This window comes from Schistocerca piceifrons, unplaced genomic scaffold (assembly GCF_021461385.2).
Source record: "Schistocerca piceifrons isolate TAMUIC-IGC-003096 unplaced genomic scaffold, iqSchPice1.1 HiC_scaffold_866, whole genome shotgun sequence".
NCBI classification, from domain to species: domain Eukaryota; kingdom Metazoa; phylum Arthropoda; class Insecta; order Orthoptera; family Acrididae; genus Schistocerca; species Schistocerca piceifrons.
In genome coordinates, this window is record NW_025729131.1 from 1328838 (window position 1) to 1400926 (window position 72089).

Consider the following 72089-nt stretch of genomic DNA (forward strand, 5'->3'; position numbering starts at 1 on the left):
TTACTTCTGTAGAGAAAATAGGGATAAAGGAGGAGTTTCCACATTTTTCAGAAACTGTTTTGATTTCAAGAATTTTCATATTAATAAATTTTGCTCAGAGCAGCACTTAGAAGCTTTTGCAACAGAAGTAGCAATACATAATGTCTTTTATAATAGTAAATATATACAGAGCATCTTTAGGAAACTTTAACCTCTTTACAAAAAATCTAGAAGCTCTGTTGTCCACATCTAACAGAAAAAACATGGAAATTGTTGTTGCTACTGACTTTAATGTGGATTTATTGATAAGCTATGTCAATGAGCAATTATTGTAATCAGTAACACTGTCTTTCAGTTTAATTCCTACTGTGAACTTTACAACTAGCATATGTAAATGCTCTGAGACTGTTATTGATAATATTTTTGTAGAAAAATCTAGGAAAAAAGTCATATCACAAAACCAATGTAAATTGGCTATCTGAACATGACGTACATCATCTTGTGTTAAATTTTGAAACTTGTCAAGATTAAAAATCTATTAAAAATGAGTGTAGGAGAGTAATAAATCAGTCAAAAATTGAGAAGTTTAGGAGATTGTTCAAAGACATGAACTGGATACAGGTTTACAATACTACTGATTCAAATGGAAAATACAAAGCATTATTAATAAAGTTACTTTCTCTTTTGAAAATTGTTTTCCCCTAAAGATAATGCAAATCAAACAGAACTCTAAAACTAAACCATGGATTACATAAGGAATAAATACATCATGTGGGATAAAAAGGAGACTGTATCTAATGTTTAGGATGTAATGCATTACAAAGAATATTGCAAAATATTGAAGCAAGTAGTCCAGGAAACAAAACAGCTTTTTATGAGAAAAAGAGAATTACATCTGTCAATAAAATAAAAACTCTGAGATATAGTGAAGACAGAGATGTGTGGGGCCAGAAAGGGAAAGGAACAGATAGCTCTGAAAAGAAATGAAACATTGATAACAAGTGCATGTAGTGTTGCAAAGCTCTTAAACAAGCACTTTTTTCTGTTGCTAAAAGCTTGCGTTTATCAGTTCGATGAACAGTGCAAGGAAGTATCTGAGATCAGTATTTAAAAATAACTTGTGTAAAATAGAATTGACACTCATGTCTCCCAGAGAAGTAGCATTCATCATAAAATCCTTAAAATCTAAGTTTTCTAGAGGGTATGATATCATATCAACGAAGTTAAGCAAAGAGTGCTCATGTGATTTGAGGTCTATCTTAAGTTATTTGTGTAATCAAATTCTTATCAGGGAAACATTTCCACACTGACTAAAATATGCTGAAGCTAAGCTTATTTACAAGAAGGGGGATAAAGAGATACCATGAAACTATCATCCAATTTCACTTCCGCCAGCTTTTTGAAAAATATTTGAAAAACTTGTGTTCAAGCGTCTCCTAAAGCATCTGATCTCAAGTAATATATTGTGCAAGCCATAGTTTGGGTTTCTTAAGAGTTCTGTTGTAGATAAAGCAATTTACACACACAGTGAAAATGTACTTAATTCATTAGATAATAAACTAGAGGCTACTGGCATTTTCTGTGACCTATCAAAAGCCTTTGGCTGACCAAAGTAAATTAGAATATTATGGTGTCACTGGTAGTGCTTCGAAATGGTTTGAGTCTTATTTAAGCAACAGGAAAAAGGCTGTCGTTGCGCAGTCTTCATCTGATCTGAAGTTAATTACATGTGGTGTTTCTCAAGCTTCCATCTTGGACCCATTGTTTTTTCATGTGTACATTAATGACCTCTCGTCTTTTACATTGCAAGGTGCCAGGTTCGTTTTGTTTGCAGATGGTGCAAATATCGCTATACATAGCAAGTCAAGTAAAGATTTTGAAATGGCTGGTAACAAAATTTTCACTGACATTACTAATTGGCTTAAAGTTAATTCACTGTCATTAAACTTAATAAATGATAATACAAAATGAAATGTAAAGAATCGATTTAATGTTGCGTTATCAACAGCAAAATCTTTTATGAAATGACCCATTACATGCACTTCAGAACCTGTAATAGATTTTCTTCCAGCATTTGTATAACATGTGAAGACATGCAGATCGAAAAGATTGAAAGTGCTACATTTCTGGGATTACAACCTGATAATAAATTCAGGTGGGAAGGGCATACCACAGAGTAGCTGAAATGCCTAACGAAGTCTGTATTTGCAGTGAGAATGATGTCGCATGTAGGAGATATAAATAAAAAACTTGCGTACTTTGCTTACTTTCATTCTATTATCTCATATGGGATATGGGAGAACTCATTAAACCGAGAAAAACTTTTCAGCGTGCAAAAGTATATAATATATATATAATATATAATTTGTGGTGCAAATTCAGGAACATCATGTAGAAACTTGTTCAAGAAACTTTGGGTTCTAACCACTGCTTCTCAATATACTTATTCTCTAATAAAATTTGTTGCAAGTGACATATCTCTATTTCCAACCAATTGTCCAGTCACAGAATCAATATTAGGATAAGAACAATCTATATAAAGACCTAAAAGCACTTACCGTAGTCGAAAAAGGGGTCCAGTATTCAGGTACACACATTTTCAATAAATTGCCAGCAACCATTAAAAGAACAGAGTTTGAAAGACTTTTTCATAGGCAAGTCCTTCTATTTTATAGATGAATATCTTAACTGTGACTGTTAGACCAGTTTAAGTAAAAATGTCTGTTAGATTTCAGTTTTGATGTCAGTTGGACAACAGTCAAGATTAGGTATTTTGTTTATGATGAATTTATTAAAAGTGCATAACTATGTTTCATTCTGAGAGTGTATTAATTCTGTAAATATTAGCAGTCCCAGTTTACTGTAATATATTCACCTATTTCGACATTCTCCTGAAAAATGATCAGGGTCTTGAGTATTATATTCAAATGTTTTATGTTTTCTATGTTATACTTTTTTGACATATTCCGCACCCATGAGAATCATCTTATATGTGGGTCTGTTAAACGCAAACTGAACACAATCTAATCTAATCCAACATAAACAGCTTAAAACATACGTTGGCTTCAGTAATTGTGCAGAGGCGGAGAGGATTGCACAGCAAAGACTAACATAGAGAGCTGCAGTAAACCAGCCTTCGGACTGAAGACTAGAACAACAACAACATTTTATTTTGCAGAAGTGCAACGTTTATAAAAACGAACTCTTTTTAAGCGGTAAAATCATTATCTGAACTACGATACATCGAAGAAATGTAAGGGATAGTTCAATGTCATCATATAAAACATATAATTTTTTAAAAAGTCTGTGAACTGTGATAGATAGAAATACATACTTTCTATTAATGATGAGAACGATTTTATGTATAGCAGTTATCTTTCATGCATTTAGTTTCACCATACATACATATAAGTATATGTTTATATAATTTTGTAAGCACTTCACACACTTATCACAAAAAATGTCCTTATCACCAAACAAATATCCATATCACCACAAAAATGTCTCTGATATCTAGCCTGTGTCAACACAACAGTTGTATTTCCTCACTGCCGTTCATAGCTAAGTAGCTTTCTGACAATCTACAATCAGAAGGGCACAACCAAAAACACATGGTTTCCACAGTTACTTACCATTGGAGAGAGTATGAATGGAAAGCATAACACTGTGGATGTCCTATAGAATCTATTTATTTAGCTAATTGGTTTTGGCTTAGGAGGCCACCACAGACTAATACTGTAGAAGAACCAAAATTTTTTTCTCTTAATTTATGAATATTGTTCTGTCCAGCAGAAAGAGAAGGATCGATTTAACATTGTAAACTCTGATCAGGCTAAACACCAAATTTAAGGAACTGTAAGGAGGCTTGATCAGTTGTTCACACGCTTGTCTGTCGTGTGTTTGTAGCATTACATGCTTGTCATTGTGTCTGACTGACAGTCCAGTCCAATGTGTTTATACGCAGTGTGATTGTTATTAACGCTTAAAAACCACAGCAGCGATGTAGATGACGCTAAGACACATGGGGCCACAAACGTCAGGAAACACCCCAAAAGTTGATGACAAGTGTTGAACAAGAGATATCACCAGGTGACGTAGTCCACCCCTGTAGCTGAGTGGTTATCGCAACAGAATTTGAATCCTAAGGGCCAGGGTTCCATTCCCGGCTGGGTCGGAGATTTTCGCCTCTCAGAGACTGGGTGTTGTGTTGCCTTCATCATCATCATTTCATCCCCATCGACGTACAAGTCGCCGAAGCGGCGACAAATCGAGACTTGCACCCGGCAAACGGTCTACCCGACGGGAGGCCCTAGTCACACAACATTTAAATTTACCATGTGACGTATGCCGCCGCACGTGCAGCCGTTGGACTTGTCGATCCTCCCTTCATCGGTAGGGGCTGTGCATTTCATCACTCCGTTAGTCTACTCTGCTTTCGTTCTTGCATTATTAGATGATACGATAGTGCTCGCGGTACAAGACTACGATGAATCGGTTTACATTTACGAAAACAGAGCAGTCTAGCGGAGCGATGTGTAGCACTGCCCCCTGCCAGTGAGAGCAGGATCGATAAGACCAGCTGCTGCGAGGTACGTCACTTGGTGAAGTCACATGTTCAATATTTGTCGTCAACTTTTGTGGTTTTTCCCGAAATTTGCAGCCCCATGTGCCTGTAATTAAATTAGTTCTCTCAGGACCATATACGTCGCTTTGTGTGTATTTAAAAGTTAATAAAAATCACCGTCTAGTATGCACTCTTCGTCACTGGCTCCGACCACGTGTTGCAGGCCACCCTTTGGGGCACAGTTGGCGGGAGCCTATGCTACAGGCTCCATGATGAGCCTGGGAGACACAGCTTTGCCGAACACCTGTTGGAGCTCCCCTGCCGTCGTTACTGGGGTCGCGTCGCCTCCACGACGAGGCTGGCGGACACAGGTGGATGCAGTTGGCGACCACCTGTTGGAGCAGCGTCGTCGCCAGCTGGTGTTACTGCGGCCCCGCCGCCTCCATGACGAGGCTGGGAGGCACGGGGGACGCGGCTTCCGCCTGGTAGCGCCGCCAGTGTCCGCTGCCCGTGGCGTCACGCGCAGGCTCGCAGGGCGTGTCCCGCATCACATCGTCTACCGCGCCAGTGAAAACGTGGTAGTTGTACTCCGTCGTGTTGATACGGCCCAGCAGCAGCACCGGGTACACATTCGTCAGGAACCACAGCTCGTTTCGAGAAGCATCCACCTTGCAACAGACACATCAAGACATTGTGTAGTTTATACAACGTATTTCTATGGGGTGTCCGAAAAGTCTTCCTCTGATTACATAATTTTTCTCTGTTTTAGGTTCGCAGTACGTAAGTAGTGGACGAGGCGCAGTGTCCAAGAAGCCATGTTAACCAATCAGGAGGTCAGTGTGTCCTGTGGTACCATGAGACACGATCACCAACCACAGTGCAGAGGCACTTCTAGACAACATTTGGAAGGAATCCACCTGATATCAAGAGCATTAAAGCCTTGAATGAGAAGTTCAAGAGCACAGGATCGGTTGATGACCTTCTGAGGTCCGGTCGACCAAGAACCTCAGCAGACAGGGTGGAAGCTGTAAGGCAGTCTTTTCTGCGAAGTCCGAAGAAATCGGTGCGCAGGGCCTCACGTGAATATCAGATGCCAAAAAGGTCTCTCCATGACATTTTACACAAACGTGTATTGTTTCGTGCATACAAAGTGCAAATCGTTCAGGCCTTGTTGCCCAATGACAGTACACATCGATATGACTTTGCAGTCGAAATGCTATCACGTATTGAGGACGATGATGGTTATCTCAGATGAATTGCGTTTTCCGACGAAGCGACCATTTTTGTCAGTGGAGTAGTGAATCGCCATAATGTGCGCATTTGGGGTTCACAACCCACTGGCGAGGTCATGGAGTGCACCAGAGGCAATCCAAAGGTGAACGTTTGGTGTGTGCTATTGCACGATCAAATTATCGGGCCATTGTTCTTCGCTGAGGCTACCATCAAATCTGCAGTGTATCTGGACATGTTTCAACCGTATGCTGTTCCTCAGCTGCTTAGGTATCAACCCGATGTCTTGTTTCAGCGAGACGGTGCATCGCCTCATTGGGGTCTGGACGTCCATGCCTATCTCGATATGGCCTTTCCTGGGCGATGGATTGGTCGTGATGGGCCAACGGTTTGGTCTCCACGCTCTCCTGACATAACCCCATTAGACTTCTTTTTATGGAGTTTCGTCAAGGACGAGGTCTACCGAACACGTTTACCAGATCTTGAAACCCTGCGGCAACGGATAACCACAGTCGTTGAATCGATCCCTCCAGTGATGTTGGCTAATGTGTGGACGGAAATTGAATATCGCGTATATGTGCTACGTGCTACCGAGGGTGCTCATGTGGAAGTTTACTGATGTGTGAAAAGAACTTTGATAGTTTGTGAACAATTAGACACCAGTTTCATATTTGTATCTTACTTCTAGCCTGAGTTATCAATTTATGTGATCAGGGAAAGACTTTTCGGACACCCTGTATTTCACAAATTACGGAGTGTTTGAGGTACGGTGTCTTTCTCTGTAACTTACAAAATAATAAGTAAAATGAATATTTACTCTTCCTGCAGCGTTATGAACGTAGTTTATTTAGTTACTAGCAGAGAAAGCTGTCGTTGTCCAGGTATTTATTTATAGTTGTGGCTCCTCGCCCGTTCCACACAGCGTCTAGCCATGTGCTTAATGTTTATGGCGTCATATTTCCTGAAATATGCGAGGGTTGTTCGGAAAGTAAGGAACGATCAGTCGCGAAATGGAAACCACAGTGAAAATCAAAACTGTTTTCTTTGTACTTTTAGCTACACCTTCCAGGCACTTCTCTACATAGTCGCCGCTCCGACTTAGACATTTGTCGAAGCGTTATACAAAATTACCAACACCATCGTCATAGAAGGCAGCCGCCTGCGCTTTCCGATGATTCTCTAAACTGGTCTACAGTGCGTAGCCTGCTCCCAAGTGTTCTCTTCGTATCCAGCGTTTCATGTGAACAGAGATGATACTCAGGACGATCAATTAGGGCTGTGTTGTGAGTGATCGAACACATTCCACCGAAAATGCTGCAGGAGCGTCTTCACTGCCCCTGCAGAGTGCGGCTGAGAATTGCCATGAAGAAGGAAGTGTGTGGCAGTTGTGTTAGGTGGGATGCATTCATTAAGGCGAAGCCTCTCAGCGGGCCCTCCCACTTGGCGAGAGACATTGTTGTTGTAGGCACCTTTACTCGCTCACAGTGCGCTCGCAACTGAAAAGAGCGTCTTGATGCGATCAACGGACATACTAGAGACACTGCCCAAAAGGTCTGTGAAAAGCCTCGTCAGATTTTCGCAGTGGTTTCTATTTCGCGACCAATCGTTCCTCACTTTCCGAATAGCCCTCGTATGTCGTACACTGATATAATTTTGTAGGTACATTCAGCGACAGATGTGGATACTGTCTACGAAATTCGTTGCGAGTAGAGTGGGTAACAAAGAAGTAATAAATTTCAACGCCATGCATGATATGGCAGTTTTTTTACTGAAATTATAACTTCAGGCACTAACAGAGGAAAAATAGAGAGCGATAAACTTTTTTTCTTTCATCATTTTGTGGCAGTTGTCAGCCAGTAAAAAGTTTGCAAAGGTTTGAAATTATGTGTAAAGTTTGTAGGAAGTAGCTAAGTCCTCTCACTCACAAGTACTGGGTGAATAAAGTCCGCAAATTCAGGTGCCGTGGGCTACGCTTCTTTTTCCTCCCCACCCCCACGCCTTTGATAGTTGGGTGTTGCATGACAGTAAAGTACATGCGTATGACAATGAATATATGTCCTAAGTTTGGTTGCAATCAGTCCACTGGTTTAGGAGGACATGGGGAAGGTACGTACCCAAACACACACACACACACACACACACACTTTTACTAAATCACACACATCCACTTTTACTATATGTATCAATTTCCAGAAAGTTACAGCAACAAGCTATAATTTTTGAAATAGAACGTTATTTTTTCTATCGAGTAGCTGACATTTATAAAGCAACTGTGCACAAATCAGTTCTGTCTATTTCAGTCAGGAATCTAGAAATGTTGATAGTTTTGGGTGTATTCTGTACATAAAGTTGCTGGTATAACGGAACGATAAGCGTGCTCGATGCAAAGTTTGAAGTCACCTGGGTTGGTTGGCTGGGTGACATAAACAGAAGTATTAACACCGAAGCGCCAAAGAAACTGATATAGGCATGCACATTCAAATACAGAGATATGTAAACGGGCAGAATACGGCGCTGTGGTCGGAAGCGCCTATATAAGACAACAAGTGTCTGGAGCAGTTGTCAGATCGGTTGCTGCTGCTACAATGACAGGTTATCAAAATTTAAGTCCGTTCGAACGTGATGTTATAGTCGGCGCTTGAGCGATGGGACACAGAATCTCCGAGGTAGCGATAAAGTGGAGATTTCCCCATACGACCATTTCACGAGTGTACCGTGAATATCAAATCTCCGACATCACTGGGCCTGGAAAAAGATCCTGCAACAATGGTACCAATGACAACTGAAGATAATCGTTCAAGGTGACAGAAGAGCGATCCTTCCGCAAATTGCTGCAGATTTCAATGCTGGGCCATCAAGTGTCAGCATGCGAACCATTCAACTAAACGTCAACGATATGGGTTTTCGGAGCCGAGGACCCACTCGTGTACCATTGACTACTGCACGACACAAAGCTTTACGCCTCGCCTGGGCCCGTCAACACCGACATTGGGCTGTTGATGACTGGAAGCATGGTGTCTGGTCGGACGAGCCTCGTTTCAAATTGTATCGAGGGGATGGATATCTAGTGGTATGGAGACAACCTCTTGAATCCACGGACCCTGCATGTCAGCAGGGGGATCTTCAAGCTGGTGGAGGCTCTGTCGCTATGGTCGCAGGTTCGAATCCTGCCTCGGGCATGGATGTGTGTGATGTCCTTAGGTTAGTTAGGTTTAAGTAGTTCTAAGTCCTAGGGGACCGATGACCTCAGAAGTTAAGTCCCATAGTGCTCAGAGTCATTTTAACAAGTTTTGGAGGCTCTGTAAAGGTGTGTGAAGGTGTGGGACGTTTGCAATTGAACTATAAAGGACCCCTCATACGTCTAGATACGACTCTGATGGGTGACACGTATGCAAGCATCATGTCTGATCACCTGCATCCATTCAAGTCCATTGTGCATTCCGGCGGACTTGGGAAATTTAGCAGGACAATGCAACACCCCACGGTCCAGAATTGCTGCAAAGTGGCTCCAGGAGCACGATTCTTACTTTAAAAATTTTAACTGGCCACCAAACTCCCAAGACTTGAATATTATTGAGAATATCTAGGATGTCTTGCAACATGCTGTTCAGAAGATGTCTCCATCCCCTCGTGCTCTTACGGATATATGGACAGCCCTGCAGGATTCATGGTGTCAATTCCCTCCAGCACTACTGCAGACATTAGTCGAGTCCATGCCACATCGTGTTGCGGCACGTCTGCGTGCTCACGGGGGCCCTACAAGATATTAGGCAGGTATGCCAGTTTCTTTGGCTCTTCAGGGCAGATATGCCCCCAAAAAGAAATGTACTGGTGTCCGTGCAGGCCATTCCTGATTTTGGTTGGTGTGTTTATCCAACTACATAGAGACAAGCGTGAGTTTGAAATTAAACCTTTCCCCACTTTCCACGTTGTAAGTAGACTGTCGCAGCTCCGCCAGTCTGGAACGCCCCATCTGCCTGAAGCAAAAGTTCCAATTAGATAGCAACCCTTTTCATGTTCAAAACATAAAACCTGTGTATAAAACTGTACTTATTTCGAAGCCAGTAATCAGAGTTTGACAAGTGAAATGTCATTGAGTTCGTCTCTTCTAGAACTACTACACTAGTAGCAGAGATGTGACCGTGGCGATCATGTTCAACGCACCTTTCACACACTGTGCTCGTTGGCTGACAAATGCAGGATTTGCTACACTGGCGAGGTATTCTGTACATTCCAGTCCTCCGGAATCACAGATCGTCCTTCGCCGAACCGAACCGAGGAAAGCACAAGAAATCTTCTGACCACCTAAAAAGATTTTTCTCGGTTCGGAAAAGGACAATCTGGGACTGCGGAGGGCTGGAATCTATGGAATACGTCGCCAATGTGACAAAATCTACTTTGGTCAGACATAGAGCACATGCGTCAGAGGTGTGTTCAACATCATCGCCACACTCGCCTTTCGCAGCCCAGTAAGTCAGCCATTCCCGAGCATTGTATCTCCACAGAATATTCCATGGATTATTCTGTCGCGGAAAGTTTGGCCTCGACTAGGTTCTTTTGGAATTCAGTTATTAAGGAATCGGTGGAAATAAGGTAGGCGGAATATCTTCTTAATAATGGTGTCGGCTTTCAACTGGATAAGTCTTGGGAGACGGTGATTTCTTTAATGTCTGCATGAAGGAAACATTTTATGACTAGTGACACGTCTAGCGACAGCTAATTTTATTTAGTTGACATCTGCATTTTAGCTGTGCAAGCTCGCATTCCGACAGAGAGCTGACATGTAGTGTCACTATTTCGCCTGCTCCTGCGCGTCATGGATGGATCAATATTGGTACGAAGTCAGCGACGTGATCTAGCGGTCACCAGTGCCAAATACTCCCCTGAAGATGGCTGAATGGTTGTCAACCGAAATATCGTCGATGTCATACGGCTGGAATCCTGAAACTTCAAGGAAAAAGGAAGTAATCACTGTGTGATTTATCTGGAGAATGCTGGGGTGAGACGAAATTTGATAACTAAGGGAAGCAACGTTCGTGACTGTGTACTACGGAGTACTAGCTGAGGCACTATTGTGGAGCGGAAAGACCCACTTGGACAGCTTCCTGCGATGCTTCGTCTTGGCAGTCTTCCGGAATCTCGTCAGGAGATTTCAGTGATATGCTCCTGTACTGAAAGCCTCTCACAAGCATAATCTGTTAGCACTACAGCATGACAGTTCCAAAGAACACTCAGCATCAACTTCTCCGACGATGGTTAGATCTTTGCCATTTTAGGTGGTGATGAATCCACATATTTCCACGGCTGGCATTTCTCCTGTCTCGGAATCATAGTGATACATTCGGCAGAGGTCCATGATGATCATAAATCTAAGGAAGTTATCTGTGCTGGCGTGACATAGCTGCACAACATTTCTGCTTCTGGCTCGGTTCCATGGATTTTGTGAATGGAATTGAGCAGTCAGTGAGGATTACCTAGTCCTGAGCATATGAAATAGAAGGACCACATATATCCACAGGTAATGGAACTGGCACATTTCAGACTATTATTAAGATACTGAGAAAGTACAATTTGTCTACGAAAAAGGTAACTTACAAAGCTTCTAAATGACTTGATGGAATATTTTTGAAGTCGATGGGAGTACCTGGGGTCGCAAAATGAATAACCTATTGTGGTAGACCAGACGTGTAAGTTTCACATGATTTCCTAGAATCGTTCAGATGAATTTCGGGATAGATTTTTTTTTTTACAAGGATGCGGTCGATTTGCTTCCCCATCTTTGCCTAAATGAGTTACTCTCTTCCAAGGTTGTATACTGGTTTAGGTATGTTGATGTTTTGTGCTTATGGACATACCAGACAACTTCAAAAATTCCTCAAGTAGCTAAATGCTAAACACCACAGCAAAAAATTCGCAATGGATTTTTGAGATAAATGCATAAATCATTTAAAACTAACCATAGACATAGGTGATCATATTCATACTTTCAAGATTTATACGAAACCTGACACCACAGACAGTGTAATGCCTTCAATTCTCAACACATAGTGATCCATAAACATACTGTCTTTCCCTCAATATACATCGCCTAACATCAACCCCCCATAATCAAAGACAACTTCCAAGTGGAATTAAATTCAGCCAGACAAATGCCTACCCTCCTACCTTAGTGGAGTCCATAATGCACAAAAAGCAGTAACAACAGGTACACTCTCTTCTTTGCCATGTTCTCGACCCACCACCTCATGGTTGCAATGAATGGTGCACAATTCCATGTCTGGGAAAAGTCTCACTGAATCTAACCAGAAAGCTTAAATTCAGGAAATTTAAAACATTATTTTATATGAACAAAAGTGCTCTACACTTTCTACTCAATGATGAAGACAGCGCTCCATCCTTGGAAAAGAGTGGAATATACAAAATCACTTGTAATTGTGTCAAATTCTGTACAGGCCAGTCGGGCAGGGCAATAACCACCCTCTTGAAAGAACACCATAGAAGTTGGAAACTTAGAAAAGGAGACTTTATTTTTGCAGACCACCCGCATAAACGAGGACGTAGTTAGAAGGTGCAGAATGAAGTATACACCACATTCATAAAGGAATGAAGATGAACTACCTTGATATAATGGAAATTAATAATCATATGTCCATCTGCTTCATTGTCAGTAATGAATGACTATACATAGTTCCCTTACTCACCGCCCAACTGCAGATATTACTCATAATCCCACCCAGGCCATGTTGTAAATTACCCCCTTAATCACGTGCCCCATTGTTTCCTTTATCTCAGCACTATAATTTCTCTTATCCTTTAAAAAAGTCACTGTATAATCGTAGCGGCTTCGCTTACGTGCTTCAGCTCACTAGTATATATTATCTGCTTTTAATTTAGGGCTTCGTAAAGAAAAGATTATTTTGTTCAGCCACATCATTGGAACAAGTCACCAAAGATTAATGTTCAATTTATTTTCTCATAATACCAATTGGTATTTGTTATGTAGTTCATTAGTTGAAGTGTCACGTATTTTATCTTAGTTGAATAATCTTACGTCGCATTTGCAATGAAATAATTCCTCTCGTTTTACTCCTAGATCTAACATTAACAGTTCTCTCGTACTCTGTTGATGCACTTGTTTAAAATTTTTGATCTTACAAAAAGTTCACTGCACCACATATTTATCTTTGTACCTGATGAAGGGCTAACAGTCGAAAACCGGTTTGTTAAATAAGTAGTAAATATTGTAGAATATTACATCGGCGTTGTGTGTGTTTTCATTCATAATCTCTTGCTATGTGTCTTATGATATCGACACTCTCTAAACATTAAATCTGTATTATTTAGGGCAAAACGAGTGCTCAGACGTTTATTTAGCTCATGTAAGGGCGTCACAAAAACACGGAAGAAATTTCAATAATGACAGCTAACATATCCAAAATGTTGTTAAAAATGTTAATTTTCTCGGAGTGATATCTAGAAACATTCCTACACACTCGTCACATGATAAAATGGAACGTAAAATTATGCTAATTGAAATTCACACAAACGTATTCAAGCTCCGTCCATGAATCAGGCACAAATAAACCACTGTACTTGTCGAACACTTTACTGACTTTACCCCTTTATATGCTCTAAGAGACATACACTAAGCATTCACGTTTTTATCTCTGACATATTTTCTTAGAAACAAATTAAAAAGAGTTCCAGTCTCCTGGTTCCCATGAAAATGTTCGGGAACGTTATTTGGTGCAAGCAAATTCTAGAACTGGAAATCCTCTCCCAAATGCTACGAACTGGAAAACCTTTTGTTCCACTCCGTGCCTTCTGGGTTTTGGATGAAATGAACTGAGCTTAATTACGATCTAAATCTCAAACAGCCCGCCCTCTCAATGAAAATGTTTTTAACTGCATGGAAAAGAACGGGTCGTAGTATGTACAACACACAAAAAATTAGTCATCCTCAGGAGACGTACATCTATTACTGTGTAACACCATCTCTGGCCTTGATAAAGGTCTAAATTCGGCAAGTAAGAAGGACCACCAGTTTTCTCAGTATGCCATATCCAGCTGAAGCTAAGCACTGACGTTTATATCCCGTAGAGGTACCAAACTGCGTGAATGTCGATCGTTACGAGGGCCGTTCAATAAGTTATGCAACACATTTTTTCGCAGATAGCAGATAGCTGTCATAGAGGTTCTTTTGGATTAAAACCAGAGCATCGCAGATATTCATAGACGCTTTCAGGAGGTCTACGGAGACCTGGCAGTGAACAATAGCATGATGAGCCACTGGGCAAGGTGTGTGTCATCATCGCAACAAGGTCGTGCAAACCTGCCAGATCTCCTGCGTGCCGGCTGTGACTCCTCCAATTTTGGAACGTGCGGACAGTCTCTCGTGAAGTGCTCGACGGATCATAATCAAACACCTCGTTTCTTAACTGGGTGTCTCTGTTTGCGCTTCTGACGCACACATTTTCCAGTTGTGGTACTGAGAGCTGTACGCCTGCTGGGTTTCTCGCCGCCTAACGGAAAACCATAAAGAGCATCGAAGGACCATCTGCGCAAAATTGATTGAACAATTACGAGGATGATGGTGATTGCTTTTTGTCGAACATCACAGATGATGAAACATGGGTTCATCACTTCAAACCGGAAACAAAATTGGAATCCATGAAGTGGTGTCACGTCACCTCTCCTTCGAAGAAAAAATTCGAAGCTATACCCTCAGCCGGTGAAACCATGGCGACCGTCCTCTGGGGCTCTTGAGTGGTTATGCTGTTTGATACCATCCTTTATGGTGCAACGATCAACCCTGTAATGTATCGTGCTAGCCTCAGGAAATGGAAGGAACGACTTCAGCATGTTCGTCGCCACAAAAATGCAAATAAAGCTCTCCTTCTCCATGACAACGCGAAGTCTCACAGAAGTTTGCGCACCCGAGAGGAGCTCACAGAACTTCATTGGAACGTGATACCTCACCCACCCAACAGCCCAATACTGGCACCGTCCAACTTCCATCTGTATGGACCACTGAAGGATGTACTCCACGGGCAGCAGTACGTGGATGATGGGGAGATTATTGATGAAGCATTGAACAGTAGGATGGTACCATGTGGGCATATGGCCCGTTCCAGTAAGGTGGCTTAAGGCCGTCACACTGAACGGAGGCTATGTTGAAAAATAGGGTTTTCTAGCGAAAAGATTTGGTAATAATGCGTATTGGAAGCATGGGTAAAACCAACCTGATTTCAGAAAAAATGTGTTGCACTAGTTACTGAACGCTCCTTGTATATTTCACCCACTGAATCAAATCACGATTTTTCTGCGGGAGTAAGATCGGATGATTTAGTGGGCTACTCGAGGTGCAGATAATGCCTTAAGTGTTTGCCAAACCATAAAAGTTTATGTGCAGCCTGTGAACATGGCTGTTGTCATCTTGGAAGTGTCCACAGAGTCTCATCAGGGAGATGTAGAAGAAGAAACAGCACTTGGTCACCGAGTATATTTAAATAAACATTGTGGTTCGTGTTCACTATAACCAGAATAAATGGGCAAAAGTCATGGTACGAACTCCTCTGACCGCCCCTCTCCCCACTCTGGAAAGCATCATAGAAACACCTCCAAAGTGAACCATGCCCCCCAGCAGGCTGTAGATTAAACGCTTCATTGGGCCATCTGTGCAGTTTGTTATTTGGATAGAGGCAACAAACTCGTCGGACCACGCGACACGCCTCCAGAAAGCTACTGTCCAGGCTCTGTATTGTTTAGCCCAATGAAAACGTGCAGATGTGAGCAATTGGCTACTGCAAGTTACTCGACTTTAGATGTCCAATGTAAGCAGTTCTCTTCGCAAAGTTAGCTCGAAGACTGGTGGAGATGGATTTCCAATCACTGATAGCAGCAACACATGGTTGATTTTGGACAGATTGACAATGAGAAGGAGTGACACTAATTTCCAGTACCTTTAAATTAGGGGCTTTTTACAGCCATTGGTCTTACTCCACGTCACATGGCAGTGAGTTGTACACTATTCTTTGCAGATACTTTGGACCTTCCGTGCCAGTGCACCAACAAATCTGAAAATGTTATTAGCGGTGTGGTCATAGGGTTGTCCAAACATCATAAATCCTTGCTTCCATTCCATCGCTTCTTTATATTAACCCATCTCACGTACTAATTCCATACAACCGACTGGAACACGCACAACGCCTCAAGGGCCTGACATATTTTAGCAGTTGAGGTTCTGATGATCGCCTAGTATCATTAACAAAGAGCATTACAGGCAAATTTCTAAGAGCTAGTCTCAATGAGTTACAGTATGTATAGTATGGTATAAACCATGTGCATAATAACTGGATAGAGTACAGAGGACATAATTATACAAGACATAACCACAGCACATAATAATACAACAAACTATAAATGCTAATATCCTCCTCAGGCATCTCAAAGAATTCTTTAATATTCATTTACTGGGAGCCCTTTCAATTTAGTTTTCTCTTGCCACTTTTTTGTAGTAAGGAGCTTAGCTTTGTAGAATTTTTTGCTTTTCATATAGGAGCCGTAATGTTTTCTCTCTGCTGTGTCCTTTGGGTACAGCATGAGCGTGTTTTCTCTGATTTCCTCGAGTTCAAAACCAGCAGCCTGTTATTTTTCGGTGCACTTGGATATCTAACATTTGTTACTGGTGAAGAAGAATACCATAAATCTATATATTTCTTCAAAAAAGTTATCAAAAGCCATTTCAGCTCCCCTTCCCTCAGTTGACAATTATATAAAAAGTCCCAATATGCTGTCTGTCAACATAAACTCTTATGTACTCTTCCTTTTGCCCTCTTATGAGTAGCATTTTAGGTTCTTCGATTTTAATTGGTTGTCTCTTACAGAGTGTGAGGAGAAAGGCTCGTCATCTGCCAGAGCTCCTCCTGCAAGTCTGACTGTAGTGTCTTCCCTGTGTAAATTCACCATAATTTCGTTTATTCAAGCATTCTTACATATAGCACAGTTATTTACTCAACATTGGTCCAATGATCTTTGCATATTGATAAGTATCCTTGTGACTTGTACCCCTGTGTTTACGATTTCTACGTTAAAATCACCACAGATAACTATTCTCGACTTAATCACCAAGACTTTTTATAACTATTGACACACATTTTTCAATAAAAAAATTACACATCCATCTATAGACCTATACACACTAACTACATTTCCATTCTTCTGTATTACACAACTAAACTCCCGATCCCATTCTACATCTACATTTATACTCCGCAAGCCACCCAACGGTGTGTGGCGGAGGGCACTTTACGTGCCACAGTCATTACCTCCCTTTCCTGTACCAGTCGTGTATGGTTCGCGGGAAGAACGACTGCCGGAAAGCCTCCGTGCGCGCTCGAATCTCTCTAATTTTACATTCGTGATCTCCTCGGGACATATAAGTAGGGGGAATCAATATATGCGATACCTAATCCAGAAATGCACCCTCTCGGTACCTGGACAGCAAGCTACACCGCGATGTGGAGCGCCTCTCTTGCAGAGTCTGCCACTTGAGTTTGCTAAACATCTCCGTAACGCTATCACGTTTACCAAATAACCCTGTGACGAAACGCGCCGCTCTTCTTTGGATCTTCTCTATCTCCTCCGTCAACCCGATCTGGTACGGATCCCACACTGATGATCAATACTCAAGTATAGATCGAACGAGTGTTTTGTAAGCCACCTCCTTTGTCGATGAACTACATTTTCTAAGGACTCTCCCAATGAATTTCAACCTGGTACCCGCCTTACCAACAGTTAATTTTATATGATCATTCCACTTCAAATCGATCCGTACGCATCGCCCAGATATTTTACAGAAGTAACTGCTACCAGTGTGTGTTCCGCTATCATATAATGATACAGTAAAGGATCCTTATTTCTATGTATTCGCAATACATTACATTTCTCTATGTTAAGGGTCAGATGCCACTCCCTGCGCCAAGTGCCTATCCGCTGCAGATCTTCCTGCATTTCGTTGCAATTTTCTAATGCTGCAACTTCTCTGTGTACTACAGCATCATCCGCGAAAAGCCGCATGGAACATCCGACACTATCTACTAGGTCATTTATATATATTGTGAAAAACAATGGTCCCATAACACTCCCCTGTGGCACGTCAGAGGTTACTTTAACGTCTGTAGATGTCTCTCCATTGAGAACCACATGCTGTGTTCTGTTTGCAACCATTATGAGCAATATGTAGATAAATGAATTTTGGAAAATTTTACTCCTTATTTGAAAAAAATTCCAGCCTCATCATTTTTTCTCTGTCTTCTATACATTATGTTTGCACCGCAACATACCCTTGGGAACAAATATGTTTACTTGAATTTGGGTTAACCAGTGTTCTGATACACATATAATATCGACGTGTTGAATGTTAGACAAACGCTGTAATTGTAAAAACATTATTTCTAATGCAACATATGTTAATTTGTAGAAAAGTGAGTTGTCTGTGTCTATCTGCTTTCCTCTCAGAGCTATTTGTCTCTATATTTGAAGTGTTGGGCTCAGTTAATGTCTTTAATCCTACAGTATTGTGACTATACGTGTTATGATTTCACATACCTGTTCTTCTGTTTGTTGAATCCCTTTGCTAAGCACTTTCTCTTGTGAAACAACCTCTGATCCCACCAACAACCCTGGTCCTTTGGTCGTGGTTTGTTTTTGCAAGTTGACTGCCATATACAGTCAGTTGGTATTCCCACTGCCTGAACTTGTGTTCTTGTTCTTCTTTCTACAACTTGTTCTGTCTCCTTATAAGATGTGTTCTTCTGTCATAACTGTTGCTGGATTATTTTCATTCGGTACTTCTTTTAACTTTTGCGTTGATCCCTTGAGTATGGTTTTTTATTGAGTAATTGTATAAACCACAGATATACTATTTGCTTTTAAAGATTCTGACGTTCTTCTTATGGGAGTTGTGCCTGTCACTGGTTTGACTGACTTTTATCTGCTTCAGTTTCACAGATATTTTGTAAACTTTCCTGTTCGATTTCAATGACTCATGAACCCCAGTGGCCTTTAGTTCTTTGCCAGTTGCATTCACCCGTAGTCAATGTGCTGTATATGGCTCTTTTTTGTTAGATGTAATAATAAAGCTTGCATTGTGGGAGTCTTTCACAAATTTTCTAGTTTTCTGTTTGTGGAGTGGATTTCTTGATTTACTCGACCATTTAGCCAAGTCATGACTATGTGGTACTCCAACAATAATCACATTTGTATTTTGTCATGTTGGCAAACATCATTAGCCCCTGCCCAAATAACTGCAAAGCCTTAGACAGCGATCGAATGTGAGCAGTGCGCGCTTTTGAGGAGGTGACATATTTTGTTGTGAGCTTATGCGGAACTGTACCGTAGAGTGATTTCTGGAGGATAAATTCAAGCATAATTGTAGGAGTACCTTAACGTCACTGGGATAGATGAATGAGGTACCGTCGTCCTCGGCGACGACACCTATGGTTTCTGCGTCCATGGGGAGCCCGGAGCGCGAGTTCCAGCAGGTGACGCGGTGGTTCAGCACCTCCATCATGAAGAGCACGCCTGTTCGCTCGTCCAGGAAGCTGCCTGTGGACTGGCCGCGGTCCCCGCGGCTGCCCACCGGCTGGAACGACCGGAACCACGAGGTGGTGCCAGCGGCAGTGCTGCCAACACAAACGGTGTGCCTCAAGATGTGGAAAGTCGCAAAATGGATAGTACAGTAATGGCCAAGTTCTTTAAACGGAGAAAACTTGTGCATTGATCACGATGTTTGGTTTGTGGGGCGCTCAACTGCGCGGTCATCCCCGTCCGTACAAAGCCCCAATTTATTCACAGTCCAATTTGTTTCACAGTCCAATCTAGCCACTGTCACTAATGATGAGGATGATGATGAAATGATGAGGACAACGCAAACGCCCAGTCCCCAGGCAGAGAAAATCTCCAACCCGGCCGGTAATCGAGCCCAGGACCCAGTGATCTAGAGGTAGAACCGCTAGAAACTAGACCACGAGCTATAGAGCATGCGCATTGAAGGAGATTTGAGACTTGTTCTTCGTGTAAAAAGTAGGTCGACTACGATGGAGTTCCAGGTCACTCTTCACGTGAAAACCTGTGTCGATGTTTCACTTGAAGGTTCTTAGAAGTGGAGATCATGCTCCATGGATGGCTTGTATATGTACTGAGCGAAGTTGTACAGTGATAAGGCGCTGGACTCATATGTGGGAGGTTGACAGTTCAGCCACCCTGCAATCTACATCTGCTTCCACGTGACCGCTCTGCAACTCACACGTAAATGCCTGACAAAGAGTTCATTGTGACCACTCTGCAAATCACATGTAAGTGCCTGGCAGAGAGTTCATTGTGACCACTCTGCAGCTCACATGAAAGTGCCTCGCACAGCTTTCATTGTGACCACTCTACAACTCACACTTGCCTGGCGGACCGTTCATTGTGACCACTCTGCAACTCACACATAAGTGCCTCGCAGAGCGTTCATTGTGACCACTTTGCAACTCACACGTAAGTGCCTAGCAGAGCTTTCATTCTGACCACTCTACAACTCACACTTGCCTGGCGGACCTTCCATTGTGACCACTCTGCAACTCACTTGTAAATGCCTGACAAAGAGTTCATTGTGACCACTCTGCAACTCACACGTAAGTGGCTGGCAGAGCGTTCATTGTGACCACTCTGCAACTCACACGTAAGTGCCTGGCAGAACTTTCATTCTGAGCACTCTACAACTCACACTTGCCTGGCGGACCGTTCATTGAGACCACTCTGCAACTCACACATAAGTGCCTGGCGGAGCGTTCATTGTGACCACTCTACAATTCACATGTAAGTGCCTGGCAGTGAGCTCATTGTGGCCACTCTCCAACTCACAAGAAAGTGCCTGGCAGAGAGTTCGTTGTGACCAGTCTGCAACTCACACATAAGTGCCTGGCAGAGCGTTCATTGTGACCACTTTGCAACTTACACGTAAGTGCCTCGCAGAGCGTTCATTGTGACCACTCTGCAACTCACACACAAGTGCCTGGCGGAACGTTCATTGTGACCACTCTGCACCTCACACATAAGTACCTGGCAGAGAGTTCATTGTGACCACTCTGCAACCCACACATAAGCACCTGGCAGAGAGTTCATTGTGACCACTCTGCAACCCACAATTAAGTGGCCGGCAGAGCGTTCATCGAACCACTTTCACTCTCTTTCTCCACCTTTCCACCCTCGACCAGCGCCTGGGAAAAACGCTCAAATCTTTCCGTGCAAGCTCTGATTCCTCTTATTTTACTAGAATGATCATTTCTCCCTATGTAGACGGATTTCGACAAAAGAATTTCACTTTCGAGGAGAATGTAGGAGACAAAAGTCTTGAAAAGATCTCGTTGCAACGCAGATCACCTTTGTTTTAATAACTGACAACCTAACTCGCGATCATATCCGTTAAACTCACTTCCCTATTTCGCAATAATAGAAAACGAGCTGACCTTGTTTGAACTTTTCTGACGACCTCCATCAATCCTATCTGGTAAGGAACCTATATCACGCAGCAGTACTCTAGCAGAGGGCGGACAAGCGTACTGTAGGCAGCCCTTTTAGTAGACTTATTACATCTTCTAAGTGTTCTGTTGCAACATTATCTGTGTGATCGTTCCAATTTAAGTTATTCGTAATTGTAACTCGAAAGTATTTAGCTGAATTGGCAAGCTTTAGATTTTTGTGATTTATAGTGTAACCGAAATTTAGCAGATTTCTTTTAGCACCCACACTTTTCATTATTCAAGGCCAATTGTCACATTTCGTATCATACACATACATAGCTTAAATGATTTTGCAATTGGTTTTGATCCTCTGGTGACTTTACGAGACGGTAAATGGCAGCATCATCTGACGACCACCTAATATGGCTGCTCATATTGTCTCCTAAATCATTTATATAGATTAGGAACAGCAGAGGGGCTATAACAGTTCCTCAGAGATCGCCAAATATTTCTTGTGTTTTACTCCATGACTTTCCGTCAATTACTACGAACTGTGCCACTTGTGAGTGACGGTATGAAAAGCCTGTAGGAAATCTAGAAATATGGAACCAATTTGAGATCCTCGGTCAATAGCACTCATCACTTAATAGTCTGCCTGCGCCTGAAAATCCGAGACACAGTAGCTATCCGGTTCAGTGAGCAGTGCCTGATCAAGATCTGAAGCCGCGATGTACACTTTGTTGTGATACTGAAGAGAAACGTGAGCAGAATTTACAAAATTCGCGTTCTGTTCCGGTGCGTTACCATAGGGCCTGCAGAAATTTATCCGGGAAGGGGAAATCACTTCTGAAAGTATATGAAGATTCTGTAAAGAATAAAAATACTACACATTCCTGGGGATGGTCGGGGGCGTGCCATGTGCCCCTTATTGTCTTCATTTGTGGACGCCTATGTGCGTTAAGATCCAACTGCGACCACAACACGGACTGCAGTGCCAGTAAAAATGAGGCCGGTGCCGTTTACGTAGCTTCCTTCAGGCACTTAGCCCGAATATCTGGATGGTTTATTCGTTCTTAGTTCGTTTCGGGATTTGACTCATCTTAATTTCTACTTGTCGGGTCATACGAAAAGTTACGTGTGCGGAACACCAGGCGAGAAATTGCTACCAGTAATTCGCGACATCCATCGAATATTTCAGACGGATACGACAGGATTGTTTGTTACGGCTGCACAGAAGTTGGATGACGCTACTTTGAACAACTGCTTTGTATGTAGCGCATATTACAGAAAATTAAAAGTGTTAGCAAAACGTGACTACTTGGATTTTTATCATCATTAGCCGGTCAACTGTAAATTAAAGATTTTTTCCGCATTTTCGCTAATAACTTTCTGTCCAGAGATTGGGAAATGATTTCCTCATCTCAAATTACACGTTAGTCCTCCTCCGTATTTGCAGTATATTTGTACCATCATACAGTCTGACGGGTATCTCATTAGTTCCACTGCCCTTTCCAGTACTAAGCGACTTCCTTTTTTTTTTTTGTAATCTCGCGCTCATTTATTTTTGTACATATCGTTTTCACATGCGTGTTACTGTAAATATGCTGCTATTTTCTTATGATATTCTGTAGTAGTATTTCACATTGGAGCCTACTTTTTCTTTCATTGGTCGTGTCGGTACCACCATTATAAAGAAGAATCTGGTCAGAGAATGATTAATTTTGCAACTGTTTGTTTCATAGGGAGCCAGTCCGTTTAAATGAGGGGAAGAGAGGATCTTCACTTTGTGCGCTGTCAGTGGGAAAATTAATTACATAAAAAAATGGTTCAAATGGCTCTGAGCACTATGGGACTTAACATCCGTGGTCATCAGTCCCCTAGAACTTAGAACTACTTAAACCTAACTAACCTAAGGACATCACACACATCCATGCCCGAGGCAGGATTCGAACCTGCGACCGCAGCAGCCGCGCGGTTCCGGACTGCGCGCCTAGAACCGCTAGACCAACGCGGCCGGCTAATTACATAAAATTTCTGGTCTTAATCCTGACCTCATATGACAGCTGAAGACGTCCCTACTTGCAACGGTTTCTAAACTGATTAATTGACAAACTGAGGAGGTTGACATAAATTACAAGACACAAAAAAGTAGTCATTAAAATATTTATGTATAAAAACCATGCGCTTTCACAATGCTGATAACAGCATTCACGAAAGATGGTTGGAGCTAAAACTTCACTGCAGAAAACCAGAAGTAAAACACTGACATTTAAAGGGAAATAAGAATTTGCTAGTAAAATATTAAACAAGTAGTGATTACAGAGTACCGGACAACGTGTCTTTACTCTAGAAGCCAAACTTAACCTCTACACTGCAGATACTGTAGAAGGAACGTTTTAGAGATAAACCAGAGAGATCATTGCATCCTTGTAAGTTCGGTTCAAGCGACAAAGTGGGAGGGTGGGGGCAGGGTGGTTGCGATGTCTTTCTACTATGTGGTGATGCTGAAGATGGCTTGCGGCGTCCTGCAGGCTGTTACAACCCTCCAACCGAAACAGTTGTTTGCGCCTTGTTAAAATGGCGGAGCTTTAGCGGGGGCATCATTGCGCATCACTGTCCAAATTATAAGGAGCCAGATTTGATAACCATTGGCATCTTCCCAACGTGCAACCGCAAATGTCCGCACAAGGGGAATGGGGCAGAACAGGCTACGTGACGGAGTTTTATGACCTCAGAGTGACCGGTACTTAGTAAGCTACGGACGCCAAAAATTAGATATGCCAACTGCTGAAAAAGGTAGTGGCCATGCTCTACCTGCTGGACATAGAACGCTCATAATTCCTTCGTTCTTCGTTCCTCAGAGGTTTCCCATCCTGCCTAAAAGCCAACGGACGCAATCGAGGACATTTCCTGTATCAAAGTGCACCTCTGAAGGAGGAAGAACTCCTCAAATTTCTATCGGATTGTCACCATTTTGCAGAAACTGCTAAGTCTTCTCATGGTCATCATGCCATACATCAGAATCCGGGATACTGCTCTACAGTATGTAACGAATCTTGCTAGGGTTGTCTCTGTTGTTGGGGAAGTATGCGTGTGAAGTTAAGAAGACGCCCAGTCAGTGAGGCTCCAGCTCTCGGCTGATACACATCCACAGAGCGGCAAGTTAAGTGTTTATCTTTTCCTGTCTTGTCCTCGTAGTATATTAAATTTCGTTCGAGTTTCCCTTGAAGAGGCGTAAAGCTCGCATTTTGTTAGTGTGAATTCAGGAAGTCTGTAGCGCAGTTTTCATTTCTTCTGAGTAACCAGATACATGGCTCATTAACGCAATAGCGTCCATTGGTAGCACATCAGGAGGCTAGCAAGTTTCATATCAAGGATTGTGTCTGCATTTACAGTTTACTTTTTCAGTTAGTCTTGCTAGGATGGGTAGAATGTGTGCATACTGTGTGCGGACGCAGGAGGAGCTGGCCACAGTTCGCGAGCAGCTGAATGCACTTCTGGCTATAATCAGTCACCTTCAGGCTGCTGCCTAGGGTTGTAGGTGTGGCAGAGAATCTGGTGCGTCGCATGGGACACCTCAGGTATGGGTTGTTTCGCCCATGGCTTCTGCTTCGGACACATCTCCTAGTCTACCCGACGCTGTGAATCCGTCCTCACTGCAGAGTAAGTGGCGGGTGGTAACGCGTTCGCGTTGCTCGAAGCGAAGGATCAATGTGGAGACTGGCCGTCTGGCATTGCCCATTCACCCAGTGAGTGGACAGGTGTCCGCTCCTTCAGAAGGGTGCGAGCATGCACACTGGGATGGGGTAGGGAGGTGGGGAGGTTTGCTAATTATCGGTAGCTCCAACGTCAAGTGCGTTATGGAGCCGTTAGGCAGACAGTGTTCAGGACTGAGAAGACAGCTAGCTTGCACTCGGTATGCTTGCCAGGAACCTCGAGATGTGGAGGCGGTCTTGCCTGCTGCTATCGAGCGTGCTGGGTGCAGTCGTCTTAAGTTGTGGCTCTTGTGAAAACCAACGACGCTTGTCGCATGGGCTAGAGGCCGTCCACAGTTCATACGAGCGGCTGGTGGAAGTGGTGAAGGCTACTGGCCTCAAGCATGGGGTACAGGAAGAGCTCGCAATTTGCACCGTTGTTGCCACAGTTGATCAGGTTCCTTTGGTTTATAGAGGAGTTGAGGGTCTTAATCAAAGGATTTGTGGTCTTGGTTGCAGATTCTAGACCTGCTTTATCGGTTGAGGGTTTGATAGGTCATGGTGCGCTACAAGAAGGAAGCAGCTACTCGGTTAGAAGGGTACTTGTCTTTTTTTTTAGGCTAGGCAGTACTCTGAGGCACTCAGATGAACGCTCGCCAGTCAGTACTCAGCAAGGGAAGTCACAACGAATTCAGAGTAGTGACACTTCGACTGTCAAAATTGTCGAAGTATTCGTAGCATAGCTCCCGAATTCACTGTCCCGCAGGAATGTTGTCACTCTCAAATTATTCTGGGGACCGAGAGCTGGTTGAAACCCAAATGGAAAATTCTGAGACACTTAGCGAGTCATGGAATGTATATTGGAAAGACAGGTTAGAGGCTATATGAGGGGGAGCGTTCATTGCAGTTGAAAAAAAATACTGTCTCTTTTGAGGTAGAAGTCGAGTGTGAAAGTGTAGTTATCTGGTCGCTTATAACAGGTCTAGCTGAAACCAAGCTAAGTGTTGAATGTTTCTGCCGGCCAACCGATTCTGCTGTGGCAGGTCTAGAGTTATTCAAAGAATGTCTATGGTTAGTAGCGCGTAAATACCCAGATCATGCATTACTAGTTGGAAGCGACTTTAACCTGCCGTTTATAGACTGGGATGTCTATGGATTCATTGCACGGGCACAGACAGATCGTCATGCGAAATGCTTTTGAATACGTTTTCTGAAAATTGTCTTGAGCATCTAGTTCGACAGCCCACACGCAATGGAAATAAACTTCGTAGCTACAAATAGAGTGGACCATATAGACAACGTCAATATAAAAATGGGGATTAGCGATCATGATGTCATTATAGCAACTACGGTTACGAAAGTTAATAAATCTGTACAGAAGGCTAGGAGAGCGTTTCTACTAGAAAGAGCAGATAAAGAGTTGTTAGCATCTCACGTAGGCAGTGAACTGAGATCACTTGGTTCCAGTAAGATGCACGTAGAAAAATTATGGACAAAGATTAAGCACATTGCAGATCGTGGTCTGGAGAATTATATGCGTAGTAAGTGGATGAAGGACGGAAAGGACCCACCATGGTTTAATAACGACAAGCAAAGGTTAGTAGAGATGCGTGCGTCTTTGAAAAAATCAATGCGCGATGCATACAACTGCAACCACCGTCACACCTTAGTAAAAGATCTGGTAGGGAAGCCAAGATAATTTTGGTCCTATGTAAAACCGCTAAGTGGGTCTACGGCTTCCATCCAGGCACTTCTTGACCAGTCGGTTATGGCAGTTGCAGAAAGGAAAATTAAAGCGGAAGTTTTAAATTTAATGTTTAAGAATGCGTTCATGCACGAGAATCATACATAGACACACCGTCATTTGACCATCGAACAGACGCGTGTATGGACGACATAGCAATAAGCATCCCTGGCGTAGAGAAACAACTGCCGGCCGCTGTGGCCGAGCGGTTCTAGGCGCTTCAGTCCGGAACCACGCGGCTGCTACGGCCGCAGGTTCGAATCCTGTCTCGGGCATGGATGTGTGTGATGTCCTTAGGTTAGTTAGGTTTAAGTAGTTCTAAGTCTAGGGGACTAATGACCTCAGACATTAAGTCCCATAGTGCTTAGAGCCATTTGAACCATCTGAAGAGAAACAACAGAAGGAGTTGAAAACAAATAAGTCACCAGTTCCGGATGGAATACCAATTCGGCGTTTCCAAAAATATTCTACGGCACTGGCCCCTTACTTAGCTTGCATTTATGGCGAATCTCTCGCCCAGCTCAAAGTCCCAAGCGACTGGGAAAAAAGCGCAGGTGAATCCTGTGCATAAGGAGGTCAGATGAACGGATCCGTAAAATTACAGACCAACGTCTCTAACATCTGTTTACGGCAGAATCCTTGAATATATTCTCAATTCGTATGTAATAAATTTTTTTAAGGCTGAGAATCTTATGTCCACGAATCAGCATAGTTTTAGAAAGCACCACTTGTGAGAAACTCAGCTTGCCTTACTCTCACCTGATGTATTGCGAACTATGGATGAAGGGCAACAGACGGATTCCATATTTCCGGAAAGCGTTTGATACGGTGCACAATTGCAAGCTGTTAAAGAAGATACGAGCATACAGAATAGGTTCACAGATGTGTGAGTGGCTCGAAGACTTGTTAAGTTATAGGCTCCAGTATGTTGTCTTCGACGGCGAGTATTCATCAGCGACAAGAGTATGGTCAGGAGAGCCCCAGGGATGTGTGATAGGACCGCTATTATTCTCTTTATACAGAGTGGGACAAATAAAGGTGGCCCAGATAACAGAGTTCCATGGTACAAAGAAACACAACAGAGGAGAGGAAATACAGTATTAACCTGACTATAGACGATGTAGAAAATGATCACCATTATCTCTTAGCAGTTTTGGGGCCTGGTCAGTAAACTGCTGAAGGGGTGTCGAAGGTGGACTGTTGGAATTTCTGCAGTCTCATCCGAAATGTTCTGTTGCAGTTCTTGAAGACTGTGAGGCTTGTTGCGATACACCTTAGACTTGAGGGATCCCCACACAGAGTAATCGCACACTGACAGATCAGGTGGCCTGGGTGGCCAGCTACGGCTGCAACCTGACTGATCCCTGCTAAAAACTCTATGAGGCGTGAAAATGTCGTCCAGGATCCGGCCGGCTGCATGGGCAGTTACTCCATTCTATTGGAAGTAACTGTAGGTCTATTCCTCCTCCGTTAATGCTGCCACAAATAGTTTCAAAATGTTGTCAACGTAACGCGCCGAAGCGCTGATGAAAGAAGATGAGACCAATAATGCGGCTTGCAGACACTGCACACCAAACCCTAACCTTCTGATCACATAGTGGTGTTTCGTGGAAGTTTTGCGGATTCTCCGCTGCACAGAATCTGTGATTCTGTGAGATGACATAACCACTCAGGTGAAACGAGGTTTCATCAGACATAAAGAACAGATCCATGTCCAAGCCATTCATTGTTATCTCAGTGAACAGTCACTAACAAAACTGGAGGCGCCGAGCAGCATCTGCTGGACTTAACGCATGAACACCAGACACTCAGTAGGCGCGCATGTGCAGGTCCAGGTGGAGTATTCGACTGATCTGTCGGTCTCTTGCGACAGGCGTCGGGTTGATTTGGTAGGACACTGAAGCATGTTCTGATGAACGGCAGCCATAACACTTTTGTATGTCTCATTTTTAATATTCTGTATCTACATCTAAATTGATTCTCCGCAAGCCACCTTATGGCTACTAGTCATTATCTTTCCTTCTCACAAATAGAACGAGGGAAAAACAACTGTCTACATGTCTCCGCACGAGCCCTAATTTATGGTATCTTATCTTCGTGGTCCTTACGCGAAATATGTCGCACGCAACAGAATAGTTCTGTAGTCAAGGCGTTACTTTTGTGCTTTATATCATGTTAGATGGGTATATCACATAACTAATGAGGAAGTATTGAATGGGATTGGGGAGAAGAGAAGTTTGTGGCACAATTTGACTAGAAGCAGGACATATTCTGAGGCATCAAGGGCTCACCAATTTAGTATTGGAGGGCAACGTGGAGGGTAAAAATCGTAGAGGGAGACCAAGAGATGAATAAACTAAGCAGATTCAGAAGGATGTAGGTTGCGGTAGGTACTGGGAGATGAAGAAGCTTGCACAGTATAGAGTAGCATGGAGAGCTGCATCAAACCAGTCTCAGGACTGAAGACCACAACAACAACAACATGTTACATTGCATACCCATCTCGCTGCCGCATTCCTGTCCTGCGCATTCTTCTCCGCAGCGGACAGTGTACACAATTCTTAAGTAGTTGCACTGGTACTTACCTGTTCCTGAGCCATCGAGACGAGACGGCAAATTCTCTGGAAGAGCAGAGAGCGTGGAAGAAGGCGGTGCGGTAGCCGTCGTCCTCGGGGTCGGGCGCGGAAAGCGCCACTGAGAAGATGCCATCGGCGAGCTGGTAGTTGAATCCCGCAATGTCGAAGTCGCCGTACAGCGGGTCCATGCGGAAGAAGTTGTGGCGCAGGCGGCGCGAGCTGCGGTCGGACAGGCTGAAGACGACCAGCGCGGAAGAGCCCAGGTCCGGCAGATAGGCGAACGCCTCGCCGCAGTGGCCCGCCTCAACATCCACCGCGATACTGGCGAAGAACGACGTCGCATCGAAGTCGTCTCTCCGCAGGTAGTACCTGTGGGCACAGGCAGCTGTTTTCAAATAGGCCGTCCTCAGTCGACATAGAAAAACTGTTGGCCTTGTTACATACGGAAAAACCATGAGAAATAGCCGACCATTCACATCCCGACTGGTCGGTCGAACACGCCCCCCCCCCCCCCCCCCCCTCCCTCACCACCGACCACTACCCACGGCTGAGCGGGACGCCGACCGTCTGACTTTCTGTGGACTGACGGAATTTGGGATAGCAGGCAGTGATCAGAGCAAGCGGGTAGCGATCTGCCCGCAAACTGACGCACGCAAACTGAAACCTCCCCTTAGAAAAATTTATGAATGACTGAGCTGTTAAACCCCTTACGTTATTTGATTTTCAAACAGCTGAGCAAAACTGAACGTACTCAGACATTTCTCTGTTTACTTATTCTGATCATCACTAAACTGACACACAATATCTTTAGCGCAACGCAATCTGACTTTCAATAATCCCTACAAAAGAATGTCCGTGACTGACAATGACCTATGCCTTTCATTAATCATTTACCTCACAAAAATCTTCGTTACTCGAACTACTGCAGTACAGCGAGCGCCAATACTACCAGCTAAATAAAGGATTCTAACTACTGAAGGCACTAACTACTGATAGGCATAGTTAGGAAACGAAAGATTTTGACAGAGAACAAACAATGTATTTACCTCAATAATGTTCAAAAGTCATCATATATACAGCAGTTCATGAAATCCAGTACTAAAAATTTACTCTTTTGATGGACACACGTCCAGATCGTCCGCTCTCAAAATTCCGCCATCTCTCTCCCCACATCCACCACTGCTGGCGGCTCACCTCCAACTGCGCAACGCTACGCGCTGTTCACATCCAACTGCCCAACACTACAATAGCGAATATTCCAACAATGCCAACCAGCCACAGACTGCACACAACACAGCCAGTGATTTCCATACAGAGCGCTACGTGACGTTACCAATATAAAAACCTAAACAGCCTACTTACAAGACCACGGAATCGACCACCGTAAAATCTCCCGTAGAAAGGCGAACGTGTCGGAGCGGTCCTGTTCGACAGTAGTCGGCCTGTGTATGTGGACGTAGTGCATACTTGAACATGACTGCGGATGCTAGCCGAGCCTCTAAGTTGTGCCTTTGTATTTGACATTGAACGACACCTGTGCAATGTCCTCCACTTCGCAAGTGTCAGTCGTGTTCAGAACAGTTTTCTGTGTAGTTGTGAGTCCATTGTTTTGGAGCTTAGTGCATCTGAACACGGGAAAATTGTTGGTGCCGGTATGGTGGATGCTTCTATAACCAAAGTAGCTGAGGTGGTTGGGGTTTCGAAGAGGCACCGTACCGAAGATTTATACCGCACACAGAGAAAGTTGAAAAACATCATCCTCTAAGTCACAAAGAGGACGAAAATATGTGCTGAGTGATCGTGACGGTCACTGAAGAGGATTATGACGAAAAATAAGAGAACGACAACCGCAAAAGTCACTGCAGAAGAAGGGGAGCTCCATAATCTATGACCTGCAGGGCGAGCTGCAGTTCCAAAGCAACGCATCAGTGATGTAAATGATCGTAACGGTAAAACGTGGTGCCGAAGCCATAAAACCTGGACTGAGAGAACAATGAAAGAAAGTGATATGGTCGGTTGAAACTTGCTGCACAGTGGTTTCGGCTGTTGGTCCAGACTGCATCCCAAGAGTGGACCACGGCAGTGGTTCGGTGATGAATTTGGCAGCCACGTCGTGGCGTTCCACGGGTCCCATGGTTACTCTGCAGCGTGGCATTACTGCCAGGGATTATGTGATAATTTTGCCTGATTAGGTCCATTCAATGGTACAATGTTTGCTCCCAGTGGTGAGCCTGTGTTCCAAGATGACGGGGGTGTTTGTTCACATGGTTCGCATTGTGCGGGACTCGTTTTGTGAACACGAGGATGAATTTTCGCATCTCCACTGTGCACCACAGTCACCAGATCTACTTTGGAGAGAAGGCTGCATGATAGCTATCTATTTCCGTCATCGACACCTGAACTTGTCACTACTTTTCAGGACAAATGATATAATGTTCCCTTGAAAACCATACAGGGCCTTTATTTGTCCATTCCGAAACGGCTGAAAGCTGTTTTGAATGCCAATGGTTTTCCTACACCGTACTACGGATAGTAATGTATCCACTTTCCAATATCCTCGTCGTAGAAAGCAGCTGCCTGTGCTTTCGGCCAGTTATCTTCACTGGTCTGCAGCTCGTTGTCTGTGGAAAAATTTTGTCTTCATAGCCAGCGGTTCTTGTGAGCAGAGATGAGACTGAGAGGGAGCCAATTACGGACTGTATTGTGGGAGAACAAACACTTCTCATCGGGAACGCTGCGGTAGCGCCTTCATTGCCTTGCCGCGTGCGGCCGAGAATTGGCATGAAGAAGGAACTGCTCGACAATTGCGTTATGTGGGTTGCATGGCACAGGCGAAATCTCTAACCAGGCCCTCATACTCGGTGGGAGACGCTATTCCCTACGCTTCTTTACGTGCTCAGTGTTCACTCAAAACTGAAAAGAGCGACCCGACACGATCGACGGGAATGCTAGAGACAGTGCCCAGCACATCTGTGCAAAGCTTTACCCGATTTTCCCAGTGGTTTCCATTTCGCGACCGATCGGAACTTACTTTCTGGACAACTCTGGTATATTGTATGTAAATCCCTGTGGTGTTTGTAACATATAGCGTGTTTATGAATGGCTGTCTAATGTTGTCCGTCCGCAGCTCGTGGTCGTGCGGTAGCGTTCTCGCTTCCCGCGCCCGGGTTCCCGGGTTCGATTCCCGGCGGGGTCAGGGATTTTCTCTGCCTCGTGATGACTGGGTGTTGTGTGATGTCCTTCGGTTACTTAGGTTTAAATAGTTCTAAGTTCTAGGGTACTGATTACCATAGATGTTAAGTGCCATAGTGCTCAGAGCCATTTTAATGTTGTCCCCTCAAAGGAATTCTCAAGGCTACAAATGATTAAAACGACCCTACAACTAGAGACCTCTATAAAACCAAGTATTATGTTGTGATTTGACTTCAGTATAGCAGATCAAACCAATAGTTCCTGTCGGGATGCTACTAGAACGAATCACAACTTGGATACCGTAAATGACTTATTCTCAAAAAACATATAGAGTGCACAATGTCCGATTCTTCCCTAAATGTAATTTCGAGATTGGCAGAACATACGTTTGCTTTAGACCGCGTCCCAATTTATTAGACAGAAACAGAGTTGGCTAATATTGATTAGTGGTGACAAACAGAAGACTTACACTCTGACTGCCACTTTCAGAAAACATTCAGTAGGCACGCAAATGGAACTCAGCACATTTACTGAGAGTGTTTCCCTATCCACCGAAACGAAGTCTGCATCTCACCTACTGAAGCACAGACAGCAGTTGACTGCACCGACGGCGTGCTGGTTGGAGCGTTGGCCACTGTGCAGATGACGTATGTAGCTACGTGTAATTCTCTACCTACACAGTGGACGCAGGATGCTGTTTACAAACTACCAGCGTTGAAATTACCTCAGTACAAGACAGAACGCAAGTCAAGATTTCTGTTTGCTCACGAGCCAGAAACAGAATTTCGACTCAAGTATTGTCCTATAAAGAAGCACTTCATTGTTTTGATATTCCACAGAGAAGTAAAGAATCGTCAGTCGAGTAAACTGAATAATTCCGTTCACAGGAAAAGGACTTCACGTGCTCCTTGTGGCGAAAATCAACAGTTACCAAAATCGAACTGCAAGATTCTGCTCTGTTGGTCCCGCCTGCGAAGTCTCTATATCGATCCCTGGAGGGAAGTATCTTCGACCAATCTCCGAATGAAAGCGTGTCCACGCCATATTCCCGCTCGATCCCGGCCCTGCGGCGTCTACTTTAGCGCTCAGGCAACGAATTACAGCAGCTTTTACGAAAACATTACCTCCAACCACATGGGTCACGAATTTGCCAGCTAATCGCCTAAAGTTCATACTCCTTTCAGGAGATTTTCTGGAAGTTTCCGTTTCCCATCCTACATCCTTAGCACTTCGCCACTCAGATACGCGTCTTTGTTTTTCAGTGGGAAGTGTGCCCTTGGAAGACAGCTTGTGACCACCGTTTGTGACGCCACGCATTCCTTTGCTCTAAAAAGGGTTTCTTTTTGCCTTGTTTCGCCCCCATCGCTATTCTGAATTATTTTTTTCAGCCCACTAGAGTGCCATCACTGTCCGCATTATGGCGGTTCTGCGGCCTGTAGTCAGCCGCCTCCTCGGTCTGTTCTCTCTCGGAACAGTAAACGTCCGCCCCTGCAGAACACAGCTCTCCACCTGACCTCTCTTCAGCTGATAGCGGCTTTTGAGGAACGTGTTGTCCACATCGCCGTTTCTGTCAGCATTTAGTACTATGGAAATAGTAAGCAGCTAGTGCTAGCCAGTGTCAGTCAATGATATGATTAATAATCCGATTGTGCATCGTAAACAATGATCTAATATAAATACACTACTGGCCATTAAAATTGCTACACCATGAAGATGACGTTCTACAGACGCCAAATTTAACCGACAGCAAGAAGATGCTGTGACATGCAAATGATTAGCTTTTCAGAGCGTTCACACAAGGTTGGCGCCGGTGGCGACACCTAAAAAGTTTCTGATACACAAACAGCAGTTGACCGGCGTTGCCTGGTGAAACGTTGTTGTGCTGCCACGTGTAAGGAGGACAAATGCGTACCATCACGTTTACGACTTCGATAAAGGTCGGATTGTAGCCTATCGCGATTGCGGTTTATCGTATCGCGACATTGCTGCTCGCGTTGGTCGAGATCCAATGACTGTTAGCAGAATATGGAATCGATGTTTTCAGGAGGTTAATACGGAACGCCGTGCTGGATCCCAACGGCCTCGTATCACTAGCAGTCGAGATGACAGGCATCTTATCTGCATGGCTGTAACGGATCGTGTAGCCACGTCTCGATCCCTGAGTCAACAGATAAGGACTTTACCAAGAGAACAACCATCTGCACGAACAGTTCGACGACGTTTGCAGCAGCATGGACTATAAGCTCGGAGACCATGGCTGCGGTTATCCTTGACGTTGCATCTCAGACAGGAGCGCGTGCGATGTTGTACTCAACAATTAACCTGGGTGCACGAGTGGCAAAACGTCATTTTTTCTGATTAATCCAGGTTTGTTTACAGCATCATGGTGGTCGCATCCGTGTTTGGCGACATTGCAGTGAACGCACATTGGAAGGGTGTATTCGTCATCGCCATATTGACGTATCACCCGGCGTGATGGTATGGGGTGCCATTGGTTACACGTCTCGGTCACCTCTTGTTCGCATTGACGGCACTCTGAACAGTGGACGTTACATTTCAGATGTGTTAGGACCCGTGGCTCTACCCCTCATTCGATCCCTGCGAAAACCTACATTTCAGCAGGATAATGCACGACCGCATGCTGCAGGTCCTGTACGGGCTTTTCTGGATACGGAAAATGTTCGTCTGCTGCCCTGGCCAGCACATTCTCCAGATCTGTTACCAGTTGAAAACGTCTGGTCAATGGTGGCCGAGCAACTGGCTCGTCACAATATGCCAGTCACTGCTCTTGATGAACTGTGGTATCGTGTTGAATCTGCATGGGCAGCTGTTATTGTACACGCCATTCAAGCTCTGTTTGACTCAATGCCCAGGCGTATCAAGGCCGTTATTACGGCTAGAAGTGGTTGTTCTGGGTACTGATTTCTCAGGATCTATGCACCCAAATTTCTTAAAAATGTAATCGCATTTCAGTTCTAGTATAATATATTTTTCCAATGAATACCCGTTTATCATCTGCATTTCTTCTTGGTGTAGCAATTTTAATGGACAGTAGTGTATAAATTGAAAAGAGTTGACATAATATTATATGAATGGTGTAAAAATGTTACCGCCTTACAATTTTTAAAGCATTGGCTGAAGATGCGAGGGAGATGTTGTACCGTTGACTCCCCATTTCCGACCCATATGGGACGAGGGAAATGAAAGGTATTCCGATTCGAACCACCGACGGGTCGAAGCTTAATCGAAAACACGCATCTATACAAAACATATTTATGCCGTAAAACACCAGGAAATGAAGACAACAGAAGAGATTCTAGCCAATGAGCTGTCTGCATCAGATAATTACTTCAAAATCTGGAGACTCCAACCCAGTGTGAGTAAAACAGAAGTGTGTTTCTTCCATCTAAATAACCAGTTGGCGAACGTAAAACTGGAAGTAAGTTTCAGAGGCAGAATTCTTCGTCATATTGGAACCCAAAATATCTTGGTGTCATCCTGGATCGTACACTATGCTTCAAACAACACCTTCTTAACTTAGCTCAAAAGCTGAGGACTCGAAACAACATCCTCCATAAGCTACGCGGAACTACCTGGGGATCTTCAGCAACCACCCTGCGATCTTCAGCTCTGGGCTTGGTGTACTCAAGTGCTGAGTATTGTGCACCTGTTTGGATGAACAGTCATCATACAAGGCTTGTTGATACCCAGCTAAATACGACAATGCGCATATCATCTGGCGCAATCAGATCTACTCCAGTTTATTGGCTTCCACTGTTAACCAGTATAATGCCTCCCGGTCTACGCAGATGTACTGCCCTTATGAGAGAATTCCACAAGACCTCCAGGAATTCTAACCTACCCGTGCGTAGTGACCTGCCACTTTTAAATCGCAAGAGACTGAAATCACGCCATCCAACTCTGTGCGATGCTGCTGCCATGGTTGCTAAGAATTTCAAATCTCTTGAAGAATGGAAAGGTCGGTAGGAAGCAGTGACAGATGTGCACCTGCATAATATCTTCTCTGGTGCTAAATCTCCAAGTGGATTCGACCAGCCGGCCGGAGTGGCTGTGCGGTTCTAGGCGCTACAGTCTGGAACCGGGCGGCCGCTACGGTCGCAGGTTCGAATCCTGCCTCGGGCATGGATGTGTGTGATGTCCTTAGGTTAGTTAGGTTTAATTAGTTCTAAGTTCTAGGCGACTGATGACCTGAGAAGTTAAGTCGCATAGTGCTCAGAGCCATTTGAACCATTTGATTCGACCTACCACGCAAGACCTGGACTACTCTCAACAGAATCCGTACCAGCCATGGGCGATGCAGGGATGCTCTCTTTAAGTGGAAGTAGCTGCCTGATCCAGCTTGTGACTGTGGGGCTCCATAACAGACTGAAACTTCCTGGCAGATTGAAACTGTGTGCTGGACCGAGACTCGAACTCGGGACTTTTGGCCTTCGCGGGCAAGTGCTCTACCAGCGGAGCTACCCAAGCACGACTCACGCCTCGTCCTCACAGCTTTACTTCTGCCAGTACCTCTTCTCCTACCTTCGCAGGAGAGCTTCTGTAAAGTTTGGAAGGTAGGAGACGAGATACTGACAGAAGTAAAGCTGTGAGTACCGGGCGTGAGTCGTGCTTCGGTAGCTCAGATGGTAGAGCACTTGCCCGCGAAAGATAAAAGTCCCGAGTTCGAGTCTCGGTCCAACACACAGTTTTATTCTGCCAGGAAGTTTCATATCAGCGCACACTCCGCTGCATAGTGAATATTTCATTCTGGATCCAAACCAGACTGTTCACCACATTGTCAGTGAATGCAGGATTCGAGCCTATCACGGCGCCAAAGAGGACTTCCTGCTAGCAACTCCAGATGCAGTGCGCTGGATTGAAGGACTGGATATTCAGTTGTAAAGACAAACTTAAGTTTCTTGTGTGTCAATATGTACATATGTATAAGTAATTTAATTTCATGATATGTCTGTATTAGCCATTAGCTAAATAATAATAAATAGTATGCTGTAAATCACGACGAGAAGATATACCAGATACCAGCACGTTTCTGAGCGTGCTCGTACTACGTCGGGAACGTGGTTTTGCGTCTTCACGCTGAGCAATACGTTCCGCGCGACGGCCGCAGACAGGGTACCTGAGGAGGAGGGTGTCGGTGCGCAGGTCGTAGACGAGTAGCTGCGGCCGGGTGAGGCGGACCAGCGCGCCCTGCCCCAGGTCGGCGGTGCCGGCGTCCATCACCCACAGCCGGTCGCACGCGTCCGCCCTGACGCGGTAGGCGGACGTGATGCGCGCTGGCTCGCCCTCGGCGCGCTCGCCACCCTCCAGCCGCTGCGTCTCCCAGTCCGGGTACGGCGACAGCGGCGGCGACCGTGGCGACGCAGGCGGCCTCTCGTCCCCTGCAAAGTGGCCAGCACTCACTCTCTCACCACTTAATACGGAAACATCACGGTTAAACCTCTGAACACAAGGTTGTTACGAGGGTCACGCCAAAAGGAAAGCACACAATTATTTTTTTAAATCCATCTTTTATATATGTTGAGATTGTATGGGTGCTATTCTGTCATTCTGCGCAACGGATTAATCTGTGATGTACCCTTTACCCTGTGGCTCCTGTAAGATGCAATTTCCACCCCCACACTACTACAGAAGTCAGACAGACGCTCCTAACGTTCTAAAGAGAAATGCCTGAAAAACTTTAAGTAATAAATATCTTCTGAAGTCCTCCACTGTAAGGAAATGACACAAAATATTCACAAAATTTCTTACGTAACTAGTGGGATACTTGGGTACTGGAGTAGTGTTAGTTAGTGTAAGAAAAACATGAAACTAACGAAAATTATTATTTATTTTGCAAAAATTCATAGAAATCACAATGGCACTTTTAGTTATGAACTGAACAAGATATTTCCGGGTTCTTTTCGGAATGTGAAGTTACCTTTTAAGGATAGGATTCGCTAATGAAATTTCTATACATAGTTTAAGACTGTTATTGACTTGGCAGAATGGCTGAGAGCCGCACCTACTCAACTTGAATAATCATCCGTTAGAATGTTGCTAGGTACGGTCGAGACTGTCGCGTGTGAAATGCAGTGAAGTGTACTGTTGTGGAGGAAATATGGGGTTCACAAGAGCTGTAGCATACAATACCGTAAGCTGCGATGACTGCTGTCTGCGCCGCTCGCTGCTGACAAATAACATAACTCTCGTTCTATCTGGATTGACCTTCGCCAGTCAAACTCTCCCTACGCCTTGTTGAAGTCGAGGACTCCTAATCGCCCCTAGTCTATTGGCGTGGTACACCGGTCAGATAACCAGTCCACCGTGATGCCGCTCAAAAATTCGCTCGCAGGCGTTTAACTATAACTCTGTCCGTTCACACCACACAATAAGTGTGGTGGCCAACACAGTGAACAACGCTTAATCGCAAGGACTCAATAATTCGCTCTCGACAGAGGTGCTTTCCCAGTGAAGTACTGAGGAGAGACTTGTTCCTCGCTCTTTGAGTACACGTACGAGCGCGCACGCCCTCGTTGCGTGTTCTCGCTCCAAGAGCGACAACGGAACGGCCCCTCTCCACGCCAGAGACGTGAAGCGGTATATCTTTCAGTCTCTTCCATTACTCCTTCAGCTCAAGGCGTCAGGAATATCGTCTGCCAATCAGCATTGCTCTTCTAAAACGGGAGAATGACGTTTCGTTTAAGGCGACCAATCCAGAAATCTGTAGCTTTGGCGTTTGCTGTCTCCCTGTGAAAATCCCTGAAACTGTGGTTTGTATTTCTAAAGAATGCATAGGCTGGGCGCTTCCACACAATGTAGCGGAATCAGCTTTTAAGCCGAACACGGGGTGTTCTTCCTTTCACTTGGGCAAACGCTGTCTGCTCTATGGGTGGTCACCGGACAACATAGATGGCCTGAGTCGTCGTTTGATGGGACCAGCCCCCCGGCGTGTGGTTTGCGTCTCCCGATGTAAAAGCCCCTGCGACCGTCGTGTCTTGAATGTGTGTGTACACCAGCTTTGAGTATTTCAATCTCGGAGCGCATTCGCGATTTACTAATTATTTGCATGTCGTTTACATGAATTCATGCAACATTGACTTTATCTTATCGAGTTTGGGTTCGAATGAAGCGTCTTGATGTGCGGAATATGATTGTGAGGGCGGAATATGTAAGCAGTGAATGTCAGGATACCACGACGTCTTACAATGTTTGAAAGTTTTACAGTGTGTAGATACATCCTTTAGGAACAATATTTTCATTTCTCAACATAATTTCCATCCCTCTCAACTGCCTTATGCCACCTTGGAACCAGCGCCTGTATACCCGACTGGTAAAATTCTGGACCAACCTGTTGTAACCACTGTTTGGCAGTGTGCACATGGGAGTTATCATCTTCAAATCTTGTTTCACGAAGAGTCTTTCAGTTTCCCAAAAAGGTGATACGTCAAATGGAGCCAAGCCAGGACTGTAATGCGGGTGTTTAGTGTTGTCCATCTGAGTTTTATGATCGCTTCCATGGTTTTTTGACTGACATGTGGCCATGCACTGTCGTGCAACAGCAAAACATCCTGATTTTGCCGATGTGGTCGAACACTACTCAGTCGAGCGTGACGTTTCTTCAGTGTCGTCACATATGCATCAGAATTTATGGTGGTTCCACTTGGCATGATGTCCACAAGCAAGAGTCCTTCAGAATCGAAAAACACCGTAGCCATAACTTTTCCAGCAGAAGGTGTGGTTTTGAATTTTTTTTTCTTGGGTGAATTTGCATGATGCCACTCCACTGATTGCCTCTTCGTCTCTAGTGAAAAATGATGGAGCCATGTTTCATCACCTGTCACAATTCTTCCAAGAAATTCCTCTCCCCCATTCTCGTACTGTTCCAAAAGTCCACTGCATACCCTGGGAACCCACCTGGCACAAACTTTTTTTAACGCCAACATTTTCAGTATTCTGCAAACACTTCGTTCCCCTATCCCAACGTAGCGCGACAATTCGTTCACTGTGATGCGTCTGTCAGCAGTCACCAATTCCTTAACTCTCTGCACATTGTCTGGAGTGTGTGCAGTACGAGGCCTGTCGCTGCGAGGACAATCCTCAATATTTCCGTGCCAGTTTTCATCACGTAACCTGCTTGCCCACAGACTAACTGTACTGCGATCGACAGCAGCATCTCCATACACCTCTTTCAATCTCTTGTGGATGTTTCCCGCTGTCTCGTTTTCACAGCACAGGAATTGTATGACAGCACATTGCTTCTGACGAATGTCAAGTGTAGCACCCCTCTTGAAGACATGCTGTGACGGCGCCAGTCACGGGAACAGGTTGAACTAAGTTTGAAAACAAGCGAGAAGGATCTATCTACACACTGTAAAACTTTCGCACACGCAGAATGAAAACTGTATTTTTACAAAATAGTGTGCATTCTTTTACAGTGACCCTCGTAGTACTACTGCATATTTTCTACATGGACAACTGCAAAACTCAAACAATATTAAAGGGTGAAACATCTAGGCAGATTTAAACTGTTTGCCGGACTGAGACTCGAACTTTGGACCGTTCCCTTTCTCGGCCAAATGCTCTTACCGACTGAGCTATCCAAGCACAGCCTTACTACCACCACTAACTCATCTCCTACACTCCAAACTTCACAGAAGTTCACTGTAAAACAGCAAACAATCCCAGACTGTGGGCAAGCCATATTTCCACAATATCCTTTCTTCCAGAAGTGCTAGTCCCGCCAGGCAAGCGGAAGAGCTTCTCCGAAGTTAGGAAGGCTGAAGATGAGGTACTGGCGAAAGTAACGCTGAGAGGTCGGGTACTGCATTGATAGCTCAGTAGGCAGAGCACTTGCCCACGAAAGTCAAAGACTCAGGTTCAACTCCCGGTCCGGGATGCAGCTTTGATTCTACCAGGTGCAGTATATCGATTCAGCCAAAACACGATGTATTATAACTTTACTGACTCTACAAATACGACAAAGATAATGGCGCCGGACGCTGTGATCGAGCGGTTCTAGGCGCTTCAGTCCAAAACCACGCTCCTGCTACAGTCGCAGGTTCTAATCCTGCCTCGGGCATGGATGTGTGTAATGTCCTTAGGTTAGTTAAGTTTCAGTAGTTCTAAGTCTAGCGGACTGATGACCTCAGATGTTATGTCCCATAGTGATTAAAGCCATCTGAACCATTTTGATAATGTCTTTCACAGAAAAGAATCCAGTTTGATTCCAAATAATAATAATAAATGATAAAATTTTACAAAAAGTTTCCCACTTCAATTGTCCAGGGTGTGATATAAGTTTTAACTATGAAAAAAGACATTCAGGAGACGGTTGATAAATACCAAGCTATGTCTGGAACACTTAGAAGAACTTAGGGGAAGGTAACAAGACAGGAAACACGAATGAAATTTTATGAAGTTATAGTTGTACCGACTCCTGTGTATGGTTCCAAACCACGGCAGTAACAAAAAAGAAAAATCACGAGCCGTGGGATAGCTCCTAATATTGCGTCGGACCTCCTTTTTCGCGACGTAGTGCAGCATCTCGATGTGGCAGGGTCTCAAAAAGTCATTGGATGCCCCCTGCAGAAATATTTACACATACTATAGTCGTTCATAATTGCGAAAGTGTTACCGGTGCAGGATTTTGTGCACGAACTAACCTCTCTCGATTATCTCTCACAAATGTTTGATGGGATTTTTGTCGGGCGATCTGGATGGTCATAACATTTCCTCAGATTGCCCAGAATGATCTTCAAACCAGTTCCGAACAATTGTGGTCCAGTTACTTGGCACACTGTCATCTATGGTTCAAATGGCTCCGAGCACTATGCGACTTAACTTCTGAGGTCATCAGTCGCCTAGAACTTAGAGCTAATTAAACCTAACTAAACTAAGGACATCACACACATCCATGCCCGAGGCAGGATTCGAACCTGCGACCACAGCTGTCGCTCGGTTCCAGACTGTAGCGCCTAGAACTTAGAGCTAATTAAACCTAACTAAACTAAGGACATCACACACATCCATGCCCGAGGCAGGATTCGAACCTGCGACCATAGCTGTCGCTCGGTTCCAGACTGTAGCGCCTAGAACCGCACCGCCACTCCGGCCGGCTGTCATCTATCAGAAATTCCATAGCTGTTTGGGTCATGAAGTCCATCAATGGCTGCAAATGGCCAATGACCAGTTCAGCTGGAGCAGAAGACCCAGACCATTCCACGTAAAACTTAGGTCCATGGCTTGGTGGGGTCTGCACCACACTCCAACCCTACCATCAGTTCCTACCAAATTAAATCGGGACTCATGTGACCAGGCCACCGTTTTCCAGTCGTCTAGGATCTAACCGGTATCGTTACGTGCCCAAGAGAGGCGTTACAGGCGATGTCGTGCTGCTAGAAAAGGCACTTGCGTCAGTTGTATGCTACCATAGCCTATTAACGCCAAATTTCGACGCACTGTCCTCACGGAAACATTATTCGTACATCCCACATTGATTTCTGCGATTATTTCCCACAGTGTCGCTTGTCTCTTAGCACAGACATCTCTACCCAAATGCCGCTGTTCTCAGTTTTTAATTGAAGGCCGTTGATCACTGCATTGTCCCTCGTGAGAAGTAGTGCCTGAAATTTCGTATTCTCGGCACACACTTTACACTATAGATCTCGGAATATTGAATTCCCTAACAATTTCCGAGATGAAATGCCCCATGCGTCTTGCTCCGACTATCATTCCGCGTTCAAAGTCTATAAATTCCCGCAGCCACAATCACATAGGAAACCTTTCCACATGAATCACTCGAGTCCGTCAATGTAATGTCCTCTTTACACCTATTGTACGCGATACATCGCCATCTGGATATCTGCATATCGCTATCCCATTACTTTTTTCACCTCAATGCAAAATCAAATAGAAGGACGATGTTCCTAGAATGATAGAAAATGGAATGCGAAAAAAGATAGTGAATTATCGGCTGGCTGCAAAGTGAGAACTGGGTAGACAATCGATAGCAGATGGATGGATGGATGACGGAGACCGGACCAGGTGACTACAGCACCTAATCCTTGAAAGGAGATTATGTCGATGAAGTTTCAAATCAGTGCATATCCCATTGCAGAGTGAAAAATTCATTCTGAATACTAAGAGGTGTTTATAAAGAGGTATCATATATCCATGCGGGAGGCGCTATTCAAAACTAGAAGAAAAGAACCGGTAATGATATGTTCGGAACACAATACCTATTGTGATACGGTGCAGATTGCTCTTTTCTGTTGCATAGAATTAGATGCTATAGACAGTGCTGCTTGAGGTTACCACACATCCTGACAGATCCTTCCGCCCTTTTTTTGCAGAGAATCACCCATTGTTCCAAGAACACCTGCATCCATTGTACCGTGTCGTGTAACTACTGCACATTGTCTATGCGTTGCGCATACACCAATGTCCCCACAGCTAGAAATCCAGCGGATTCAGGTCAGGTAAAAGGGAAACCCATATAGACGACAATCGTCGTCTTTCTGCATGGATATCGCTGTACAATAGCGTTGGTAATTCATTGGACAGAAATCGGCGACAAGGGACCGACATTAAGCCGTGTGGTGAAGTGTGTAGCCCTCTGCTTCTACCAGCGACAATTCCTGCCCGTGCGTTGCCACTGAACCGATCCTGTTGCCTGACCTCCATGATTAGTCGAGGACTTGTATCTGCTCACACTTGCATACTACAGTGTCATAATATGGTACGCATATACCGATTACTATACACTAATCTTTACAAGTAAAACGGCCCATATCTCAACAGGTATTGGTTTCCGGATAAACACAATGTGATCAAAAATATCCGGACACCCCCAGAAACATACGTTTTTCATATTAGGTGTATTGTGCCGTCACCTATTGCCCGGTACTCCATATCAGTGACCTCAGTAGTCATTAAACATGGCGAGAGAGCAGAACGGGCCGCTCCGCGGAACTCACGGACTTCGAATGTGGTCGGGTTTTTGGGTGTCACTTGTGTTATACGTCTGTACCCGAGATTTCCTCACTCCTAAACATCCATAGGTCCACTGTTTCCAATGTGGTAGTGAAGTGGAAACCTGAAGGAACACGTACAGCACAAAAGCGTACATTCAGACCTCGTCTGTTGACTGACAGAGACAGGCGACAGTTGAAAAGGGTCGTAATGTGTAATAGACAAACATCTATCCAGACCATCACACAGAAATTCCAAACTGCATCAGGATCCACTGCAAGTACTATGACAGTTAGGCCGGAGGTGAGAAAACTTGGACTTCATAGTCGAGCGGCTGCTCATAAGCCATACATCACGCCGTTAAATGCCAAACGACGCCTCGCTTGGTGTAAGGAGCGTAAACGTTGGACTATTGAACAGTAGAAAAACGTTGTGTGGAGTGAGAAAACACGGTGCACAATGTGGCGATCCGATGGCAAGGTGCGGGTATGGCGAATGCCCGGTGAACGTCATCTGCCAGTGTGTGTAGTGCCAACAGTAAAATTCGGAGGCGGTGGTGTATGGTGTGGTCGTGTTTTTCATGGCGGGGGCTTGCACCTCTTGTTGTTTTGCGTGGCACTATCATAGCACAGCCCTACATTGATGTTTAAAGCACCTTCTTGCTTCCCGCTGTTGAAGATCAATTCGGGGATGGCAACTGCATTTTTCAACACAATCGAGCACCTGTTCGTAGTGCACGGTCGTTGGCGGAGTGGCTACAAGACAATAACATTCCTGTAATGGACTGGCCTGCACAGAGTCCTGACCTGAATCCTAAAGAACGCCTCTGGGATGTTTTGGAACGCCAACTTCGTGCCAGGCCTCACCGACCAACAACAGTATAGCACTCCATGGAGAATGGGCTGCCATTCCCCAAGAAAGCATCCAGCACCTGATTGAACGTATGTCTAGGAGAGTGGAAGCTGTCATCAATGGTAAGAGTGGGCCAACACCATATTGAATTCCAGCATTACCGATGGAGGGCGCTACGAACTTGCAAGTCATTTTCAGTCAGTCTTCTAGTTTTGACCCACACTGTCTCCTGTAGGATATGTGACACTTTTTTTAAAGCCCTGTACGAGATGGGTACGGTATGGTAAGCTGTTGTGGGGAAGAGCAAGTTATGAAAGCTGATAATTAAAAATAAAAAACGAATACTAAGAATAATGAAGTGGGTTGTCAAAAAGAAAACGCGCAGGATTTTTTAAAGAATTATGATTATTTCAGTATACAACGTAAGGCTTATATTCGGTGAATTGTTCAAGATATGGGAATGAGGTTTATATCAAATGATAATAGGCAGAGGGGGTAAGTAGTACTCTTGTATCAAACAATATTTTGAAGCAAGTACCCTTTCGTTAAAAAAAAAAAAAAAAAAAAAAAAAAAACGCAGCGAATCACGTTTTTAATGAACGCTATTGAAAAGAAGTTATAACCCTCTTTAATTCTGAAGATTATGATTTTGGCAAAAGTATCCGAGAAATGTGTGAAAACTGAAGGGGAGTGCGACCAGAGTCGGCTATTGTATTTTAAACATTGTAAAATAGCGGTCTCATGCCAGTTTCCATCATACTATCAAATATTTTGATCGTTTCCTTTTTTCACAAAAGCTATTCACTTAAAAATGTGTTCATTGATACATCTGAAATACTTTTCTAAGCTCCACATACACTATATATTAGTATATACTGTAGTTTCATTTCAAGGACTGCAGCTGACCGTCTTGTGTAAAATATGCTAAGAGGAAACATACTTTATCTCTGTAGCGTTGGCCTATCTTGTTGGACGACGAAGCAAGGCATGAGAGCTCCACTTGATGATATTTCAACCCCAATAGCAGATTTTGGTCGCCTTGTATTTCATCTTAACCACATTTCTCTGAGCAATTTAGAGAAATCACGGAAAACCGAAATCTAGATGCTGGATGTGGAATCGAACCTCCGTCCTCCTATATGCGGATCCAGTGTGCCACCTCACTCTGTAAGACGCACATGTCACTGAGGCGATACTGTATGTGATATGCTACGTCACGCGCGTGACGCAATGGTTGTCCGTGCGACACTCGGGTTGCCACGGGAACGATACCAAGCAACAAGACACAGCAGTTGGCGATAGCTTCGTGTGCGGCGCATTGCTACCAGTCTCTTCTTGAACAGTTTCCATGTATTTGACGTATCTATTCCAGCTATGGCTCTCCTTACAGCGTTAAAGCAATTTTGTATGCTAGCTACATTTGGTATGCAACATTGTATGGTCCAAATTGCATCAGATGTAAACTGGAGGGTGACTACATTTCTTATTGCAAGGTTTTCAAAATATGTGCTGTGTTTTACTTAATTTCGAATTATCAACAAATATGAGCTGTAGGAAAAGAGAACCAGTTCATTATCGAACTCTGCTATCAGAATTCAGATGCCAAAGAATCTAATTTTTTTTCGAATAATTCCCTCAGAATGGAAATATTGCATCTCAGAGACAAATGTGAATCCCAAAACAGTAGTTCCTTAAGTTTTTACGCGAGAAGTAAACTTTTACATAGAAAATAACTACAGAGACGGTTGTACCGTTGCTTCATCCACATAAAACTATTTTGAGCCACATCAGATGACTTGAAATGTCTATCCTCCTGTATCATACGATGCAGTTGCGCGGAGAAACTTACACTCCATTTCGCTCTAGGCCATACGCAGAGAACTGTATTGATGTTACATCGCTGTCGTCCCAGTGTGAACCAGTTATGGTAACTACGATGTAAATGCTTGGAAAAATACCAATAATTTTCATAAACATTATACAGCTGTTACTAAGAAATGTGAACTCTTAGTAGCATCAAAATTGTGGGGAAAATAGGCGTGTTTCTTGCTGAACATCTTGATTCATATTAATCACGTTAGTTCTGACGCTGAGCTTTTTGTATTACAATGTTTTGTGAAGATCAGTTAAATACATTTTTATGTACAGGCCCCACACTTGAAATCTGTGCACTGTGTAACTGACTTACTTACACGCTTGAAACCTTAGGTACACAAAAACAACATATCTATCTTAAAAACTGACTACAATCATGTCGTTTCAACCACAGGTTTTTATTCTAGAAATATTTACATCTGGTAATCCAAACTAAGATTACTTTTTATAATTAATCAGTGTGTATTTTCCTTCATGTTGATAGCACGGTAAATGTTTGCAGTCCACTTTCCTCCAAATAGTGCCTTTAGTTCAAATAGGTATTTTGTGCATAGAATAAACATACCACGAAATTTAACTCTCGAGAAATTCAGTTCAAAGATATATTTGACCTATGACTGACCTTTGTTGTTTCTAATATATTCTAGTTGCCTAATTTTCATGGTTTACATGTTCCTCATCCTATCTATTTCTTGTTTCTCCTTGAGATTCTGGCATCTTCATTTGCCTCAAGGACTCACTTCTCAGCTTCGGTTACTCTCATGGAATCAATTGGTAAGAATGATTATCTTATATTAAACGCAGAATATATTCCTGGCAATTGTAGAACTTCACGCCTCCTAACTGCCCCACATTAAAATGAATTACAGGTATATAACTCTGAGAATAGGAACTCGAACTACAGAAAAGTCTGTAAGAAAAACAACGCTCGAAAGCCAAATATAGACAAGGCAAACATAAGAACATCGCAAAGCGTATCTTCTAATAGTGGTGTTAGCTTGCAAAGGAACTGTGTAGTATACGCTTCTCGAGCAAGAATCTAATGATGACATTGAAGTGTGAAAGCAGCTGAAACAAGAATGTGTAGGATACACATAGACAGGTCTTTAAATTCATTTTTAAACAGCTTCCTCATGTCCAGTTCAATAATTTTAACCACCATTTTGTTCAAAAAGCTCTAAATATCAATTTAAGATGAAAAATAAAATATCGATGTTTTTGAAGTGAAAGTTACCAAGGGGGAAGTAACACAGGGTGACGGATGAAGATGTTGCTCACATTTAGAGCTTTTTTTTCCCTCCGTAATGGAATGTAGTTGACAAATGGGGTTTGATGCAATGAGTAAAGCATAAGTTGAACTTTCTATTGGTATTTTTATTGAAAAATATTAATATCTTCATTGTGTAATTAGGAGTTTCTCATCGCAGCTCTGAAATGAGTAGACCGACGGTTGTCGCTATAACGTGAAATTAACATATCACCCTGACACTTACAGATGCAATTTTAATTCATCGTAGGACTTTGCAAACAAAAAAACGAAAAAAACGAAATTATACAAATTTCAGTATTAACATAAAAAATCGGCTGCGGTGAACTGAAGAGAATTGTCTGCTTCAATAGAGACCAAAAATGATTAAAATCGGATGAAAACTGTAGCGATGGCGATGACAAACATTCCGGAAAACGTGATTTTGATAAAAACGCGTTCACAGTTTGACCAGGATTTATCATATAAAATGGGACAAAACCTGAAGCTCATGGGATATTATCGATGCCTGATCCATGATAACTATCGCCCCTACTAGTGAATGGCCGCTTTCTGCTACTTTGACCTGACAAGCCCTCATTTTCGTCCTCAAGGCGCCTTTCGTCACTGAGATCATCGCCGCTGGCGTCTCTATCTTCATAGAATCGGCGCATTTCATCGCCGATTTTGATCTGAAACGCATTTGCCACGTGAATTAAGGCAGTATGGTCCACACTGAATAGACATTCGGCCAAAATTGAAACAATGTTGACAGTTTCGCTTCGGCTGGATGTTATGTTTGGAGCGTATGTCCAAATGAGACCACTGAAACTTTCGTTCACATTTTGCATAAAACTGCCCAAACAACGCTCCATCAAATTAGGTTTACTCAGATCGGTATAAATAGGGGTGATGGCATCGACAACGACTTGTAGCAATGGCGTTTTGTGTTTGTAACTTACCAGTTCACCGGTTGCTTTAGCGCGCTGCCAGATGCACGAGGATTGCTCGCAAGCAGGACAGAAGTAATGTTGACGAATATCATCCGATAAATTTTTGTGAAGTAGTGTGTCATATTCTCAGCAGAGTCTAAATTATCACGAATATCTTTTCTATAATACTGAGGGTCTACCAGGGGCCGTGCAATCTCGGCTTCAAACGCTCATAGAATTGTTACTTTTTGAAATCCTCTCATAATATTTTGGGGAATACTTCCTCAATGTATGCATGGTGATACATTGATCGTGACCGGGCCAAATATCTCACGAAGTAAGCGTCAAACGTAAAAACTACAAAGAACTAAACTTGTCTAGCTTGAAGGGGGGAACCAGATGGCGCTGTGGTTGGCCCCCTAGATGGCGCTGCCACAGGCAAAACGTATATCAGCTGCATTTATTTAAATAGGAATCCCCATTTTTTATTACATATTCGTGTAGTACCCAAAGAAATATGAATGCTTTAGTTGGACCACTGATTTCGCTTTGTGATTAGATGGCGCTGTAATAGTCACAAACATATGGCTCACAAATGTAGACGAACAATTGGTAACAGGTAGGTTTTTTAAATTAAAATTATTTCGGTTGTTCCAATGTGATGCATGTACCTTTGTGAACTTATCATTTCTGAGAACGCATGCTGTTACAGCGTGATTGCCTGTAAATATCACATTAATGCAATAAATGCTCAAAATAATGTCTATCAGCCTCAATGCATTTGGCAATACGCGTAACGACATTCCTCTCAACAGCGAGTAGTTCGCCTTCCGTAATGGTCGCACATGCATTGACAATGCGCTGACGCATGTTATCAGGCGTTGTCCGTGGATCACGATAGCAAATATCCTTTAACTTTCCCCACAGATCTGGTGAACGTGCGGGCCATGGTATTGTGTTTCGACGACCAATCCACCTGTCATGAAATGGCTATTCAATACCACTTCAACATCACGCGAGCTACATGCCGGACATCCATTATGTTGGAAGTACATCGCTATTCTGTCATGCAGTGAAACATCTTGTAGTAACATCGGTAGAACATTACGTAGGAAATCAGCATACATTGCACCATTTAGATTGCCATCGATAAAATGGGGGCCAATTATCCTTCCTTCCACAATGCCGCACCATACATTATCCCGCCAAGGTCGCTGATGTTGCACTTGTCGCAGCCATCGTGGATTTTCGGTTGCCCAATAGTGCGTATTATGCCGGTTTACGTTACCGCTGTTGGTGAATGACGTTTCGTCGCTAAGTAGAACGCGTGCAAAAAATCTGTCATGGTCCCGTAATTTCTCTTGTGCCCCATGGCAAAACTGTACACGGCGTTCGAAGTCGTCGCCATGCAGTTCCTGGTGCACAGAAATATGGTACGGGTGCAATCGATGTTGATGTAGCATTCTCAACACCGACGTTTTTGAGATTCCCGATTCTCGCGCAATTTATCTGCTACTGATGTGCGGATTAGCCGCGACAGCAGCTAAAACACCTACTTGGGCATCATGATTTGTTGCAGGTCGTGGTTGACGTTTCACATGTGGCTGAACACTTCCTGTTTAATTAAATAACGTAACTATCCGACGAACGGTCCGGACACTCGAATGATGTCGTCCAGGATATCGAGCAGCATACATAGCATATGCTCGTTGGGCATTTTGATCACTACACGATATCGACCTTTCTGCGATTGGTAAACGGTCCATTTTAACACGCGTAATGTATCACGAAGCAAATACCGTTCGAACTGGAGGAATGTTACGTGATACCACGTACTTATACGTTTGTGACTATTACAGCTCCTTCTATCACAAAGCGAAAAAAAGTGGTCCAACTAAAACATTCACATTTCTTTACGTACTACATGAATATGTAATAAAAAATGGGGGTCCCTGTTTAAAAAAACGCAGTTGATATCCGTTTGACCTATGGCAGCGCCATTAGCGGGCCAACCATAGCGCCATCTGGTTTCCCCCTTCAAGTTAGACGAGTTTCATTCTTTGTACTTTTCTCGTTTGATGCTTATTTCGAGAGATATTTGGCCTGGTCACTATCAATGGACCACACTATATACATTCGAATAACGTAATAAAATATTTTCGTGATTTTCGACCGTCACCATGTCGATCCCCTTTAATCGTGTCAGTTGTGTTCGTGTGCTCTTTACCAATGTGGATTGCTTCTGCATCATATCGCGAGTAGCATCGCGTATCGTTTCACCCTTGACCATCGTCTCTCCTGGACTGCTATCTCCACACAATCCAAGCCAAGGGACGCTCCCGACTCCGTCTCCTCAAGCTCCTTTCTGGCCGCATGTGGGGTTTGGACCCCTTCACCATCCTCCACACCTATAAATCCCTTATCTGCCCTATTCTGTGCTACGCTCATCCCGCCTGGATCTCCGCCCCTCCTACCTTTTTTCAAATCCCTTCAAATTCTAGAACGCCAAGCGCTCCGCCTCGCCTATCCCACGCGGATCCTCTATGACCTTATTCCGTTCCCGCACCTCCTTCTTTTCCTCGAACGGATACGGATCCTCTACACCTCCCGCAAACTTAATCCCCATCACCCGCTTGTCTCTCCCATTCTCTCCCAACCCCGTCCACTGCCGCGCCTGCATTCCCACATCCCACCTGCTCTCCATCTCTCCACTCTCCATACCCTCGCCCAAGGTGGCTTCCAGCAACTCCCCCTCCCTGATGATGCTCTCACCCCCCCCCCCATCTATCCCTCCTACCAACTTTGATCCTCCTCTTCTGCACCCTGTGTTTTTCTCCTGAGGGCAACCTCTCTCCTTTCTCTCTCTTCCTCCCACCCTCCTCCCCTGGGCTTCCCCAACCCCCCCCCCCTACCTTCTCTCCTCCCACTCCCTTCTCCACTGCCACTGGCATCTACACACTCCCCTCTCCCTCCTCCCCCCTCCCCCCTCCCTCCTCCCCCCTCCCCCTTCATTCCCTTTTTGGCAGGTCCCGCATTCGAACAGTGAACTTTGGCGCGCCAGAGATCATCGCCTAGTGTTTGTGTGTGTGTGTGTGTGTGTGTGTGTGTGTGTGTGTGTGTGTGTTGTCGTGTTCGTGTTCAAGTGTTCCAGTGTTACTCGTTTGTCCTATAATGTTCGCGTGTGCCATCTGTCCTCACTGTGCGTGCCCACATGTCTGAACATTTTTATTTTGGACTCTGCGCCCGTAAACGGCTCCACGTGTTTCACTTTTGTATGTCTACGTTTGTATGTCGACCATGTCTGTTCTGTGCTTGTCTTCTTTTGTTTCATTAGTTTTCTCTGTGGCCGAAAAGTGGCATAATGTGTCGCTGCTGGCCTTCCTGTATCAGGTGTGAAATTACCAATAAAGAAAAGAAACGCGAAACTTCCTGGCAGATTAAAACTGTGTGCCGGACCGAGACTTGAACTCGGGACCTTTGCCTCTCGCGGGCAAGTGCTCTGGCAACTGAGCTACCCAAGCACGACTCACGCCCCGTCCTCACAGCTTTACTTCTGCCAGTACTTCGTCTCCTACCTTCCAAACTTTACAGAAGCTGTGAGGACGGGGCGTGAGTAGTGCTTAGTAGCTCAGTTGCTAGAGCACTTGCCCACGAAAGGCAAAGGTCCCGAGTTCGAGTCTCGATCCGGCACACAGTTTTAATCTGCCAGGAAATTTCATATCAGCGAGGACACCGCTGCTGAGTGAAAATCTCATTCTAAAAAAAAAAGAAAGCGTAACGTATTGTCTCAGTGAGAACCGCACCAAAGAGTTTTCGAAAGGCATAAGAAAGTACGAGGGGGGACCCAAAAGAAACCGGACTCCGAGGGCGCTGCCACTCGTAAACGTAGTGCAGAGTTCTCACGCTAGATGGTGTTAGTAGAGACCTTCATGAAGCAGCTGTGCAGACGGCGTCAGTGTAGAGCTGAACGTGGAAGTGTGGTATTGTGTTTCTCTGACTGTTGGCGGGTTATCTCTGCGATGTCGTTATGGCAATTTTAAAAGAACAAAGAGTGGGTGTGAAATTTGTTTCCTGCTTAAAAAAACTGCAACGGAGACACACCAAATGCTTCAGGAAGCTTCCAGAAGGACGCAATGAGGCGCACACAGGTTTTCGAGTGGTTTGGGCGCTTTAAACGTGGTGAGGTGTGTGTTGAAGACCAAGCTCGTTCTCGACGCCCTTCAACATTGCAAAATGAGGAGAACATTGAAAAGGTCCGTCAAAAGATCGACCAAATTTCAGCAGAGACAGGAATCGGTTGGAGCTCGTGCCAGCGGATTTTGAGTAAGGATTTGCAGATGAGACGTGTTGCTGCTAAATTTTTTCCGCGCCTTCTCACACAGGAGCAAAAAAACCATCCGCATGAATGTGTGTCAGGACTTGAAAACAGAGATTGCACGTGATCCAAACTTCTTGAACAAAGTCATTACAGTGGATGAGAGTTGGTGTTACGGGTATGACCCAGAAACCAAGCAAGCGTCAAGCCAGTGGAGGACTCCCAACTCTCCCAGACCAAAAAAAAGCAAGGCAAGTGAGGTCAAATGTTAAGACGATGATCATTGTCTTTTTTGATGTTCGTGGAATTGTGCATCGGGAATTCGTACCCCGTGGCCAGACTGTTAACCAGCACTTTTACTTGGATGTTTTAAGGCGTCTGCGAGAGGATGTGAGGAGGAAACGCCCGGAACTTTGGCGATCAGGTGACTGGTTTCTGCATCACGACAACGCTCCAGCACACACGGCCTTACGAGTGACCCACTATTTGGTATCTCAGAAGTGGTCCGTCGTTCCCCACGCTCCGTATTCGCCGGACCTAGCCGCGTGCGACTTTTTCCTACTTCCACGAATTAAAAAAACGCTAAAAGGGGAGCGTTATGACGATGTGGAGGTGGTAAAAACAGCTTCGCAAAGGGTACTGGACAATATCAAAGAGTTCCAAACATGCTTGCAACAGTGGGAAAATAGACTTGACAAGTGCATAGCATGTAATGGAGATTATTTTGAAGGTAATTGAAGTAATTTTGTAAAAAGGTTCATCAATAAATTTCTTATGACAACAATCCGATTTCTTTTGGGTCCCCTCTCGTATAACCGTGCAATAACGTGTTTCAGTTAAGACATCGACAGCAGTAAAACCCTCTAGGTGAGTGGGGGGCAGCGGAGGTGCCACTCACTGTGTACGGTGACGTATCCCAGCGTGGCTGGCACGCCGGCCTTGCGGCGCGGCACGGTCAGGAAGAGGCGGTCGCGCCACACCTCGAGGCCGTGCGGCAGGTTGGTGTGCGGCGTGTAGCCGGCCCGCAAGGCGTCGGCGGCGGCCGGCTGCTCGGGCCACGTCCAGCTGACCGCCTGCCACGAGAACGCCTTGCGCACGCCCTTGGTGGACGACGCCCGCGCCTGCGGCGTCACCGTCGCCAGCAGGACCGCCGCCGACGTCAGCAGCGTCGCCGCCGTCGTCAGCAGCGCCGACGTCGTCATGGCGCGCCGCGTCTGCGCCCAAACGTCCACGTCAGGACCTTTGTTAAAAGTCCTGGGAACACACTGCATCTCAGGAAGCTGCTACGGATGCGAGGAAAGCTTCACTGCAAATACGAACGTAGCCAAAGCCTCGTGGGCAAACAAAAATTTAACGAAGCCAAACTTAGCGTAACGAGAGTACCACGTAGAGTTGTGATCTACCAAAACTATAGTTCTGTATTGTTGGTAAATAACGAGGTGCATTCAAGTTCTAAGGCCTCCGATTTTTTTTCTAATTTACTACTCACCCGAAATCGATGAAACTGGCGTTACCTCTCGACGTAATCGCCCTGCAGACGTACACATTTTTCACAACGCTGACGCCATGATTCCATGGCAGCGGCGAAGGCTTATTTAGGAGTCTGTTTTGACCACTGGGAAATCGCTGAGGCAATAGCAGCACGGCTGGTGAATGTGCGGCCACGGAGAGTGTCTTTCATTATTGGAGAAAGCCAAAAGTCACTAGGAGCCCGGTCAGGTGAGTAGGGAGCCTGAGGAATCACTTCAAAGTTGTTATCACGAAGAAACTGTTGCGTAACGTTAGCTCCATGTGCGGGTGCGTTGTCTTGGTGAAACAGCACACGCGCAGCCCTTCCCAGACGTTTTTGTTGCAGTTCAGCAATGAATTTGTTCTTCAAAACATTTTCGTAGGATGCACCTGTTACCGTAGCGCCCTTTGGAAAGCAATGGGTAAGGATTACGCTCTCGCTGTCCCAGAACATGGACACCATCATTTTTTCAGCACTGGCGGTTACCCGAAATTTTTTTGGTGGCGGTGAATCTGTGTGCTTCCATTGAGCTGACTGGCGCTTTGTTTCTGGATTGAAAAATGGCATCCACGTCTCATCCATTGTCACAACCGACGAAAAGAAAGTCCCATTCATGCTGTCGTTGCGCGTCATCATTGCTTGGCAACATGCCACACGGGCAGCCATGTCGTCATCCGTCAGCATTCGTGGCACCCACCTGGATGACACTTTTCGCATTTTCAGGTCGTCATGCAGGATTGTGTGCACATAACCCACAGAAATGCCAACTCTGGAGGCGATCTGTTCAACAGTCATTCGGCGATCCCCCAAAACAATTCTCTCCACTTTCTCGATCATGTCGTCAGACCGGCTTGTGCGAGCCCGAGGTTGTTTCGGTTTGTTGTCACACGATGTTCTGCCTTCATTAAACTGTCGCACCCACGAACGCACTTTCGACGCATCCATAACTCCATCACCACATGTCTCCTTCAACTGTCGATGAATTTCAATTGGTTTCACACCAGTAAGGTAGTATCGACATATGATACCACAGGATTAGTAGGGATAGAAACATATCACATTCTGAAGGACGACAGTTCAAACCCATATCCGGCCATACTGATTTAGGTTTTCTGTGATTTCCCTAAATTGTTTCAGGCAAGCGCCAGGATGGTTCCCTTATACGATGGGACCAATGAATTCGCTCTTTGGTCCCTACACCCAAATTAACCAAGCAACCAAAGAAACATAAATGAATGTGGAAGAGATATGGCTTGGCTCTGAGCATTATGGGACTTAACATCTTAGGTCATCAGCCCCCTAGAACTTAGAACTGCTTAAACCTAACAAACCTAAGGACATCACACACGTCCATGCCCGAAGCAGGATTCGAACCTGCGATCGTAGCAGTCCCGCGGTTCCGGACTGCAGCGCCTAGAACCGCACGGCCACCGCGGCCGGCATGGAAGAGATGAAATGGGAGCCGACGACATCTTTCTTTTCTTTTGTTTGTTTGGTTGTTTGTTTGGCACATAGTTAGAACCACACATCATTCACTGATAGTCCACTGTGTATTTTATATCCTTACAGAAAGTATGTTGCATTTTATAAGAAGTAAAAATTAAGCGATGGCGTAACTCATGAGCTTTTATACAACCAAAGGAGTTACTTTTGATGCAAGGACAGTCTACAAATACAAACATAAATATATGCCTATATAATTTTTCTTGTCATTTAGTACTCAGAACGTTCTTCATCATTATCAAATGCAAAGGGTTTTCTGTTATTACTGATAAATGCGAAAATTGTTTATGACTAACAGAAAAATGTTTTGTGTAAATTCGACAAGGTATTCAAGTTAGATTTGATAAATTTTTGCTTTGCGGTCCTTTTTTAAAATTTTGTCCAGAAAAATTCGTTTCGCTATGTGATAAATTTGCGTCGTTTTCTTTATTTTTACTACAGCATCCCTCTTTTTCACGTTAGAAGTCAACAATTTTCGAATAAAACCTGAATTAAACATTGAAGATTTCAGTTGTGTTATAAATACTGTTTTACTTGAGTAAAAGACACAGGGATAACTGTGTAGAACAAAAATGTTCTGCAGGCTATCCAGCCAGACAGAATAGTGACGTTCATTGCCTCGTGGTCACTTCGTTGTGACACAGGATGACTTTCCCGCTCCAGCTGCTCTGTCCTTTGGCTTCTTTCTACAAGCTTGTGAGGTTATAAGCTCCTGTGGCCTGTCTCCTCTTTTTCATTTTTTTATTAGATATCATTTTACTATTGTGTCTCAGTAGGAGCCGGCCGAGGAAGCTTATTGTTGTAAATGTAACCGGTAATAAGGACTCTGGTTTTTATTTGTGATATTTCAGCTGGTATTGAGACATTGCTTGCTCTTTTGTTTTTCTTGTGTGGGTGAGGCGGGGCTGAACGAGAGCCATTTGTGTTAAGTACGGCAGAAAAACGTGAGGTCGGGCCTGGAAGACTTTTCAGCGGATACGAGGGGTGTGGACAATAGCATGTGGTGGCTCCTCAGGGTGGCCGGCATTATGATTTATTGTGCAAATGGTCCACGGGATGAAACATGCTAACTAAAGTCTGCTACTCCTCATTACGGTCGTCTCTTTTCGATTTACTCTCAGTATACAGTGTGGTTATTAAACTGTTCATTCATGGTCGCTCAAAATCTTGTTACTAACTAAAGAACGACAGAAGGTGCGCAAAATGATGACAGAAAATATCTCAAAATTTCTGACGGACAAACTTTTTACTGGACTCGAACTCGAACACAGTGCTTTGCCTATTATGGGCAACGCTCTTATCAGCTGAACTGCCCTGTCTCGACTCCTTCATATGATACACTCTCATGAGTCACTCAGAGTAGACCGAGGTGACAGAAGTCATGGGATACCTCCTAATACCGTGTCGGACCTCCTTTGGCCCGGGGCAGTGCCGCAAATCGACGTGGCATGGACTCAACAAGTCGTTGGAAGTCACTTGCAGAAATATTGAGCCGTCCAAATATGCGAAACTGAAGTCGGTACAGAATTTTGTGCGCGAACTGACCTTCGAATTATGTACCATAAATGTTCGATGCGATTCACGTCGGGCGATCTGGGTGTCTCAATCATTCACTTGATCTTTTCGGAATATTCTTCAACCCAATCGGAAAGCAATTGTGACCCGATGACAAGATATAGTTTTTTGGGAACATGAAGTTCATCAATGGTAGTAAATGGTCACCAAGTAGCCGAACATAAGCATTTCCAGTCAATGATAGGTTTAGTTGAACCAGAGGAATCAGCTCATTCCACGTAAATACAACCCACACCATTGTGCAGCCACCGCCAGCTTGCACACTGCCTTGTTGAGAACCTGAGTCCATGGCTTCGTGCGTTCTGCGCTACCCTGGAACCCTGCCATCAGCTCTTACCAACTGAAATCGGGACACGTCTGACCGGGACACGGTTTTAAAGTCGTGTAGGGTCCAAACGAAATAGTCACGAGCCCATGAGAAGGGCTGCAGGCGACGTCCCGCTGTTAGCAAAGGCATTCATGTCGGTCATCTGCTGCCATAGCCCATAAACGCCAAATTTCATCACACGGTCTTAACGGATAGTTCGTCCTACGTCCCACGCTTGTCTGTTAGCAATGACAACTCTACGCGAACGCCGCTGCTCTCGGTCGTTCAGTGAAGGCCGTCTGTCACTGCGTTGTCCGTGTTGAGAGGTGATGCCTGAAATTTGATATCCTCGGTACACTCTTGACACTGTGGATCTAGCAGTATTGCATTCCCTAACAGTTTCTGAAAGGAACGTCCCATGCACCGAACTTCAACTACCATTCAGCATTCAATGTCCGTTAATTCCCGCAGCCCCAATCACATCGGAATCTTTTTCATATGAATGACCTGAATAAATATGACAGCTCCGCCAATGCAGTGTCCTTTTATACGTTTTATACGCGGTACTACCAGCATCTGGGTATTAGCACAACGCTATCCCATGACCTTTATCACCTCAAAGTAGAGATCTGTCTGCCGACTGAGGAAAGGTATTTTTCCGTGCAGTGGCGACTGCGAAACCCGATGGACGTGGGGTGGTGGTTAGTGCAGTTTTCCCTGGTTCGAGCACGGACTATCTGTTTTAGTGTATGTGGCAACTGGCGTTGGTTTTTTAAAAATATATCCGAACATAAAGTGCTCCCCATATTTTCAGTTTTTTTTTTAGTACAAAGACAGAATTACTTCAATTAAAGATCTTTACAACCGGCCGCGGTGGCCGAGCGGTTGTAGGCGCTTCAGTCCGGAACCGGGCGACTGCTACGGTCGCAGGTTCGAATCCTGTCTCGGGCATGGATGTGTGTGATGTCCTTAGGTTAGTTAGTTTTAAGTAGTTCTAAGTTCTAGGGAACTGATGACCTCAGATGTTAAGTCCCATAGTGCTCAGAGCCATTTGAACCATTTTGAAAGATCTTGGCCTCCCTGTTAGAAGAAATTCTAGCCTTTTTGTTTGACTCAAGGTCGTCGCCTGGACCTTAGAAGGGACGCGAGTACGCACTGCGTACATTAGTTCTTCTAAAATCTCACAGAAACCATTTCCCATGCTTAACACGGACGTCTTCAAAAATGGTTGAAATGGCTCTGAGCACTATTGCACTTAACTGCTGAGGTCATCAGTCCCCTTGAACTTAGAACTACTTAAACCTAATCAACCTAAGGACAACACACACATCCATGCCCGAGGCAGGATTCGAACCTGCGACCGTAAGGGTCGCGCGGTTCCAGACTGTACCGCCTAGAACCGCTCGACCGCACCGGCCGGCAACGGACGGCTTCCTCTGAAGGAACAGATACGAATAATCTCCTGGAAAGGGGAAACGTATTAGCTACAAAGTAAAGTTTCCATCAGCTGTTGCGCTGCAATAGTCGACTTCCGGAATGTTTTATCAGACATCCGTTTGTTGAATCGCACTCTGATCCTGCTTACGTCGCAACCGTATCAGTTTCCTCCTCAGTATCGTTTTGTAACAGCGTACTATTGCGCGTGTGTGTCCGCTTACTGGTCGTGCTGCAACAGCGCAAGACAAGGTCTGTTGATTCGACTACATTAAGTAAGTAAAAGCGTGATTTGATACGCCGATCCACCTGAAGACGAGGACATAAGCCGCCTAAAGGCGTCATGTGGATACATGAAAAGTGAAACAGATAACAGTTTTAACTTATCTTCTATGTCATAAACAGACGCAGTTTCCAAACTCGATCCACCAAGGACGGCGTAAGTGCATTCGTTACCACTGGGTGAAATTTATTGCAGAACTCATGAAATTACCCTGCTCTCTCGTACCTGTTTCATGAAATGTCGAGTCCTCAACCGATTATGTTTGGCTCTACTTTCGTTTGTAGGTGGTCAGTATTTCAGCTGGCTAGTTGCGGTACCTTTTGACGCCTCTCTGGCATCTGTCGATGTCCACCGTTTTCGTCTTGATCGTTGTTTCATCCCTCTCGTTCTACACAGATGCCTAGTTAATTGCCAACCGTACAACTGTTTCCCTATTAGCTCAGTGGATTTAAAATACATAAATTTACACGAAAATTTGGAAAAGATGAAACATATATGTGGGTTTTTAGACACATTTAAAAAGATGGTCGATTTATAAAAGCGTTCACTTCTTCTTCGTTTTTAAATTTAAAAAGTTATTATAAAAATAAAACGTATAATGCAGTAACGAAGGTCATCTTCAAAGGAAGCACCGTATATTCACGGAAAATTTGAGGACTTGCTATGGAAATGTTTTACGAGAGGGAAAAATGAGCTACAGTTGGGTCGTAGCATGGGAGTATAAGCAGAGGGATTCAGTGAGTTGTATATGAAGAGACAGCCAGTGTGCTCCCTGCCGCCGTTGGATAAGCAGCTGCCAGCAGCAAGTCGTATACTCCTAGCTCACTTATTTGTTACATAGTTTAAGTCTTAATTTATTTGAGTGGTTTTGGTACTTGCATTGTTTAATTCATAAATTTCGGGCGTATTATAGTATTTGAGAGTTGTAGAATCGCGTTTTAGTACCTGAATAGTGTAACATCGCGTAGTCTCCTTCCGCCGCCGAGCAGTGTGTCAGCAACATTACTGCATTTACTAGGCAATCTTGTATTTTAATAACCGTTTAACTTTTGTGTCGAATTGTTTGTGCTCTCTGTAGATTAGTTCAAATGGTTCAAATGGCTCTGAGCACTATGGGACCTAACTGCTGAGGTCATCAGTCCCCCAGAACTTAGAACAACTTAAACCTAACTAACCTAAGGACATCACACACATCCATGCCCGAGGCGGGATTCGAACCTGCGACCGTAGCGGTCGCGCGGTTCCAGACTGAAGCGCCTAGAACCGCTCGGCCACACTGGCCAGCTGTAGATTAGTTCAGACGTTCTTTGCACAACAGTTTTTAGCATGGATAGGGACTGCAACTGTTGTGTTCGGATGCAGGCTGAGTTGGCATCCCTTCGCTCCCAGCTTCAGGCAGTGTTGGCTTCGGTCACACAGCTTGAGGCTGTTGCCAATGGGCATCACTGTGGGGGTCCGGATGGGGGTTTGTCGGGGACGGCCAGCTCGTCCCACGCATCCTCCGATCGGACTATGGCTGTGGCTGCCCGGGATACTGCCCACATTGAGGCTGACCCCTCGCCTGTGGTAGAGTGGGAGGTCGTCTCGAAGTGTGGCAGGGGGCGAAAGACATTCCAGAGGGCTGAACGGAAGGCCTCTCCAGTTTGTCTGACGAACCGGTTTCAGGCTCTGTCTCAGGCTCATACTGATCTTCGGCCGGACAGGGCTGCTAGTCCTGTTCCAGAGGTTGCCCCTCAGTCTGCAAGATCCGGGCGGTCGCAGAGGGTGGGCTTACTGGTAGTTGGGAGCTCCAACGTCAGGCGCGTAATGGGGCCCCTTAGGGATATGGCAGCAAGAGAGGGGAAGAAAACCAATGTGCACTCCGTGTGCATACCGGGGGGAGTCATTCCAGATGTGGAAAGGTGAAGACTGCCAGTCTCGCAAGCGGGATGAAAGCAGAGCTCACCATCTGCAGCATCGTCGACAGGACTGACTGTGGACCTTTGGTGCAGAGCCGAGTGAAGGGTCTGAATCAGAGGCTGAGACGGTTCTGCGACCGTGTGGGCTGCAGATTCCTCAACTTGCGCCATAGGGTGGTGGGATTTCGGGTTCCGCTGGATAGGTCAGGAGTCCACTACACGCAGCAAGCGGCTACACAGGTAGCAGGGGTTCTGTGGCGTGGACTCGGCGGTTTTTTAGGTAAGATGGCCTCGGGCAAGTACAGAAAGGGCAACAGCCTCAAAGGGTGCGGGGCAAAGTCAGGACATGCGGGGACCAAGCAGCAATCGGTATTGTAATTGTAAACTGTCGAAGCTGCATTGGTAAAGTACCGGAACTTCAAGCGCTGATAGAAAATCGTTATAGGTACAGAAAGCTGGCTGAAGCCAGAGATAAATTGTGCCGAAATTTTTACAAAGGCACAGACGGTGTTTAGAAAGGATAGATTGGATGCAACCGGTGGTGGCGTGTTTGTCGCTGTTAGTAGTAGTTTATCGTGTAGTGAAGTAGAAGTGGATAGTTCCTGTGAATTATTATGGGTGGAGGTTACACTCAACAACCGAGCTAGGTCAATAATTTGCTCGTTTTACCGACCTCCCGACTCAGCAGCATTAGTGGCAGAACAACTGAGAGAAATTTGGAATACATTTCACATAAATTTTCTCAGCATGTTATAGTCTTAGGTGGAGATTTCAATTTACCAGATATAGACTGGGACAGTCAGATGTTTAGGACGGGTAGTAGGGACAGAGCATCGAGTGACATTATACTGAGTGCACTATCCGAAAATTACCTCGAGCAATTAAACAGAGAACCGACTCGTGGAGATAACATCTTGGACCTACTGATAACAAACAGACCCGAACTTTTCGACTCTGTAAGTGCAGAACAGGGAATCAGTGATCATAAGGCCGTTGCAGCATCCCTGAATATGGAAGTTAATAGGAATATAAAAAAAGGGAGGGAGGTGTATCTGTTTAGTAAGAGTAATAGAAGGCAGATTTCAGACTACCTAACAGATCAAAACGAAAATTTCTGTTCCGACACTGACAATGTTGAGTGTTTATGGAAAAAGTTCAAGGCAATCGTAAAATGCGTTTTAGGCAGGTACGTGCCGAGTAAAACCGTGAGGGACGGGAAAAACCCACCGTGGTTCAACAACAAAGTCAGGAAACTACTGCGAAAGCAAAGAGAGCTTCACTGCAAGTTTAAACGGAGCCAAAACCTCTCAGACAAACATAAGCCAAACGATGTCAAAGTTAACGTAAGGAGGGCTATGCGTGAAGCGTTCAGTGAATTCGAAAGTAAAATTCTATGTACCGACTTGACAGAAAATCCTAGGAAGTTCTGGTCTTACGTTAAATCAGTAAGTGGCTCGAAACAGCATATCCAGACACTCCGGGATGATGATGGCATTGAAACAGAGGATGACACGCGTAAAGCTGAAATACTAAACACCTTTTTCCCAAGCTGTTTCACAGAGGAAGACCGCACTGCAGCTCCTTCTCTAACTCCTCGCACAAACGAAAAAATGGCTGACATCGAAATAAGTGTCCAAGGAATAGAAAAGCAATTGGAATCACTCAATAGAGGAAAGTCCACTGGACCTGACAGGATACCAATTCGATTCTACACAGAGTCCGCGAAAGAACTTGCCCCCCCCCCCCCTTCTAACAGCCGTGTACCGCAAGTCTCTAGAGGAACGGAAGGTTCCAAATGATTGGAAAAGAGCACAGGTTGTCCCAGTCTTCAAGAAGGGTCGTCGAGCAGATGCGCAAAACTATAGACCTATATCTCTGACGTCGATCTGTTGTAGAATTTTAGAACATGTTTTTTGCTCGCGTATCATGTCGTTTCTGGAAACCCAGAATCTACTCTGTAGGAGTCAACTTGGATTCCGGAAACAGCGATCGTGTGAGACCAATTCGCTTTATTTGTTCATGAGACCCAGAAAATATTAGATACAAGCTCCCAGGTAGATGCTATTTACCTTGACTTCCGGAAGGCGTTCGATACAGTTCTGCACTGTCGACTGCTAAACAAAGTAAGAGCCTACGGAATATCAGACCAGCTGTGTGGCTGGATTGAAGAGTTTCTAGCAAACAGAACACAGCATGTTGTTATCAATTGAGAGACGTCTACAGACGTTAAAGTAACCTCTGGCGTGCCACAGGGGAGTGTTATGGGACCATTGCTTTTCACAGTATATATAAATGACCTAGTAGATAGTGTCGGAAGTTCCATGCGGCTTTTCGCGGATGATGCTGTAGTATACAGAGAAGTTGCAGCATTAGAAAATTGTAGCGAAGTTCAGGAAGATCTGCAACTGATAGGCACTTGGTGCAGGGAGTGGCAACTGATCCTTAACATAGACAAATGTAATGTATTGTGAATACATAGAAAGAAGGATCCTTTATTGTATGATTATATGACAGCGGAACAAACATTGATAGCAGTTACTTCTGTAAAATATGTGGGAGTATGCGTACGGAACGATTTGAAGTGGAATGATCATATAAAATTAATTGTTGGTAGGGCGGGTACCAGGTTGAGATTCATTGGGAGAGTCCTTAGAAAATGTAGTCCATCAACAAAGGAGGTGGCTTACAAAACACTCGTTCGACCTATACTTGAGTATTGCTCATCAGTGTGGGATCCGTACCAGATCGGGTTGACGGAGGAGATAGAGAAGATCCAAAGAAGAGCGTCGCGTTTCGTCAGAACGTTATTTGGTAACCGTGATAGCGTTACGCAGATGTCTAGCAAACTCAAGTGACAGACTCTGCAAGAGAGGCGCTCTGCATCGCGGTGTAGCTTACTCGCCAGGTTTCGAGAGGGTTCGTTTCAGGATGAATTATCAAATATATTGCTTCCCCCTACTTATACCTCCCGAGGAGAACAAGAATGTAAAATTAGAGAGATTCGAGCGCGCACGGAGGCTTTCCGACAGTCGTTCTTCCCGCAATCCACACGCGACTGGAACAGAAAAGGGAGGTAATGACAGTGGCACTTAAAGTGCCCTCCGCCACACACCGTTGGGTGGCTTGCGGAGTATAAATGTATATGTAGATGTAGATGTAGACAAGAGTGGATGGATGGTAAGAGAGCGGAGTGGTAAATCAAATAGGAGACTGGGATGTGATCTGAGTATGAAGAGGAAATAAAATAGAGAAACATGGAAGGAGTTAGACCTGATATGAGGTGGGGTGGGAAAGGGGAAGAGTGAGAACTGATAGGATTCATTACTTATGAGATTTAGGAGAGGGTGTGTGCTGAAGGAGGTTTGGCCAGTGTAGGGAAAAAGAAACGAGACGAGTTTGAGCGTGAGGAGGGGTGGGAATTTGATAAGGAAGGTAACGTGGGGGGCAAAGCGAAAAGATTGAAACTACATTATTTGGAGGGAATACCATACCATGAATCTACGGCTTCAGCACTGTTTCAGATGACCGTCAGTCGGTTCAAGGGTTTTTAGAGGTAGGGGACGGTGAAAGGCTGCAGTCGCCGTACCCAACTAATTAGTACTTTTAAATTTAGTCTATTGCACCCTTTATGTTGGATGGTTTATTAGATTGGTTACCATGTTATCTTGTGGTGGATCATCGAGGTATTTTTCAGTGTTATTAGCATGGATAGGACGGGTCTAAACAGTTAAGCTTAGGTCTTGTAGGAAAGAACTGCAGGTGGTTCATGCAACACTAATTGCTCGCTGTTTGGAAGAACTAACCTTGAGGAGCTTAGAAGGGTACGTTGCGAAGGAACTGAAGGATCTTCTGAGATAGATGGAGGGTTGGGTAAAGGGCTAGGAAAGCAGTATCATCAGCATACTAAAGAAGGATCCTCCTCCCTGGTACTGACTTGTTGGCTGCTGCTAGTGCACTGAGTTCCTGGTGCTGATGTCGGGTCTCAGTACGACTGGGAGCCAATGCAAAATTGATTTCCGTGAGGGTCTTCAGTTTTGCTGTAATCGGCCTATTGTCGAAAAATTTTGCCTAGCCCGTCACGATCTGATGGTAACAAGTACAGGATTCAGGCTGTTTTGAGTTCAGAATCCCTTTAAACAAGGTTGACTTGTCGGAATATTTATCACCTCTTTCGCAATGCACTTCCAGAGGGACGAACCCAACGATATAAACTTGATGCTTTAGAACATAAAAAGAATGTCCTCTTCTAAGACAATTCTCTGCTACTGCACTTTCATCCAGCTGGTCCTGACGTGTATGACGATGATCTGAAAGCACGCTACACATTTAATCAAAATACGACAGTCTGTATTGATGAGGTACGTCATATACGATCATATCTTACGACCGAGTTTGCATTTGACCAGACCCAGCAAGTTCCTCAGTATCATTGTTTGTAACCATACTATGCTGATGCGTCCTGTGATCTAGATGTAGCGCCTTAGGCGTCGTCGGTCTTGGATTAGAAGCCAACCATTGCTTAAATTTTGAATAAATATCGTTAGCAGTGACGAGCGAAGACTTCTGCCATAGGGAGTCGTACTTCTTCTGCCAACGCCCTTGTTAAAGAGGGCAGACGGGTGGATACAGATTTCGATCACCTTCGTGTCCCTCGGCTGGAAAACTACCCATAAAAGGAGGAAGAATCAGCTATCATGGACGGCAGGAGGATGCAGAAGGTCATGGTAATCACTACGTTAAAGACACACAATCTATATACATAGATCATGTGGCCTGTAAATGAAAAAGTGTCAAGATGATTGGCAAAAGATTTCGGATTAATCCCCATTCGGAACTTCCGGAGGGGACTACCAAAGAGGAGGTGACCATGAGAAAATGACTGAATGACCCCAGAAAGGGTAATATTCTGCCAGTCGGAGCGTGGAGTGTCAGTAGTCGGAATGTCGTAGCGAAGTCAGAACTAGAGAAATGGTTATGCTAAGGGTCAGCTTAGATAATAGTGGGCGTTAGCGAAATGAAATGGGAAGAAAATAATGATTTCTGGTCAGACGAACCTAGGGTAGTATCAACAGTAACAATAAAATGATAATATTGGAGTAGGATTTCTCATGAACAGGAAGGAAGGGCAGAAAGGGAGTCACTACGAGAGATTCAGTAAAAGGATTATTTCCTTCATGATCTTCACTGAACCAAAGCCAGCGACAATAGTACAGGTTTCATGCCCACGTTACAAGCAGAAGGTGAAGCTATAGAGAAAATGTATGAGGCTACTAAACTATAATTCAATATGGAAAAAGAAATGGAATTCTAATAAGCACATATGGTCGGAAGGCTGAAGTGGGGCAAGGAATAGAAGACAGTTACCGAAGACTATTGGCTCTGTAACAGGAACTAGTGAGGAAAGATATTAATTGAGTTCTGCAATAAATTTCAGATAGTGACAGGGAATAAACTGTTCAAAATTACATGAAGAGAAGGTACACTTGGAAAAGACCCGGAGACACTGGAAGATTCCAGGCGAATTGTATCATGGTCAGAGATTCCGAAGTCAGGTACTGGACAAGGCTTACGTAAGAGCAGACGGAGGCAGATAGCAATTTAATAATGACGACGAGCACGATGAAGCTTAAGGCTGATGAATCAATGCGGGATTCTGTAGCAGTGAAGAATGATGTGCTTTTGAAGTTGTTTAGGGCTGTAGATACTGCTTTAATGAATACCATATAGGGAGTTCAGTTGAAGAAGAATGGACATCTCTAAAAAGAGCAGTCACTTGAGCTGGACAAACTACTTCGTAGGCAGAAGGAAGGAAACTGTGAAGAAACGTTAGGTAACAAAACAAACAACGAGGAGTAGCAGAGATCGGATAAGTGAGAAGTTTAACAACAAAATTGGGGATCACGAGGTAGGAAAGTGAAGCAATTTTGTACCTTGGAAGCCAAATAACATGTGACGAATGAAGCAAGGAAGACACAAAAAGTAGACTGGGACAGACGAGAGGGCAAAAGAAGCCTCTTAGTACCAAACATCGGCCTTAATTTGAGGAAGGAATTTCAGAAAATGTAAGTTTGGAACACAGAATTATATGGTATGAATCATGGACTACACGAAAACAGGAAATAAAAGAATCAATGCTTTCGAGACGTGGTACTGCAGAAGGATTTTGAGAATTAAATGAACTGATGAGGTGATAAATGAATATCTCTGATGAATCTGCGGGGAGAAAAACACGATGAAAGCATTTACAAGAAGAATGGACAGGACAATAGGATGTGTGACCTCAGCGAATAACATCCACAGCACTGGAGCTGCAGGGGGTAAAAACTGTAGGGAACATAGAGATTGGAACGTTCTCAACAAATAGTTGAGGATGTGGGATGCAAGCGCTACTCTGGGATGAAGAGGTTGACACAGGAGCGGTATGGGTGGCGGGCTGCATCAAAACAGTCTGAAGACTGTTGAGTAACCATATCTACCGGCCAACATCTTTGTCAGGCAAACGGGCGTTCGTTGGGGAATATAGTTTTAACGATGTGGGATTTTCATTTGGATGTGTGTGGCTTTTCATCTGTAATCAGTTTAAGTGAATCAGAGCTAGATTAGTTGAATTAACATGGAGCAGTAATCGATGACAAATTTGATAAAATAGCTGATAATCAAATGATGAATAGAATAAAATTAACTGACACTACATGTGAAGATAAGGTGATGTGGAGTTATTAAAGAAGTAGCACTATGATTAATAGTGAGTGAAATATTTATTAGTGTGCGAGTAATAAGAAACGTTAATCTCTCATTATGTTCTCCTAACTTAAATTTTGTGTGCGTAATGGGAGTGATCAAATCGAGACGTTCAAATAAGTTACGGGAATGCAGCCGGGTTGCGCCGTCGACAACCGCTCAACAGGAGAACACTCTGCCGTTTTCAATGCAAAACTACAGCAAGTAAGCGCTGCGCAAGCGAATTTAAAACCTCGATTTTCAGAGAAACTTCGGGAAAATAAAACACACACACACACACACACACACACACACACTGTAGACACTAGCGCCATCACAAACCATAGATGACCGTCGTCAGAAATATCGACAGTGAAATTAATAATCAGGATGTGAAATAGTACAACCCGTGTCCCATCCGCCCCCGGTAGCTGAGTGGTCTGCGCGACAGAATGTCAATCCTAAGGGACTGGGTTCGGGTAGCTGAGTTGTCTGCGCGACAGAATGTCAATCCTAAGGGACTGGGTTCGATTCCCGGCTGGGTCGGAGATTTTCTCCGCTCAGGGACTGGCTGTTGTGTTGTCCTAACCATCATCATCTCATCCCCACCGGCGCTCAAGTTGCCGAAGTGACGTCCAATTGAAAGACTTGCACCCGGCGAACGGTTAACCCGACGGTAGGCCCTAGTCACACGACCCCTGTCGCACTTTTTTTTTCTGACAAGGCGAGAGCAGGATCCCATGTACAATCTGAACAAAAACCATTGTCTCTATTTATAAGGTTTAATTAATTTCAACATCTTACTTAATAATGCTATGCAAGTAGCTGGAAGTGCATCTCAGAATCTCCATGTTATGTTCCTTAGGGTGATCGGTGACAAGACAATATTACTGGTATAGGCAACGTATTCAAATAGAGAGGTATGCAAACAGGCAGAATACGGCTCTGTGGTCGGCAACGCCTATAGAAGACAAGTGTCTGGCGCAGTTGTTAGATCGGTTACTGCTGCTACAATTGCAGGCTATCAAGATTTAAGTGAGTTTGAACCTGGTGTTATAGTCGATGCACGAGCGATGGGACACAGCATCTACGAGTTAGCGATTAAATGGGGATTTTTCCGTACGACTATTTCACGAGTGTACCGTGAATATTATGAATCCGGTAAAACATCAGATCTCCGACATCTCTGCGCCTTGAAAAAGATCCTGCAAGAACGGGACCAACGACGAGTGAAGAAAATCGTTCTACGTGACAAAAGTGCCATACACCATACTCTTTATACTATCCCACAGAAAATAGTCGAGAGATGTCAGATCTAGCGATCGTGATGGCTGTGGAACTGGTCCACCTCAACCAACCCATCGATTTGCATATGCAACGTTGAGGTGATGCCGCACATCGATTCAAAGTCTACTGGAACTCCATCTACATCTCCATTCAAATATTTAGTGTCGCTACATATAATAGGTTAGGCGAAACGTCTCTAACAAAATGTGAGATCAATCGGTCCTGTTAGTCTCTTTGGTAGTAGATATGGGCCACCAGTCATCCAGTCCCAGATGTTAATACCGACTCTGTGTTGCTGATTTTAATTCACCTGAGCATGCGGATTTTCATCCTCTCATAGAAGCATGTTGTGGCAGTTTAATATACCGTCTCTAGTACACATACATTCATCCGTGAATAGCACCATACTCGCGAGTTGGTGGTTGGAGTATGCACTGTTGTAATTACCACAGTGCAAACTGTACTTGACGTGGGTCTTCCGTAACACCTGGACATTCTGCTCATGGTGTGGGTGGAACCGCTGCTCATGGACAACATGCCGCACGGTACTTTTACCTGTGTGTAGCGCCTGTGCCACCGAGTGGTGGTGGCTGGATCCTCTTCGTACATTATCAGCACACCCTACTCCACCTGTAGTGTTCGAGCCGAGCGTGGACGATCTGAATGATGTTTCGGCACTTACCAGACAGTATACTGGGGATAGAATTCACAAGTACCAAGTACAAAGTGCTACTGTTCAGTCCCGCGACAGGCCATTCTGATTTAGGTTTTCCGTGATTTCCCCAAATCGCTCCAGGCAAATGCCGGAATGGTTCCTTTGAAAGGGCACGGCCGACTTCCTTCCCCGTCCTTCCCTAATCCGATGAGAGCGATGACCTCGCTGTCTGGTCTCTTACCCCAAAACAACCGAACCAACAAAGAGCTACTACTTTAGTGTAAAATGGACGCGCTTTACGCAGAAAATACCTACTTGCAACTTTACGGCTCCTCTGAGACGTCTCTCGATGGCCGAGAAAGTGGAATGATGTGGGGTACGCCTGCTTGGAAAACGTTCCGCAGACAATCTTGCGGCAGCTATCCCATTGCAATCCACTTTGCTGCATGCGAGCACCATATCGGTCATTTCCGCAGCTGTGTACTGGTACAATCTGCACTGCTGTCAAGACTGGTTTGCAGCAGGACGTTGTAACATCCACGCCTACATCTTACTCAGAATCATATTCGCGATAGCGTTAGGCGTGAAGTGCGAATGACCATCCTCACGATATTAATAAAAGGACTTCATCGATAATAAAATAATAAATAATTATTGTCAATGACCTAATTTAATATTCTGTAAGAAATTATATCTCAGACAATACTTATGGAAAAAGACAATGAAAATCTCACTCTTTTGTTATCTATGGTTCTTCTAAAATAATCCCTCTTGTTGTTCGGACTGTTGTACTGATCGGATACGATTGATGTCTCGTAACACAGAGGTTTGTAAAAAAAACTCTATTATGTTGTTAATTAATATTTGAAAAATAGCGTTTCTGTGTCATTGAAATGAATCTTCTTTGTTTGGAGTTTTATTTTACTATGACTCTCGCCCTATATAAATGTAAGTTTTTCTAATCAGTACAAAGGAGCGCAACCATTAGCGCTATTGATCTTCAGCGCGGTTTAGTGGTAAATGCTGAATAATAAACGATTAACATTGAAAAATGCCTTTAAATGTTAATGCATATTGTAAAGGTACAAAAATGATATAATACATATTAGTTTTTAGCAGTAAAACAGTGTTTCAAGGAGATTCGATAAGTGATTGTCTTACGTTAGCCGTCATCTTAGTGAAATATTGCAGCGGCAGTTTTAAATTGAATTGTTAAACAGACATAAATGTCATTATTACCA

General features: G+C 44.3%; 1 protein-coding gene across 1 annotated transcript; it reads right to left on the reverse strand.

The window, feature by feature from the left end:
* Positions 1–3648: 3648 nt before the first annotated feature.
* On the reverse strand, positions 3649–54947 carry LOC124771032 (L-dopachrome tautomerase yellow-f2-like). The gene is made up of 5 exons (XM_047249272.1): positions 54575–54947; positions 37624–37885; positions 29304–29663; positions 19218–19458; positions 3649–5211 (listed from the first exon to the last, which is right to left on the reverse strand). The coding sequence occupies exons 1-5, from the start codon at positions 54945–54947 to the stop codon at positions 4966–4968; spliced, it is 1482 nt and encodes a 493-aa protein (XP_047105228.1). The 3' UTR covers positions 3649–4965.
* Positions 54948–72089: the final 17142 nt, after the last annotated feature.

Coding starts and splice junctions, on each gene's coding strand:
- LOC124771032 (XM_047249272.1), bottom strand. CDS start 54,947: ATGCAGTGTGTTCCCAGGACTTTTAACAAAGGTCCTGACGTGGACGTT. Junction 19,459..29,303: donor TCTCGATGGCTCAGGAACAG/GTAAGTACCAGT, acceptor TTGTGTTGGCAG/CACTGCCGCTGGCACCACCT. Junction 5,212..19,217: donor TCTATCCCAGTGACGTTAAG/GTACTCCTACAA, acceptor GTCTGTTGCAAG/GTGGATGCTTCTCGAAACGA.